Source organism: Miniopterus schreibersii (assembly GCF_964146895.1).
Source record: "Miniopterus schreibersii genome assembly, chromosome: 1".
NCBI lineage: Eukaryota > Metazoa > Chordata > Mammalia > Chiroptera > Miniopteridae > Miniopterus > Miniopterus schreibersii.
Window position 1 is genome coordinate 140,720,220 of NC_138101.1, and position 72,089 is coordinate 140,792,308.

Genomic DNA, 72,089 nt, shown 5'->3' on the forward strand with positions numbered 1-72,089 from the left:
TCTGGACTACTAAGGTTCCTGTCTTAGAACATGAGTCAGTCACCTCCCCTAAACCTTCACCTTTAAAGACCTCCCCTTCCTTAACCCCTGGATCAGACTCAGTGACACTTGTGTAATTGTGACCAGACTCAATGGACACTTGGGTAATTGTTCCTCTTGAAGGAACCAGATCATTTTGAGGCAAGAAATAACTTTTTATTATTGTTTTTTTGTAATTAAGTACATCAATCCTTATAAAATCAGTAGAAAGTTATTGATCACCTCCTAACATCGTGGTCCTCAAACCTGGGAGGAACAAAGCAGGGCTGCTTTGTTACTTTCTTGGGACCCACACCTGGAACTATGCTGACAATGCCACAAGTGGTGACTGAGCACTTGAATGTGGCTGGGACAACCAAAGGAAATTTTTAATTTCCTTTAACTTTAAGTTGACATGTCCACATGTAGCTAGTGGCTACCGGGTGGGACAGTACAGACATTGGTTATTTCCTCACCCCAGAACATGACACCTTGGAAATTCCAATATAGCAGGTCTAGCATTTGGCCCTAGAATCTATATTTTTAGGAACTCCTTGGCTTCTTCTAGAGTAGACCCAAATTTGAGAAATATGGAAATATGTTGTAAAGAAGCATAAACAGAATTAAAAGAAATTGGAAAGGCAGTAGGAAATGAGGTGTGAGAATTGTGTTTGTGCCTGAAAGTACCAGGGCCAAGTCCAGATAAAAGGTATATTCTCCCAAAGTAACCTGGAGTAGTGGAGCCACACTGAGAGGAGCCAAGGTTTTTAGCAAGCAAATGAAAAGTACCGAGTGATGAAAAATAAGATCAGGAACAGGATCCCAGCATGTAAGTTGTTCTGAAGCAGGAGAGATTCAGAAACGAGGCCTGGATAAATCATGAGGTTCAGGGCTGGCTCTCTGTCCAATGACGAACCCATGTTATTGGTTGCTTTGTTGGGGGGCAGAAGCAGCAAGTTGAAGGAGCCATGCAAGACAGGCCACAGAAAAGGAGAAAGAGGAGATTTTAAGTAAAATAGAAAGCAGTATATAGTAAAGAGAAAACCACTAGCAATTGTCTGAGGTTCCGCTTGGTAATATCAAAGCCAATTGCTTATCCACCTTAGCTTTACAACTTAGCCATGGAGGTTCCCTCGCTATCTATGGCATCAACTGGATGTCTGTCATTTCAACTTATAATCTTTATTCCATATCTTTTGAGTTTCAACATAAAAATCTCTTTGGGCTCAACAAAAATGTATATGTAGTGATAACAAGTCATTTTTATTGTCACCTCATATCAAACGAGGGCTATCCCCAAAATCCATATTATCCTCGACCTACTGGACACTTCTCTGACCCCTCCCTTTCTACATCTCTCTTCTTTCCCCAGGTGCCCAAATGAGATAGCTGTAGGTGATTAGAGACATAAAACTAGGAGTTGCCAATGTGCACTGTTTCTAATATGGATAGTAGTTTTTAAATGTGTCTATCAGTTCCTAAATTATATTAAATATCTATACCAGGATGAAGTGTTAGTGTCTCCACAACATGCTTCTGTTAGCAAATATAAGTACAAGACTGCAGAAATGGAAACTCTGTCTTTTGAGCTAGTAATGAATTGCCCATCTAGCTCAGTGCCTAGTACATAGAAGATGCTCAGAAGTATTTGATGGATGAGTGAGTAATGAATGAATTTACTCTCCAGAGAATTGATTAGTAGTTATCAACCAAGAGATAGAACCCAGAATCACATGGGAGTCTATCTTTGTTGTTTAAAATATGCACACTCAAAGCTCTGAGATTCCCATACATCTTGAAGTACGGAGGAAAATGGGAGATAAGTTAGGATTAACAAGGGCATCACATGTATTTTGACGATCTTCCTGGGTCAGTCTACGCCCTGCTCTCTCCACCCCTTATCCTGTTGAGAAGCATAGTTTTACACCATAACTAAACTGATAGGTATTAGTAGTAATAACCATAACAATAATATCATGCATAAAATTTAAACTTACTTATAATAATGTCATATATTTATAGATTTGCCAAAAGACTTTTATGTATATATCACCTCACTAGATGCTCACAAAATCTCCAATGACAGCACTAATTTGATGGGTATCCAAAATTGATAATGTTTGTGTTTTCACAGGAACTTGAACTTGCAATGTACAGGAAAAAATGAGAAAATGGAAGATAGGTTACTGGGAAAAACACATTTAAGGTAAGGTATTTGAAAAAACCTTAAATATTATCATATTACAATTATAGTATTTTTGCTACTTCTGTCATGACTAATAATCTTTGCTGTTTAGAATTATTGACTTTCTCCTTTCAGTGAAAACATCCTTCAATTAGATGTTAAGAAATAGTTTCTAGTCTTTATTCTGCTGCTTACCATATGAAACTCTAGGAAATAATACAATTCATCTCTTTGAGTCAAGATAATGAGATTTTCCATCTAAAAACTAAAATATTTAGTTCAATTAACCTTTCTGAACCTCAATATCCTGATCTGTAAAATGGGAATAATTATATACCTGCCTAGTCATCTTCAAATATTATTGGCATGATCTAATACAGAAGTCATAATTAAATGCATTTTTATCCTGTTTAAATTCAACTAAATGTGATCAGTCACAGTTTAGATACAGAGAACAATTTAAATTGTGTTTTCATTTACTATATCCTAGGATGACTGTGAAGTAGGTATATGAATCTGGGGCTCAGCTGGGGAGAGAGAACACCAACTGCTTGGCCTTTTCGAAAATGTATTGGTTTCTAATGTGCTTTCCTAAGAGACTTTTGTGGGTAACTTTGACTCCTTGTTATTGTTGCCTCACTCACTGGCTTTGGTACCAAGCAATGTGTATGATAAAAATTCTGTGTTGAGCCCTGGCCGGAGAGCTCAGTTGGTTAGAGCATTATCCCATAGACCACGGTTGTGGGTTCGATCTCCTGTCAGAGCATACACAAGAAACAACCAATGAATGCAAAAATAAGTGAAACAGCAAATCAATGTTTCTCTCTCTCTCTTTCTCTCTCCCCTCTTCCCCCTTCCTTTCTCTCTAAAATGAATAAAAAAATAATTCCATGTTGATGGTATATCCCAGTTAATAACCTTGATATTTCATTGTCATCATTGTTCTTAATCTATTTATCAATCATAGACTCTTTCAGAGTCTCCCCACACATAGAAACAGTCAAATTCACATTTGCACTAAGTTTGTGCACCATTCCACCAGCGTTTTGAGTCTACTGAAGTCCACAATAAGGATCCTCTACCTTAAAAGAAGCCACCACTAGTTATGTCCAACAGCTGAAGATTCCATTAATGACACATTGGATTTGTCAGCTGTAATTCCAAGTATAACGGAAGAGTCTGCCTAGGTAGTTCTCAGTCCAGGCATTTCTTGCTGTCTCCTAAGTAAAGCTGCAATGTCGCTGGTGATCTTTTCCACAGGAGCACACACATCGATCTCTGGTGTTTATTCATTATCAGGCAGGTGAAAACACAGCTTTATTTCATTTTCCCTTCTGATGTCAAAGCATAAACTGTCTTTTAATTCTGATGTGTCTATCCATTCAGAGACAGTATGAAAAACAGCTGAGGATCACCTAGCCATCTATCACCTTGGACTCTCCAGGCCAAAATGGGGTGGCTGTCTCATTTATTAGTCAGGGCAACAAGGGTGAACCAGGTTGGACCAGGCAAAAATGGAAAACCCAAGCTATTCAACAGAGAAATCTGTATGTTCTGTATCAATGGGGTAGGCCAGGAGCCTTTCTGCACAGGGTCCAAGGGAAATAAAAGAGGAATTGTATAAAAACTAAGGCCTAGGCCCACATTTGTCTGAATGTGCTAAAAAATAACACAGTCCAATGCAAATACAACTTCAAAATGCAGCTGGTTTACTGTGCCCTTTCCATGTAAAAACTAAAATGTATCTATGCTTGCCTTATCTCTCATCTATTTAAAGTCCTCAGTAACTTCTCCCAAATCTTTGCTACCACAAAACAGGTAATGTAATTCCAAGTTATCTTTAATCCCTACCCATTTCATTGATAGCTTTAACTACAACGATGAGGCCTCCAGAAGGGTCTGAGGAAACAGGTACGGAAAGATACACAGGGTGCACTGGTCACCTCAGCAGGTGCCTAGTATGAATGATTTCCACATTCCAGTACTTGTAAGAGAAATGAATGTGCCACTTACGAGTCCATTTAGAGATTCACTGAGGTCAGTCTGCTAATAAAGTCATCTACTTAAGAGTGGGTACCTGATGACGATTACTTGACTTTTCAATGCCTGAAAGCTCTTGACATTCCACTATCCATTCAATAAAAAGAGAATTCTCAGCCAGTTTAGCAAGTCCTTTTTACAAGAAAAATGGATAATTGGGTAACTTTGACATCTACCTGTAGCTAAAATAGAGGTAATCCTTGAAACCATGTGCAGGAAGCTTTTGATAAAATCACAATTAATTTTCTCCCCTGAAATACACAGTAGTCAGAAGCTGCTTTTTAATCATCACTCTTTCTCTATTTTATATGAATAGCAATGAATTGTGCCGTACTGTTTTAAAAAACATTTAGAAGGAAAACTCATCACCGGTTGTACATTATATTTTTATAAATGTCATTCTACATTTATACCGGCAACTGCAGCAATCTATGCAAACCAGGCTTGAATGGTTAGCAAAGCAGAGTATTTACAAACACCTTGGATACTTTAGCACTCACACTCTTTCTTCCTGCCACAGTGAATTTGAGCTGGATACCACAGATGCTGTCAGATCCGAACACAAGCACTTCCTTCAGCTGCCGCCCCCTACCAAGAACGCCAGGCAAAATCTGCCCATCTTTTATCTACATCTCCCACCCTGTAGCTCACAATTAGCGTTTTCAGTGGAAAAGGAAAATCAAAGGACACCAGAAGTGCAGCTTCTTCCCCATCCCCATGGACATGAGAGGTGTCAGAAGCACCAACTGAACAAAATCCATCTCGAACAGGCTTCTGTACCCCTCTCGAACTAGTCGTACTTGTGCCCCCTCAACCACCACCAGCATTATTTTAGTTTACAATATAATTCATCATCAGGACTCATCGGGCGTTACTGCATTTCGATGATTAGAACATCTCTCTTTCTCCGTCAGGCCTACCTCTGAACCCCCAAGGCCCATGATATCACATTATAGTACTGCAGATGTTCTTTAAGAGCTACAGAATAAAATACAAGCCTAGGTCCTGTTTTCTTTCCTACTCAGAAATCATAAAACCATGCGTCCTTATGAGTGAGAGATTAGTACATTTCATTATTCATTCCTGTATGTCCCATACCTATTTTAATCTAAACTTGAGTGTGCTCAGGGAGACTTTTAATAACTACATTTTCAGAGCAACTCATTATTATAGGGATTTTAATATCTCTTGTTGCCCATTTTTCTACTGGTAACAGGTAGTACTAGAGCTGTATGCACCGAAGTAGGATTTAATGAAGCCTAATGTTCATCCAAATGAATCTCTCATGGCTAAATAAGTAATACTGAACACAAATATTTTTGTGTGTGGAGCAGATTCTCCAGAGAAAGGCACAGTCAATGTGAGTAATGAGTGACAGTTTCTTAAAGGTTAATATCTTCTTTAATCTATTTCCATAGCAGAAAGGGGAAATACTGTATTATGCACTGGGTATGCTTTGGGGATTACAGAAACAATTTCAGCTATAATGTATATGCTAAACCAGAGAGAAAACAAGGAATGCTGCACATACATTTTATTTCATAAAACACAGAAGTGCCTTAGATATATTTTTTTCTTTCTTATTAAAGAAGTGCCTTAGATGTGTGAGTATGTGTATGTGTGTGCAAAAAAGAAGAGAAATTAAACTCCCTTCAATACCGGACCAGGAACTGTGATTGTCACGTCAGGTAATGAAACCATTAAATGCACGGTATTAAGAAGAGACAAGATGCAATTAGCCAAGAAATTACTCTGATCTCAGTGACATTTTCAAAAAATCATAATACAATATACATCGGAGGATGTGATTGACAGCCTAATCCAGTTTTGATGGGACGTAGTCCACATACTGTGAGTAAAGCAGTGCGTGTCCAGATAAAGCTCACAGCTGTGAATCTCTGATATGTCCTTACAGTCTTGTCACCCAGGAAATTCCTCAGGTTTAAAAGATGATGAAAGTATCGCCCATTAATGACAGGATCATCCCCTGCCCTGAAATAAAATGTACTAATCCCTTTTGCTAGGTCTATGAATTCCTAATATAAATTATATAAACTCTGGTAATTCATCTCTGTTAGCACAGTTGTGTTTGGAAATTGTACAGCAGTCTTTGCCCTGTTTGAAATGCTAGACGAAAGCAAGACATGTTCGTTTAAGCTGCAGCATCCGGTAATTTAACAGAGCGGACAGAATAACTTCTGGATAATGAGAACGACAGATGTAAAAGAAGGGAAGTTTAGAAGTTCTGAGGGGACTTGATGAACTTACGTTTCATCTTTGCAAAGAGGTCAGAAATAAAATGTACAATTTTTTAATCAAGCATAGGTCTTAACTTTGAATGGCTAAATAAATGACATCGAACAACTGTGACTAACAAATAATTATCTGGAATTAACCGTTATCCATCAGAGATCTTACAATTTTCAAATAAACAGAGTGTTAACGTACAGCTAAGGCGAAATGATTTTCACCAGTTTTATAATGCATGTGACTGTGTTAATGACATCCAGCCCAGACCCACATATGTATTCTACATTATAGACAACACACATTATGAGATATCTTCATACAAATACACAGCAAAAAGTGTACATAAAGGGTAATGAATATTTCAAAATCTGCAATTATTTCATGGAAACAAGGCACTTAAAAGATAATCATGGTATTATCAATATATTTATAATCTGGTTAATATTACTTTACATTTCCTAATGTTTAGTTTTTATTTTTAAATTTGGACACTAAATATTACTTTAAGTTATCTATCAGAGTTATTATTCAAGGAAAAGTATAGACTGACTAAACTTTGCTTTCTAAAATGTAACTTAACTTGGGGAAAATGGAATACATACCTCAGGACATGACTAAATAGCAGTCAGATTCTTTTTTTAATAAATATACTAGATTTCATCTATGGAGAAAATAATTAAGTGATAAAGAGGCTACCATTGCTCAAAACATGCTCTTTGGAAACGCCTTCAGAAAGACTGCCTGATCACATTAATCGCTCCTATAATCATACTTTGCTTTTAATAGCAATCAATACTTTTTGTCTTTTATCTGAATAATCAACTCAGTTTCAAACAACTTTGTTCTATTCTGCAAACCCAAAGATGTCTGCAATTGTTAATGATGTACTATCCTTACATTCTTTAGTGAATTTGGATGGCACCATTATTCATTATAGCAAAAAGTAGACAGAACACAAATGTCTATCAGCTGAAGGACAGATAAACAGAACTTGGTATATCTGTCCATACAATGGGAGACCACTCAGCAATAAAAAGGAATCAACTACTGATAAATGGTACAAGCATGAATGGATCTCAAAAACATTATGCTAAGTGAAAAAGGCAAGACACACATACACACACACACACACACAAACCCACATATCATTTGATTCTATTTATATGAAATGTCCAAAAAAGAAAAATCTCTAGTAGCAGAAAGCAAATTCGAGGTTGCCTGGTGGTAGGTGTGGGAACAGGGATTGATTCCTCGTGGGTATAAGGTTTCTTTTTGAGGTAATGAAAATACTTTACAATTAGATTGCATTGTGGTGATGGTTGCACAACTCTGTAAACTTGCTAACATTCATTGAATTGTACACTTACAACGACTGAATTTTATGGTCTGTAAATTATACCTCAATAAGGCTCTTTTAAAAAGAGAAAAGGTCAAATGAGATATCATTTTTTTAAAAAGCACAAACAATTTGGAACAGAATACAAGGGCAAATTATAAAGAGGGCCTTTGAGAAACCAGAATTACTAACACTTCCTTAGGTGATTGTTTATAAGAATGATATTAATTTGAAATAACAGTAATTATGTTTCAGTCAGCGCTCATGTATGTTGCCATACAGAGTGCCTTGAATAACTTACTAATGGTTACCATTGCCTTTGCAATGAGGTCTCAACTCAAAGAAAATGAGCAATTTCCAAATAAACTAACAATCAGATACCTTATTTGAAAAGAAAAGCAAAAACAATCCTTTTTTGCCAACAGCCTGTCTATCTTGTCATAAAACTTCAGCAGAAATCATTGTCACACATAACACCTTCCATCCATGAAAATTTATCTCCACAAAACCCACCTCTATCTCCACAAAACCCACCTCTAATTTCAGAGCTCACCATATGCCCTATTTTGATAGTCCTATAGGAAACAGAACAGGGAGAACCAGTTCTTTAATGTCAGCCTAGCTAAGGGAATTGTAGTCAAAACCATTGTCCTAAGATCAAAAGCTAACAATGTACATAGATTCCTGGCACTTCTAGGGATTAAAGATACCCCACAGGTATGATGGGTTTCATCTGAATTCAAGCCCCTCCAACTTTAGAAGGTTGCAGCAAACTTGAAATTTAAACTAACTCACATTCTGTGGGAGGAAAGGGAAAAGGGAAACGACCTATTTTATGTTAGTTTCTTGAAATGTTTAACTATGTGCACAGTAGTGTCAGGCCATAATGTAGAAGCAAACCTACTTTAAAAGTCTCATACAGAGGAGGAGTGGGGGGGAATGGATTATGCCACTTATGACTCAGTTTTACAAAATACTACAATTTCACTGTTCTAAATGGTTTTGGATTTATTCAAGATGGGGGAAACTGTGGGTGTTTAAATAGCAAAGAGAGGGAAAAACTCTTATCTAGAGGAAAAGACAACCTATAGACAAAAAATAACATTTAAAATAAAATTATTGTGAAACTGCTGGTAACCAACCTTCCCAACTTTTTACCCCACTTGTTTATCTATAAACATTGATCATACAGTAAAGAGCAACACTGGGGATGTATTAAATTTTTTTTTTTTTTTTGGTCTTCAATTTGGAGCAAAGTTCTTAGGTACCTTGACAATGAAAAAGAAAGTATACATAATTTTCCTAAATTTTTATACACGGTATTTTTTTCACTTTGGAAAATCACAATTGTACTTTATGTGTGACTAAATATGATTGTTCCTTTATTTCAGGTAACTAAAGATCATTGACCTGAATTGTTTCAAATTGCTTTATATTATCTACACTTTGATCCATAAGAGCACAAATCATTGGAATTTAGATTTTTCTTCAAATATAATCATTACTGTATTTTGTGCTATTTAGAGAGGTATAGTATAACTTAAAAAGATGTCTCCAATTTAAAATTGGTCAAAAAGTAAACAAATAGGCTTAAAATTTTATGGTAAATGCATAAAGATAGAACTAGCACTTGATATTTTTTCAGGGGCTTTACCAATTTATCATTTATATTCCATTTCTGGGCAATTGGCTGCAATTTTGGCATTGTGTTCCTAAGCAGAAAACTGTCTGCCTAAATAAAAAGCAACCTCATTGCTGTCCACTTGGGCTGCTATTTCAGTCTATATTGCATGAGGGGTTAAATGGACAGGAAGAATAAACTGTTTCAGGGACATTAACATTTCTAACTTTAAAAATGAGTGCCTTTCTGGTGTGTACTGATTATGAAATGCCTTCTGTTCACAATACAGAACTCTAAGCAAAAACATTGCATGTTTACTCTTATTGTCATTAGGCTTTAACGATTTACCTGGCATTTCTCTTTTAATGTGAAAATTCATTTGCAAAAGATATTTCCACAAGCAAAGACCAATTCCTATATCTCCCTGTGCCACCATCAGACCTGGATATAAAAATAGAAGTAAGATGTAGGAAATTTTTTTTAAATATACCCTTATTGACCTCAGAGAGAGGAAGGGAGAGGGAGGGAGAGACAGAAACATCAATGATGAGAGACTCATCATTGATCAGCTGCCTTCCCCATGGCCCCAACTGGGGATCGAGCTCGCAACCCAGGCATGTGCCCTGACAGGGAATAGAACTGTGATCTCCTGGATCCTAGGTCAATGCTCAACTGCTGAGCATTGACCGGCAGGGCATATAGAAAAATCTTTTAAAACACATTTTAATTTCTAGAATAATGGGTCATAATTCTTACACAGAGGATTATCATCCTTTTTCTGTACCCATCAGAAACAAAGACATATGAAATAGTCCCTTCACATGGAAACAAGCTCATCGTTGGTGTTTCATTCCAAAGGGCTCTATCATACAAATGACATTCTGGGACCTAGTTTAATATTTATAGGAGAAAAATTCCAATACACAAGTAAATCACTATTTTGGAAGGGAGGAAGGGAGGGAGGGAGGGAGGGAGGGAGGGAGGGAGGGAGGGAGGGAGGGAGGGAGGGAGGGGGGGAGGACCCTTCAGTGGCCATGTGCTCTTAATCACTATTTAGATGACCGTAAGTATATTATACCTACTTTTAAAAAAATCTTCACTTGAGGATATGTTTATTAATTTTTACAGAGAGAGAGAGAGAGAGGAACATTGATAGGTTGCTTCATGCACCTGCCCTGAACAGGGATCCGAATCCACACCTTTTGGGGTACGGACAATGCTCCAACCAGCTGAGCCACCCAGCCAGGGTACTATACCTATTTTTTAAAATATTTTTATGGAAGAAATTTTCCAACCTAGGGCTTTCTTTTTTTGAAAACCTGCTTCAACTATAAAGGCATCATTCAATTACTATAAGTCCAAAAGAGCCTAGAAATTAATTTCAATGCTACTTATCATGTAATTAAGAGAGAACAGCAATAGAAAAGCTCGAGTAAATAGAATTGCTCCTGAATTTTCTGAGCTAGACGATTTTTATTTTCCACTTAACGCAAATGTTAAAAAAAAAAACCACAACTTTCTGTCAAAATCCTAAATAGCTTTTTGACAGGTTTGCTATGGTTAATTAATTACTTTCATTTGCACTAAGTTGTATACTTGAAGATGAATCGTGCATGGTAACAAGGCCAGCCTCTGAGAGGGAGACCTTTGGCGGTCTATGCAGTCTGCTGCCTCATTACAGAACTAGCTATCTGCAGGAAGCCTGACTTTGAAAGGTACAGCACGTCCCATAACACCCTCCCCTAACTGAGATGATTGTAGCTTCTTTCGAAAAGTGATGATTAGGAGAGAGAAAAGCAAAACGGAATGCTGTATGAATATTTCATGTAAATGAAAGCAAGCACTTAGCGACGAGCATGGTGATTGATGCTAGAGTGCCTCTAAACGTCTTGACATTGAAGGGTTCCGACTCCCCTTCCCTCGATGACTGTTTCAAGAGCTACAGTTAATAGCGGAATATGGCCGTAGTTAGCTGAAGGGCTCTTTATTACTGACTGATATTAAATAAGACCACAGGCCTCAGGTTAGCGTAAGTGAATTCTAGATAAAAGAGACTTCGGAGGGAACCCTAGATGAGATATGATAGTTACATTTTACTGGGGTTTTAATTTTTTCCCCTCTCTGCAGCATAATTGTTTATTTCACTTTTAACCACCTCCCCCCCCACACAAAGAAAGAGGCAAAGGACTCAGATTAATATGCAGAAAGAATCTCAATTAACAAAAATAGATGGAGTATAGATGGATGACCATGACTCCGTCATTTTAAGTAAATAACAGCAGTAATAATAACAGTAAATAAAAGGAAAGCCCCCATCAAGGCAGTGTTGAGAAGTATAATTATTTTCAAGATAAGTAGCGTTTTTCTAATGTTGTTCAGTAAACCCTCAGTCCCTTACCCTCCCTCCATATATGGAAGGTTTATCATCCTAAAGAATAAGGGATGGCTTGTAAATTCAAGCAACAGAATAACTTCAAAGTGCAAATTCAGTGGGGTGAGTTCAGGCTTTAGAAAGGCAGTCCTATGGCCTGGTGAGAAAGATGACAGTGATAGGTTGGCTGACATCACGACAGCTCCCCTCCCCACAATGTCAGAGACTTAGGTCATTTTCCTCCAGAAAATGCTTGGGTAACTGCCATTTGCTTAGGTCAGGATTTCCACCTCCACTGGCTCTTCACAAATCATGTCATTGAAAGGTAAATAACGTCTCCGTGAGCTGTGACCAGTGTCCATGGCTCAACCAGGACAAAGAACCCAGAGAGAGTCACTGGCAAGATCCCAGCATGCCAGCAGCTCCCAGCCTCAGATTCAACTGCTCTTCTGCAAGAGTCACCTAAAGACAGAAAGAAAAGGAAGGAAGAAAGCACAGGAAATATCTCAAAGGCCTGAGCTCACTTAGAGTATTCCAGTTGCATTTAAAATAGTCAATTCTGCAAAATGATGGGCCACACAAAACCCAATAGCCCGATTTGTACTTTCCCAATGTCCCATCTCTTCTGACTCCCACTCTGTCACTTCCGGGGCTCCTTTGAGGGGAGACAATATTTTATGCAGGAACAAAATGAAACTCTGAGGTATACAGAAATAGGCACGCATGGATTTAAGAATGGAAAACTTGATAGGCTTTTGGGTCTGCTCAGATCTGCACCATTGAATCACAGAACTGGAAAAGACTTTGCAAAATCACTTAGTCCAGTCTCCCGATCAAATGAGGCAAACAAAGAAACTCACAGTAGCAAAGCCAGCAAAAGGTTTTAGATCTCATGATTCTCAATCTTTATGTCACCAAAATGATTCCATCATTAATGTATCATTTTTGCTTGAATTTACATGGTGTCTTTCTTTCAAAATCCAAATAGTTCATTAATAACTTATCTCTCCCTGGCCAGGTGGCTCAGTTGGTTGGAGCACTGTCCCGTGCACCAAAAGGTTGTGGGTTCGATTCCCAGTCAGGGCACATACCTAGGTTGCTGTTCAGGCCCCAGTTGGAGCAAGAATAAAAGGCAATGGATTGATGTTTCTCTTTCACCTGGATGTTTCTCTCCCCCTTTCTCCCTTCCTCTGTCTCTAAATCAAGAAACATATCCTCGTGTGAGAATAAAATCATCATCATCACTTATTTTTTCATATAATATCCTAGACCCTCCTAACTAGTTTAAACATTAACCCATGGGTAGCAATTTCTTTAAAGAATGACAATCCATCACACATATTTATATAGGTTTGCAAAGCACTGTCACATTAGTTATCTAATTCAGCCCAAATCGAGGTCCCTCCTCTTTCAGGCGGGAGAAGCTGATACTGAGTTGCTTGCTGCACCGATGAAGGTTGTGAGTGACGCAGGAGTCTCATACCCGCACCATCTGGCGCCAAGGGCATTGCTTGTTGTCCTTCATTCTATTATTTAATAAATATTTATTAAGCCCCTACTATGTGCCAGGCAGCTGATTCAATCCTGAGGTACTCTATCACCACTTCTAGACTGTTTCACATCTTCCCTGTATTAGAATACAATCTTTCATATTTGTCCAACCAAGTTTTGTCTAATAGCCAGGGAGAGATCACTGTTAAAGAGCTGACCTTATACTTGCTTAAATGTTATCTGCGGAACTACTTCTTTTTTCAAAGATGCCCTCTATGGTACACACATGGCTTCTGAGGTCTTTATGTAAAATTCTGGACACAAGAATGCATTGACTTCTTAAGTGGCATTAGTACTATACCACAGAACAAAGAAACCTGCAGTCCTGTCGGCTTCTAGTGGGTCACAAAGCCTGACAGTAACACAGGCAGCTTTCAGGGCCATAGGCAGCAGGCATTTTAAAAAAGAGAGAGAAAATAACTCATGGACGCGGACAACAGTGTGGTGATTGTGGAGGGTGGAGGGGGTTTGGAGGTGGAAGAGAGTATAGGGGGGATAAATGGTGCTGGAAAAAATAAAATAAAATAAATTGGGGGGATCTGCACATGACATTTGGAAAATGGCAAGTTGTGGATCCCTGATACCATTATTATTATATTATTATTATTATTAAAATTAAACAGAGATTTAATCTAACATTCCATGGGCAGTCGTGCAATTTGCTTTAATAATTGTAAGCTGGGGCGTACATCGTACTGCACTGAACCTAACGCTTTAATTAAGTTTCGATGCAGCCAATGACGATGACTGTGGTGCCCACAGAAGCTGCAAGCCGTAGGGTGTTCTCTGCCTGCCCGAGCACAGTCCCTGGGAGCCAGGCAGGAGCAGCAGCCACCGGTGCCACAGTGAGATATTTATGAAAGAGAAGCTCTGAATTTTATCGTAGTGGTATAGATCAATTGTCAGGACAGAGTCCTTAACAGTGTATTCGGAGAGCGAGGTACAAAACCAATTTTATCTGCTTCAGTGATGTGTGAACTGTATGAGGAAAGACATCTCCCAACTCTCTGATAGCTTATCTTCCCTGGTGACCATTTGTGCATGCTCTTGTAAATATACATATTTTACCAGGGAAGGGAGGGGGAGAGAAATGCTCTTTAAACTCTCCTTTGAGACGACCTTGAAGTAGGAGCATTTGAATCTTCCAGGAAATTAGCAGCCGGTGTATTTCGATAATGACGGTGGGTGGGAGGTGCCACTCAGGGAACTGCCGGCATCCTGGTGGAGAAGACCATCTTCCCACTGAGGCTGTTTCTTCAAAAGGAGGCAGAGAAAAGCAGAGCTGCTTGGATCTGAAAATCAAGTCCTTCCCCTACCCTGGGGGGCTTGGCCAGTCAAAGAAAGTAACAAAGAAAGAAATGTTGATTAGGTGTTTTCTCAGGAGTGTAAGGCTAATGAACATCAAGAGAGAAATGAAAAAGCTCTTCCAGGCAAATGTACCGGCACTCAGCTGCTCTCTCACAAGAGCCAGGATGGCTGGACAGGAGCCACAAAAAGTCACCTTTGCTTTGCCTTGTTTCTGTCAACTGTGGAGTACCTGTGCAAGTCAGGCTGATTGGAACCTGTTTTCCTTTTCTGTGTCTACACTGTCTGGATATAGCATGCCGCTTTAAAGCTTACACTTTCTTTTCTCGGCCACTTTGGACTATGTATCTAAAGAGTGATTCCTAGCAAACACCTAATGCTTGGGCTCAAACATCTAGTGGGCAGATTTCACATGCATTGCTACATACCTTCAAACAAGTACCTCGTTACTGCCTAGACCACAGGGGGGCAAACTTTTCTGTAAAGGGTCAGATAATAAATATTTTAGTCCTCAAGGGCCACTTGGGCTCTATCACAACTACTCAGCTCTGCCCTTAGCCTGAAAGTGGCCATAGACTATAAACAAGCTAATAAGGCTGTTGCAATACAACTTTATTTCTGAACACTGAAATTGAATTTATATAGCTTTTATATTGCACAAATGTATATCATAACAAGTGACTGTGGTCTTATCACTACTTCTCATCTGTGTTTGAGTGTATCCACACTCAGTATAATTTTGTGGGGGGAGGGGAGGAGCAGACTGGGAGAAGCAATCATTGTTACTTTTAAGAAGTAAATCAGAAGTAACATGGTACAGAGGATTTTTGGTGTCAGAGAAACCTGGATTTCAATTCTAGCACCTTGGGCCTATTTACCTCTGTGAGCTGCAAAGCACTACAAACAAATGGGAATCATAATGCTTAATTTATGGGATCTTGTGATCTTAAAAACAACACACATGAAGCCTGGCTCTCAGTAGATTCTCAATCAGTCTTTATAACTACTCCCCTTTCTAAGGCATCCTCGGAAAACGGCAAGAAGGCCACGGTAAACTGGTGAGCTGCATCTTGCTTTGTTTCAGGCTCATCTCATGTGCACTGTTAACACTGCTACAGGTTTTAGAGAGAGAATTTCTCCCATTTATTCTATGTAATCCATGAAAGGAAGCCTGCTGCTCATATGACTTTACTTCTCCTTTCATTCAGGTTCATTTCATCAAATTCCCAGGATCTTTTTTATAAAATAGAGAAGAGCTTCCAAATGCAACATGTTTTTTGTTTCATGAGTCCATTTGTCATATTACCTTGGTGATGCCAATTCTGGGATTAAATCGCCTGTTCACAAGCAGGCATCATTATAGGTTCAATGGTAATGGCATTTTCAGCAAAGAGAAAGCCAGTAAATTGTGATTCCTCAACTGACCAGTTTGAACAATGAGGAAAACCTCTGCTCGGGCCAGGGACCAGACAGTGGAATTTTTCAGATGAACAGTAGCTGGAAATGCTCTTTCCATTTCTTGCTTCAGTCGGCCTTCATTATTCTGCCCAGATGCCATCCTCAGCCCCAGGAACAAGAAAATCAGCAAGCCCCTGTCCTCAGCAGCACCCGTCCAGGGGTGGAGACAGACGCGTACAGAGACAACGGCAAGATGTGATGGGCTGTGTGAGCGCCTGCAGGGTGTGCAACTCTGTCTGCAGGAGTCAGGGAAGCTGTCACCAAGGAGGCAAACATGGATCTCAGCCTTAAAAGATTAGAAGGATCTTGCCGAGGATGGAGAGCCTCCCATGCAGAACAGGCAGAGTAGACGAGGTAAAGAACTTCACTGTGGCAAGTCCGCTGATACCTGCAGGGCTGAGGCTGAGGTGAGCACACGCGCTCCTGGTGCCACCACAGCACCTTGTTAAAGCCTCTATTTTGGAATTAATTACAGGGCACCACTTTTTTCCTCCCCACTACACTGTACTATAGACCCTGGCAGGCAATACGTCTCTATCTAATGAAAAGGAGGTAATCAAGGTACTATGAAGACCAAAAAAAAAATGTAGAAGATGATATGTTTTAGCCTCAAAGGTACTTCCAAAAAAATTTTGTAGAGACTGGAACTTTATTTCCTATAAAGTTCACTTATAAGTGAGCCCTGCTATAAGATTAGTAAGAAAGGCACACAATAAATGACAAATCAATATTTGTTATGTGATTAAAGAAAGCTGTGAAGAACATTCGGTCCAAAAAATCAGAGTATTTCAAATATTATATCATATAAAAAATAAGTAAAGCTACAAGGTCTGACACTATAAAAAGAAATCTGGAATTCTGTCCCCTAGCTGAAGTAATCATCTCTCGGCCCCTACCCAGCTCAGCTTCAGGCACTGGCAACCCCCAGCAATACCAGTCCCACGAACAGATGGTGTCTGGGCTCAGTGCTGCCGACCCAAAGCAGGTGTAAATTCCACTTGGGGAAAGTCCGCTGAACTGCTGCTACCTCCTTCCTTAAGCATGCTTCTCCTCAGTGCCCTGGGTGCCTGATCGGGGTTCTAGTGTTAAACCAAACCTCCCTTAGCTAAAACCTTGACATCCTGCCTAGACCTCTCTAAAGGCTAGGCTGTGTCTCTAAGAACCCAGCTACACACAAACCATGTTCCTGGGCCAGCCTGCCCGGACCACGTGGAGAGCAGTGATGACAGCCTCCCATCTCAGGAGCCTCTTCCTTTTCACTGCACCTATTATTTTATCTCTCCCATGTCTCCATCAGCCAGCCTCCCCCACCTCCACAGACACTAACATTTATACTGCTGGCTCCTCAGTATAATTTGAACAATTCTATCACAGATTTAGGGACCCAGGCCCATGCTCAGGCTTCCCCAGCTCTCATCCTTAACTCTGGACTCCCTTTGCCCAGAGGCAGTGCTCTCAGTGAAGCTGGCCCATGGCAGAATATTACAGGCTTGTTGCTTTCCACCGAAGGTCTGTGTAAAACACCAAGTGTATGGGGGTGGTTTTTAAACAATAACGGAGGTAATCATTTCTGCATGTATGTGTTAAACCTGTGAACTAGCAGATAGTGAGTGTTGCCTTATTATGCGACTAAGATTCGTGTTTCAGAAACTATCAGTTTATTAACTTCACAGTACAAGTTTTGCCAACCTGCACCCTGAGCAGATGAATGATTCATAATAGATGGCGCATGAAGATGTAGGCAAAGTTACTTCTATTTCTACCCGTAGGTTTAAAGTATGTTCTTTCAAACCCTAATTTTGTATATTCATTTTCCTATCCTTTGGCAAAGTCTATGAAGCTAGCAGGGGAACAGCAACTACATGAAAGAAAATACCCAAAATAAACTGTAAAGAACATATTCTCATATGTAAAGAGAAAATAGGCTTGAACATCAAGACATTTCCAGTATTCTAGAGTGAAAAGTTGAGCCCACAGATCATTTTTTCTTTTTTGATAGCGTAGTTCACATTTAGCAGCCTAAAGGTTCTTTTCATTATGAATGATCATAACTCCCAAACCCAGCCAACCTCTTAAGTACATTTAACAATTGTTCTCATTTTAGAAATCAAAATAAGTCTAATTAAAATTATAAGAGCCTTTCTAACCTTAAGAGCTGAGGTTTTAAAGAAAATCTTTAGTGTGTTTATATTGTCATTTACTTTTTGTACCCAATTTTCTGTCTTCACTGGTTAGACAATTAACCAGTATTCAAGTCTGTGAAATACTGAGAAGCATGAAATTTACATAAATAAAATAAATTAACACAGTTAAACAATACGACATTGCCTCCTGACATCACCATTTTCAGATGTCATCGACAAATAATCAAGAAACCAAGTCAGGGCAGGCATTGTTCCTGAATAATTGCTTAGATTGTCGTAGATTCACTAATAATTACAATAGTATTCAGAAATTTGTTTTTAATCCACTGAACATATTGCTAATGACTGAAACATCTAACAGCATCATCTTTTCTAACAGCAGCAACATGCCAGGGAATTGATTTTAATTAGGTTTTAGAGAAAGAATTATGTGGAATTCAAATATGTCATTCAATTTATATGTCAAGGAAACTCTCGAAAAGGATTATGTGGTTACCTGGACGGTGGGATGGAGGGAGGTCTGTGTTTTGAATTCGGCGATTCATTTTGAAAATGCAGAGTCAAGTGCCTTAGTCTGCTCTGCATTTTCCAGTAGGTTTCCTTCCCTTTCCTTTCTTCCACAGCAAGAACCACCAGGGCAGAGCATTGGGATGTCTCAATATCAAGAAAAATGATCACTGTTCCAAATGCTTCTTCATGCAACCAGAGGGGGTTCAGGCTTCAATTTAGGCAGTGCAGTTGTGAACTGAGAACTTATTTAATGAGATGTCAAGTCAACAAAGCCTTCCAAGCAGGTGAAGAACAGAAGGAAAATTGGGGAAATACCACTCCCATTAAAATGGGCCATTGGGAGCTAGTGAAATGGGGGGGGGGCAGGCAATTAGATCTGTATTTATCCTTTAAAAGTCTAGCAATCCACATGCTTAATTACTTTAGATGATCTTTCGGGAGATGCCAACAGTATTGTCTCTTGTACATTCTGACCACCTTTGTTGCACTGGAACTTATGAGGCTAATACTCATTCAGTAAGATCCATAAAAAGTTCTCTGGGTTCTTTAAGAGAAATTTCCTAAATCAGCAAATGATTTAATTTTAATTCCCAGGCTACCAACTCTGAGGGAACTCTGACCGACTTCATGCAAACACAACCTGAAGCACCCATGACGAGCACCTCTTACCTCTTTCCCTAGGGACTTCTTGGTTGACAGGAGCACTAGACACCCATACATACAGAGCCCAGAATTGGACTGGAATCAATGTTGCCTGGGATCAGTCTTTGACTAGTGAAAGCAATGAATGAATTCTTCTCCCTTTTTTTTGTCTTTCTTCCCTTCCACCCTATTTCCCACAGACTGTCTTGAGAAAGAGTCCTTTACACAGCCTCTCAGAAGATAGTTCCACTTGCACTTGGTAAGAGAAGCGGCTAGTTTAAAATACATCTTTTTATTAACCATTTCTCCTTCTCTGCCTCACTGCCCTGGCCCTTCTGATTGCCCCTTGGACTCCTCCTCTATTAAAACTATTGCTCATAAGCCTTTACCCCAAGCTCTGCTTTCTAAGGAACCACCAGGCAATATGAAAAGTTGCTCAATCTTCATCTGTAATCAGTGAGCTACCACAGTGAGATACCAAACTCACTCATTAGATTAGCAAAAATTTTAAATTCTGATAGTACTAAGTGTTAGCAAGGTGTGCAAAACAGAAACTCACTTACTGTTAGTAACAGTACAAACTGGTGCAACCGCTTTGAAATACTACTTAGCATTATCTACTAAAGGTGAATTTTTGCCTATGTAAGAATTGAGTATTTCAACTCCCAGTTATTTACCCTAGAAATAGACCAGATTTACCATGAAGCGAATCGAATTTAAGTTTCAAGGCCTGTCACTGGTATGAATCCTCTCCAAAGGTTCAGACCTAATTTGTATGTGTGTGTGTGTGTGTGTGTGTGTGTGTCAAATTCTATGAGTTTAAGACTCCAAAAATTCTGGATCCACCCTTGGTTGGAAAAATTGTTCAGGATACAAGTACAAAAAGCAACATTGTTTCTAATAGCTCCCAACTGGAAACAACCCAATGAGCATCAACTGTTGAGTGATATTATCAGTCAGGAAACAGTGACAGGGCAATGGGTTTATTATAAGAATTCAACCTTATACAATTGTGGCACAAGCCAGGGAAATGAAGGTCCAGAATAGGGAGCTGGAGGATCAGAGGAGTCTAGGTATTACGCATTTTCTCCTTTCGGCCAACTCTAACTCAGAACCCCAGAGGCAGGGGAAGGGAATTCTGGGAAGTGTAGTTTATAGCTTACCCCAATTAGCACACCACAATCAAGCACAGATGGATAAACTGTGTAATATACAAGCAAAGGGATACTATATTAGACTAGTTATGAATAAATTCCAGCTACACACACAACATGGATGAATCTTACAACTTAATGTTAACGGAAAGATACATGACACATAGCAAGCTTCATTCAAGCAAGAATTCATAGTGTTCGATTCTACTATGTGAGGTTCAAAAAGAGGCTAAATTAAACCACACTGATTAAAAGGCACACACAGGTGATAAACCAAAAGAACAAAAGGAATCAAATATCATGAGAGTCAGAATAATGACCACCTCTTCAGGGAGGGCTGGTGGCCATGGTCTAGAAGAGATTCTAGGAAATCTGGCATTATTCTATGTTTTGGCCATGGTGTTTGTAACACAGCTTTGGTTTATAGTTATTCATTCATGTTGCATTTTTATTTTATGTATTTTTCACATATATTTCATAAAATTAAAGAAAAAATAATATTTAATAAACCGATCTTTATCATTCCCTCCTTGGGTCATTGTAGGACCAGGCAACCACACATCACACTGAGTCCTCAAATAACATGGAGGGGGAAGAGGGAGTAACCCTTTGAAGAATGTCTAGCAGCGGGGTCTTCACTCATGGTTCTGCTTTCAGCAGCTATGATGAATTTCAGGCAGGTTACTTTACCTGGATTTGTAGAGTTATGAATATTATCTATTACTAACTATATAGTCCTAATGCCTGTGTTCCCCCTCAAAATGTGTGTGTTGAAACCTAATCTCCAGTGTGATGGTATTTGGAGGCAGGGGCTTTGGGAGGCATTTAGGTCACAAGAGAGGAGCCCTCATAATGAGATTAATGCCTATATAACAGAGACTCCAGAGAGCTCTCTCATCCCTTTTGCCGATGTGAAGACACAGAAAAGACACCATCCATGAACCAGGTAGCAAGTCTTCGCCATACACCGACCGATTCTGCCAGGGCACTGATCTTAGAATTCCCAGCCTCCAGAACTGAGAGAAATACATTTCTGTTATTTATAAGCCACTCAACATATGGTATTTTGCTATTGCAACCCAAACCAACTAAGACACTAAATTATTCTTCAAAACATGAAAGTAGTTAAAATGCTTCCTTCAAAGAAATCAGGATTAAAGAAAATAAAATAATATAAGCACAAGTGAAGGAAGACAAAATAGCAGAGTTAATGTTTTTTCTCCTAATATGAGCCTTCTTGTAGCATCAATACAAGGTATAATCTATAATGATCAGCCCCAATAGTTTGCAAAGTTATCAAGTATATAATTTGATAAAAATTTAAATTAACAATGATTTACAATGAAACTTTCCCTAAGAGTATATTGTGCATGAATAAGAATATTGAGAGCACTAGTACTTTCTGTTGACATTGAGCAAGTTAGTCAATCTCCCCTAAGCCCTGAGTGCCCTGAAAAATTAGTGATAAGAAGAGCACCTATGTTCTAACTGAGAATTAATTGGGATAAGCCATGTAAAACGGTTAGGATACACCTGGGAAACAGCAGACATTCAGTATATCAGATATCTCTTCTAACTGTCTTCGGTTTTGGGGGTTGTTGTTTGGGGTTTTTTGTCCATAAAGACCCTGAAGGAGGTAAGAATAGATGCTATGGAATAATGGTTCCAATGACCCTACAGAAAAGGAAGAAGTTTAAATCTAATTAGTTTTCTGAGAATCTACAAAACCTACATGAAGAAAATCAAGTTCCCTGAACATTTAAGCCTGAATCAAAAGGGAAAAAAGAAAAAAAAAATAGGTCTTCTGTAGATATTCAGTCTCAGTATCTGGTGTTAAAAGCAAAAAGTACTTTTTATATAAAAGCACCAGCGGTATCAAACTTTACATAATACACATAGGGATAAAACCACTATCTTCAGTAATAGTCCCTAAAGTAAATCATATTTGCTTTCAGCTTGAAGATTCTACTGTTTTTAAAGCAAGAGTAAATTTTATTTGTGTTTGAATACTAAAAGAATTTTCTTTTATTTACAAGATACAACAACAAAACATTTCAGTAACTCAAAAGCAAAACATCCCATTAGCCAAGAAACAGTGTTCGACGAAGAAAACATGCTTTTCAGTGGATAAAAAAATACTGATTTGATTCCATTCAATTAGCTTCAAAGGTTATTCAGGAAAGGGACACCCGCATACATTACTAGTGAAAATAAATTATTTCAGCCAAATGAATGAGGAAATGAGATTTTAAAAACTTAGGCCCACTTCAAATTTCACCAGTCTAAATCTTATCATGAACTTGATAAAAAAGATATGGCATAATCTATGCATTGGTGGCAGTTTCAAACAGAAGCAAAAGCAACTTTTATCATGGAAACTTCTCCCCATTGTCAAATATGATAGAAAAAATCATGTCCAGATGACTACTAGATTTCACTGGTGGGAAAATCACCTTCTGGGTGTCGGTGGTACACAAGAAAATTAAGGGTTTTGGAGTCCAAGAGCTCTATACTTAGCGACTCAGCTGCTGAACTTGGAAAGTTTGTTAACCTCTGTAAAATCTTAGTTTCTTCATCCCTAAAACACTATAGGCCTAACTTGTTGGGTTATTGCAGTTAGTGCCTAACACAATATGCCACACTGTGTGTGCTCAATAGATGTCATGTCTTTCTTGAAGCCAGAGGGTGCTGACCCCTTTTTATTGTATCTAGCTAGCAATTAGGTCTCATAGCTCTTGAATGAAGAACTGAGGTTATCTTAGGTCATTTCTGATCCCAATCATGGAGAAGTAAATCTATTCTTTCATTGATACACATGGATAACTAACAGTGATTCATGTTAAAGTGAGTTAAATGTCTCATCTTCTCCCTAGGACCTGCACAATATCCTGCCTTTATACTGACCATTTTCCTCCAGAACAGAGACTATTCAACCCCTACCAATTCAGTGAATTTAACCACCCTTGACGTTCAATAATAAACCTAAAAATAATTGATCTATAATTTCAGTTTAAATGATCTGACATAGCCAGGCTACTTTTAAATGACAGCAAATGGGATTTTTTAATGGAAATATTGATAGGCCCTTAAGTGAATTGGGGAGTCTAGGACAATGACAATGATATTGCACTAATAAACCTAATGCCATGGAGATTGTCTTTTTAAAAAATGTGTCTTTTCTTTATCACAGCATAATACCTAGCTTGACAACAGAAATGTCAACAGTTAGGGCTCTATTCTTCAAACCGTCATGCTCTATTAATGCTGTTTTTCAGTGGGATTTACTTTGTCAAGGAAGGAAGGACCAAAGAGGAAAGTCTATGGTCTTCCTAGTCACTAAATCCCTCTTCTCACTGATGCACAAATGACTGACTACTCCCAATGCCACAGAAAGAAGGAGAGTTGAAAACAGGCCAAAATCATCTAGGGAGAAGGCGGAAAAAGCTAGCCTTGTGTAAGCAAAGTCATGCTTAGACAAGAAGAAAAGGAAAACAGAGTAGGTGACAGGAATGTCAGGGGTGCTCCCTGGGCTGTGTCTGTGCTCTTCCTGCTGGGGGGAGCAGGAGAGAAAGTCTTCACCATGCAAATATAATTGAACGCTATTAGCTGGGGCTGAGAATAGTCTCCTAACTGGGTTCCAAAGTAGCCCATGCAGCTTAACCCCTTTAATCCAGACATGAGGGGGAAAAGAAACTACTTGGCTGGCAGAGACACGTAGGGATGTAAAATGAGGCTAAGGGGGGTTAAAAGACGGGGACTGTTCATTGTAACCAGAGGGCATCAAGGGCAAGGAGGAGGCAGCATGGAGCTTTGTTTAGCTTGGATTTAATTGTGAAATTTGGGTGCAGAAGAGATTTTGGCATACCCTTTGCATTTAGAGAAGCAATAATCTAATAAACTTCTGCATAAAATAGATATATAAACAAGTTCTAAATAAGGATCCAGAGCTCAGAAATGATTTGAAACTTTAAATATCTGAGTCAAAGAATCTGCTGTCACCCACCTATGGAGTAGCTTCTTGTTCCCAGACTACGTTTGTGCACACCATCTCTTTCAATTTTCACAAAATGCCCATGAGATCAATGCAGCAGGGTTTATAATCGTTTGTAATCTCCATTTTACACATGATGACAACTGAGAGTTACTGAGGGTAGGAACTTCCCCAGAGTGACACAATCAGAAAATACTGTCTGTTGTTGGGTTCTGTGTCTATGCCCAAGAATCTCTCTACAGAAGACACTGCATTGCAAAAAGTTTTAAAAAATTATTTAGCAATAAAAAGGATCCACATGCCAAGGCAGGAAAATGCCCTATTAATTTTTAACATAGTAACTTCTATTCTAAATAAGTGTTGCGACTGGCCGGGCGTGGCTCAGCGGTTGAGCATCTACCTAGGATCCAGGCGATCAGGGTTCGATTCCCAGTCAGGGCACATGCCCAGGTTGTGGGCTCAATCAATGACTCTCATCATTGATGTTTCTATCTCTCTCCCTCTCCTTTCTTCTCTCTGAAATCAATAAAGATATATTTTAAATAAATAAATAAATAAATAAATAAATAAATAAATAAATAAATAAATAAATAAGTGTTGCAAGAAATAAATATAAAAACTAGATTTTTGTCATAGCAAATTACTATAAAAATGTGAACTTACCCCATGCCAACTTTACTGTGTCTTCTTTTTCTGTGTAAATGGTTGGGAAAATTATGCTTTTTATCTACCTTCCATTTGTGACTGAGAATTAGGAAATGTCCAGAAAGCACTTGCATTACTGCGACAGTAGCCAAATCCCAATATCTGTGTTTTTGACTATGCACTCATGACAAACTTCGTTAGACTTGAACAATCACAGGATGTGTGATCTTTCTACATATTTTTCAATATTCTGTAGCAAAGGTTATGTTATAAAATAAAAAGCCATGAGACTTTCACTTCAGCTGATGAGGCAACCAGGACTCAGGAACCATAATCCTGGAGAGGAAATTTCACTGAGGTAAAGCATATTCTACATGCTTTTCTTCTCCTTAGGGAGCTTCCCAAATCTTGGCCCAGAGAGAGGATAAGAAGTCAGACAGAAGATTCACTGCTTAGCGCCACAGAAGCCAGCAGAGCTTTAGGCAATCACAGGGCTGGGGAGACGACAGTTGGGGTTGTGAACTACTAAGACCCAAAGAAGCAAGCCTAACCCTTCACACTTTTTCCCTCTTTCCGCCTCCTGCTTCCCCCAGTTTATCTGCTGATCAAATGGAAAAGACCAGAAACTAAGAAACCAAAAAGAAAGCAACTGAAAAACAGAGTGGAATTTTAGGAAATCTCACAGTGCACAGGAGACAAAAATGGGAGATCAAGACCCAACAATAAAAAGGGATTCCACTGAAGACCCTGGGTTCTCAGTTACTGTGTCCTAGGAGTCACTGTAAACTCAGGGCCAACCAAGCCTTAGAAAAATTGAAAATTATCTTTGAATTACACCTGTTCCTCAGTGGGTTGAGATGATTGGCTTATACTTATCTGTCTGCCAGGGTCTAGGGAAAATGTACTCTAGAGAGAGAAAATGTTGAGAGTTTCTGGAAGATTTCATTCAAAATGTTGATCTTTCCATCGAAAATAGTCAAACCTCTTAGGAAATGGAATGGAGGAAAAACACAGGCAATAAAAATAGACCCATAGGTGATCCAAATATTATGAACAATGATTTGTAAGTAACTGTGATTAATTTAGGCAAGAAAATAGATAACAAAAAGTAGAGATTTTTCACCAAAGAACTGGAATCCGTAAATATCTAATGGAAATTCTAGAGCTAGAAAATATAATAACTGAAAATAAGAGTTCAATAGATGTCTGTAAAAACAGATGTCTTTAAAGAGTGAATTAATGAGCAAGAAGATAAGTCAGTAGCACAAAAAGTATGAAAAATATAGGAAACAACAGAAGAGACACAAAAAAGTGGGATAGTGGGGGAGGGGTGTAGCAAACAAGTGACATAGTGGGGGGATGTAGCAAACATGTAATTGGAACCTAAGAAAGAAACAAAAAGTGGTATAAAGCTAGAAATCAAAAGCAAAATAGAACAACTATGAAATCTCCAGCTAGAATCATGTTGCTTAAATTAAGTAAATTTATAAATTAAGCAACATACTTCTATATCACTCATAGTCAAAGAAGAAATCACAATAGAAATTAGAAAATGATCTGAACTAAATGAACTTGAGATGAAGCTAAAGCTATACTTAGAAGAAAATTGAAAGCCATACAATGTGTGTGTGTGTGTGTGTGTATATATATATATATGTGTGTGTGTGTGTGTGTGTGTATATATATACATATATATATATATACATTTAAATATATTTTTATTGATTTCAGAGAGAGAGGAAGGGAGAAGGAGAGAGAGAGATAGAAACATCAATGATGAGAGAGAGAGTCATTGATCCGATTCCTCCTGCAGGCTTCCTGCTGGGGATCGAGCCCAAAACCCAGGCATGTGCCCAGATCTTGAATTGAACCTCGATCTTCTGGATTATAGGTTGATGCTCAACCACTGAACCATGCCAGCCAGCTACAATGTATATTTTTTTAAAAGAAGAAATGCTGATATCAATGAGCTAAGTATACAATTCTAATAAAATGCAGCAAGTTAAACCAAAAGATAAAAGCAGATATTAACCAAGTTAAAAGTAAATTGAAGATACAGAAAAATCAACAAAACCAACATTTGATTCTTTGAGATGAAAAAAATTATTAAACCTCCTAACAATACTGATTCAAGGAAAGAGACAATGCACTCTTTATCAAAGTCACATACTTAAAAGGGGATGCCATTATTAGGTTCTAGGATAGTAAAAAGAATATAAATAATATTCTGAAGTGCTTTGTGTCAATTAATTTGACAGTTTGGATAAGATGGGCAAATTCCCAGGAAAACACACTTACCAAAAATGAAACAAAAAGAAATTTTAAAAATAAAATTTTCTGTATCTAAAAAAAACATAAATCTTTAATTAAAGACATACCTACAAAAATACTCCAGACTTACTGGTGCATTCTTGCAAACATTTAAAGATATAATAATACCAAAGTCACACAAACATGTCCATAGATGAACAAAAGTGGTGACACTTCCTAACACATTTTATCAACGCAGAACAGCCTTGATCAAAAAATCTGACAGACATTATAAGAAAGGAAAATTATGAATCACTTTCAATAATAAATATAAATTTTAAAAATCTAAACAAATGATTAGAAAATTGAATCCAGTAAAGTATTTCTAAATTTTATGACCAAGTGGGGTTTATTCCAGAAACATAAGGTTAGTTTTAATTAAAAAAAAAAAACAAAAAAACAAAACACTGTAGTTAACCAACATAAATGAAGAATAAAGGAGAAAGATGTTATCATTCTTGGAACAAAATCAGTCAATAAAATTTATCATCCATTCATGATAAAAGTCACCCAATACTTTACATGTGATTTTAAAAATGAGTGATTTTTTCTTTTTTTAACTATTGAAGTTTATTTTTAAATTTACCATTAAAATTGCTACCCAGACCAAATAACTTCTAACTTTATATTTACACATGTATTTATTTTTAGAGTAGTTTTATGTTCACACAAATAGTAAGCAGAAAGTACAGAGTTCCCATATATCTCTTGCCCCCACATGTGCACAGCCTCCCCCACTATCAACATCCAGCACCAGAGTGGGACATGTTACAAGTGATGAACCTACATTGGCACAAAATTATCACCCAAAGTCCTTAGTTTACATTAGGGTTCACTCTTGGTGCTATAGATTCTATGGATTTTGACAAAAGCATAGTCATATGTATCCACCACTATAATATCATACAGAAGAGTTTCAAGGCCCTAAAAATCTTCTGCGTTTTTGCCTATTTATCCCTTCCTGCCCATTAACCCCCGGAAAACATTGATCTTTTTACTGTCCCGTCCTTTTGTCTTTTCCAGTATGTCATATAGTTGGACCTGTCCAGTATGTAGCCTTTTTAGATTGGTTTTCTTATTTAGTAACATGCATTTAAGGTTCTTCCACGTCTTGGCAGGATTGATAGCTCATTTCTTTTTAGCACAGAATAATATTCCATTGTCAGGATGTACCACAATTTATTTATCCTTCCACCTACTGAAGGACACCTCGGTTATTTCCAAGTTTGGGTAATTATTAATAAATCTGCTATAGGCATCGTTTGCAGGTTTTTGTGTAGATATAAGCTTTTAATTTCCCTCAGTAAATACCAAAAAGCACAATTAGTTTTGTAAGAAACTGTCAAACCATCTTCCAAAGTGATTATATCATTTTGCATTCCCACCAGCCATGAATTGGAATTACTGTTGCTCCACATACTCACCAGCATTTGATACTTAATGGACTGGATTTTCACCATTTAATAGGCGTATAGTGGTATCCAATTTTCATCTTAATAAGTAATTCTCTATTATGTTGAGTATAAAAGGGACTTTAATATTATGAAGAATACCTACAAAATCGTACAGCAACTGTAATAATGGAAAACTATTGAAATATTTTCTTGTGATATTGGGAATAGGATGATGTCTGCCATCACTAGTTCTATTCAAAATTTTACTAAAAATTCCAGCAGTCAGTGTGGCAAGAAGAAAAGCAAGATATAAGAAATGGAGAGGAAGAAAACTATAATTATTTTTTTTAATTCCAAAAGAATCAACATATAAACTTAAAATTACCAGTTGAGTTTAGCAAGAGCCCTGATTCAATGTTAACATACAAGAATGTTTCTTATAGCAATAATAAAGTTAGAAAACTTACTGAGAGAACTTTATAGAAAACCTAAATAATTGGCAAGATATATCATCTGAGAAAGACCCAATATTGAAAAAGTGTCAGTTCTCCTAAAATTGATCTGTAGAGTTATTGTTATCTCAAATAACTGCTCACATGTTTCTGTACGTGTGTGTATAACTTGGTAAGTTGATTCTAAAATGTATACAGATGTACAAAGAACCAAGAAAAGTGAAACAATCTTCAAGAATAAATGCAAAACTAAAGGATTTATATTAAAATGTATCAAAAATTATTGTAAAACTATAGTAATAAGACTTGTCGGCCGGAAAAAATATAAATAGTGCAGTGGAACATAACAGAGAGTCCAGAAACAAATCCACATGTGTGTGGGCTTTTGACTTATGACAAAGATTACATTGAAGACAATGGGAAAAGGACAGTCTCTTGATTAACTGTTATTGGATCAAGTGAATATCCATATAGAAAAAATAATCCTACCTCACACTCTACCTAAAATTTAATTCCAGATTGATGGTAGACTTAAATATGAAAGTAAAAACAACAAACCTTCTAGAAGAAAACAGGCTATCTTGGGATGGCAAAATATTTTTTAACCAGTACACAAAATACTAATTATAAAAGAAAACAATTGATAAATTTGACTATGTCAATAAAGTAAGAATTTCTGTTCTTCAAAAGACACCCTTTTGAAGAGGCAAGTCACAGAGGAGAAGTCTCTGAAATATACACCTGACAAAGCACTTGCATCTAAAACATATAAGGAACTTCAAACAAATCCACAGGAAAACAAAAGCCAACAGAGAAAAAATGGGCAAAAGCTTTAACAGGCTCTTCACAAAGATAACCAATCACCGGTAAACCCATAAAAAGTATTCAACATCTTTAGTTTTTAGGAAAGAAAACTCAAAACACAATAATAAAAGGCTAAAATTGAAAAGCTGACTGTACCAATTGTTGATGAGAAGATGGACTAACAGGAACTGCTCATAAATTGGTGGTATCTCTTTGGGAGTTTGCCAATATCTACTAAAGCTAAATATAAACACACCCTAAGGCCCAACAATTTCCCTTTCAGACATATATATGCCCAACAGACATATATATACATCAAAAGGCATTTTCAAATGTGCATAGTAACATTAAATAACCCAAACTAGAAATAACCCAAATGTTCATCAACAGTAGAATGTACACACAAAAAAATTGTGTATGTGTATGCATTGCAAGGCCATATGGCATTGAGAATGAACCTACTATTGCTACTCTAAACCAAATGGGTGTAGCAACATTATATCTCTCAGAAAGGTTAAGAGAAAGGAATCGGACTGACAATAGCACATACTATATAATTCCATTTATACAGTTAAAAACAGGTAAAACAAATTAATTATGACATCAGAAAGTTTCTGTTTACCTGCAGGAGTATGTAGCAAAGAAAGAGGGAATGAGGAAGATTCTGAGAAATGCTGATAACTATTTCTTCTTAAAATGAGTGGTGGTCACATGGGTGTGTTCACCTTGTGAAAATTTGTCACTTGATAATTTTTCTGTATGTATGCTACATTTCAGTAAAAACTTTACTTAAAAATAGTCATAATAGGCTTAAAGGAACATTTAGTTATAAGTAGGAAACTAACTAAAATTGTAAAGGGGTGGAGAAATAAGTTATCCTTTAAATGGATTGAGTTTAAGCACTAAAAATTCCTAAGGATCAAAGCCAAGGCATGTTTATAAATAATCTAGATGAGGGAGTATCTAACGAAATCCCCATGCTTGTAGACAATACTGATATCTTTCAGACTGTAGAAACCCCAGTCAATGGGGATAAACTGCAGGAAGATTTAAAAGGCTTTGAAAGTGAGCTGAATAGTGGTAAATGTGTTTCTCTGTGGTCAGCTAAATAGTAATGCAGGGAATAAAAAGAATATAAAGATGTCTTATTTGACTTTATATATGCATCAGAACATATAAGATAGAGCATTTATATATAGTCAGTACTAAAAATCATTGTTGATGAATGAAGGATTAAATGAATGAATAAATAATGGGCTCAGACTAAGCTATCAGTTTGAACTCAGGAAAATGTCAAGGCTAGGAGTTATTACATACTATTTCCTAAAGAAACAGATGTAATGTGCTAGTGAATTTGGGTAATATTCCCAACAGCAGGAAAGGTTTTAAATGTAAAATAGAAAACATTATTCAACTGAAGTTCTTTAAATATAGAAACAGGACCTCCAATATATAGGACCTCCAAGAGTGGAGTGGATACAAAGATCTGGCCTCTAAAGATGAAGGTAGGTCAGGAATATAACTAAAGGCCATATGATTATCACTACTATAAACTATTTGAACATGGATATTGATACCTATTATGGGTTAGTTTTATGTATCAAATTAGGTAGGCTATAGGACCCAGGAATTTAATCAGAAGCTAGTCCAGGGGTTGCCATGAAGATATTTTGTACGGATGGTTAACATCTACAATCAGTTGATTTTAAGTAAAAGGATAACCCTTCATAGTATGGTTGTGCCTCATCCAATCAGTTGGAAGGCCTTCAAAGCAAAAACTAAGGTTTCCTGGAGAAAAAATTCTCAAGACTGTAGCATCAACTCCTGCTGAATTTCCAGCCTGCCAGACTGCCCTACAGGTTTCAGACTTGCCAGGACCAACAATTGCATGATCCAATTCCTTAAAGAAAATGTGTGTGTGTGTGTGTGTGTGTGTGTGTGTGTGAATTATCAATGGAGAAATGATAGAGATGATAGAGATATGATAGAGATTAGAGATGACAGACATGATGGAGACAGAGACAGAGATAGAGACAGAGATAAAGATAATCTATTGGTTGTATTTCTCTGGAGAACCCAACTGATTCAATGCCTAAAATACATCAATGCCCAAAGCACATCAGTTGAAATGAGATAAACAGAAACAAAAGAGTAGGAAAATTCATTGTTGGCAGAGAGAATAACATGTAAGATAATCTGAGGATAGAGCATGTTTCATCTGATGATTTTAAATAAGGTTAGTGTGAGAATGAAAACAAGAGAGGAAGGAATGTGAAATGAGTGTAGGGAGGCAGAAGGGAGTCAGGCTTACTCAAAGCTCTATGGGCCACTCTACTCCTGTCCATTCTACTGCTCTCAACTCAAACATCACCTCCTTCAGGAAGCCTTCCCTGGCTCTGCTCACACCAGTTCTGTTCTGCTCTCTGATAGTAGGCCATGCTTTTTCCTTCCAGGTTGTTATCACAGCATACTATTATATATGGATTATTAGCAGGATCTTCTTATCTAGACTGTAAGGTTCATGAGAGCTCAATATACAAATGCTTTGCTCAGGGCTGGGACATTGTAGGTACTCAAATATTAGCTGCATGGCTTAATAGATATTCCTATTTTGTAACATATTCCTCATTAACTTTATGTGGAAGACTTAAGGTATTTCAGTATCACAGAGAATAAGGCAATATTGAAATTTTAGTAAAACTTTTTGAGTGAAATCAACTACCGAGTATAATATAGTTAGATAAAATACACATTGAGCTGCCAATTATGCTGAAAATTATATTGATTACAAAAACATAAATGAGTTTCCTGATCTCAAGAAGATTTTAATGACAATATCCAATTTATTTATAAAACATTTGAATACTGAGAAAATAATATTTAAATCAATAGAAAATGAAGTGCATATAGAGTGGAAGGATAACACATTGAAACCAGAAATAAAGACAAAAAGAACAGACTTTGGAGCTAAACAGCTTGAGTTTAAATCTCTGCCGCTTCTTAACTGTGAAAATTGACCTCAGAGTTCTCACCTATAAAATGGGAAAACCATTACTTATTTCATTTGATTGCTGTAAAGATTCCATAAGTCAATATATATAAAGTTCTCAGAACATTGCCCGGTGCTTAGTAATTGCCGTAGACATGGTGTGTCGTAGTAGTTGAGACTATTATTACTGACTTAGGAACTAGACAGAAAGAATCAACAGAATGGTGTAACAGATGTCAAAAAAAGCTTTTAAAACGTGTGATTTTTAAGTTGTGTTTTCAAGGAGGGTTGAGTTAAGAATTAGAAATGAGATGGTGGGTTCTTCCTGATGGATAGAAGGTCTCATGGTGGTGATTTTAAAATATGAAAATTTAAAATATTTTCCTTTTAGTTTGTTGATTTAATGACCTTTGCCCTGTCAGGCCTGGGTGTCTCTCTGCCTTAGGAAGATTAGAAATGATACATAGGAAATGCAGAGAGAAAGGTAATAGTTAGGCTCCCGTAAGCAGAGGGGATTAAGCAACAAAACAGTAGGCTTGAGACTAGTTTACTGTCTTAAGAATTTTTCCCCCAAATTATGTCATTTCCACTCGAGCTAATGATTCTCCTCCCTGGTCCCCCTGCCTGCCACTGTTTTAGGGGCCGGCTCGCCAACGCAGAAAAGAGCCCTCTCCCATGATTCCTTCCTCTGAGTCCAGAACCCCCACGGCCCTGTCCACCAGAAGAAATCCACAGTTTCTTCATTAAAAAAATATATATTTGAGAGGGAAGATGGCGGCACCATGAGAAGCAGCAGAGGCCCCCGCTCCCAGCCACGGACTCGATTTCCTCCTAAAATCCCACAGAGCCAGCTTGGAAGAACCAGAGACACATACCTGAGTGGACGGAGTGCGAGTGGGGGCACTGAAGACACATCACGGAGTCCGGTAAGAGAGGGGGCGTAGGGAGGGGGAGCCCCCTGAAGCCTGTGCTGGGCGCCGAGCCCCGAGGCCTGGAGGCTGCAGAGCTCCCTCCCCTCGGGAGTGCGGACGGCCTCCAAAAGCGGGGACCCCACACCCGGAGCAGAGAGGGGAAGGGGCGCCCCGCGCACAGAGCGGAGGGACCCAGGGGAGCAGTGAGTCCTGGCAGGAATGGCGCCTTCCTAGGGAACAGCCTCTAATGGCGGCCGGCGCCTTCCTAGGGAACAGCCTCTGATGGCGGCCGGCGCCTTCCTAGGGAACAGCCTCTGATGGCGGCCGGCGCCTTCCTAGGGAACAGCCTCTGATGGGGGCCGGCGCCTTCCTAGGGAACAGCCTCTGATGGGGGCCGGCGCCTTCCTAGGGAACAGCCTCTGATGGCGGCCGGCGCCTTCCTAGGAAACAGCCTCTGATGGCGGCCGGCGCCTTCCTAGGAAACAAAGCTTCTAGTGGCAGCTACGACCGGTGTCTAGTGCTCGGGGTGCCGACCACAGGGAAGGCTGTCCCAAGGCCTGTGGCACCCGAGTGGTAAGGGACCAGGGGACTGCGCTGAGCAGCCGCACACGGGGACCCTCTGCCTCCCCGTGGGGCACTGTATTGAGCCCCAGAAAGCACTGAATCTGCGTGGCGTGGCGAGGGGAGGGGCCCTCCCTGCCCTGAGCTCCCGGTGCCGAGGCTGGGATCAGTGACCAGCCCTGAGGGTGTCCTCCTGCCCTGAGCTCCCAGTGGGAGAGGCTGGGATCGGTGACCAGCCTTGAGGGTGTCCTCCCGCCCTGAGCTCCCAGTGGGAGAGGCTGGGATCTGTGACCAGCCCTGAGGGGCCCAGTGGAGGCACATGAAGCCGCCCCAGCTTTGCTGAGACCAGCGGTGCGGGGAGCTGTGTGGAGCTGGCTTTGGGTCCATTCCCACTGGGGGCCTTGGCGCGCGGGTAGTGGGGCCTTTCTGGGCAGACTCTCTGCCTGCGTGTTGCTTTGTGCGTTTGTGAGTCTGATCACGGAACTGGCTCCCACCTTCCCGGCCTGCACTACGCGGACAGACCAGGGGAGGCTGGGATTGGGGTCTGTGCAGTAGACCGTCTGAGGGGCGGGCCTAGTGCGACCAGCCAATCAGAGCTGGGAAGGGCGGGGCAGAGGCCCCCCTCCCCCGCCTCTCCAGCAGCCCGGAGCACCGCCCCCAATAAAAGGGGCGGGTCCAGCTCGTTGAGACCCAGAAACACCCCCAGGGCACACTCCTGAGGGGGAAGAGAGAGCAGCTCACAGGAGGACTTTACAAGAATAAGATTCTCAGGGACTGTTATTTGGGAACTGGGGGAAAAGCTGAAAACCCCTGCTGGGGGCTGGGCAGGCAAAGGGCTCACCAAAATGTTTTTTTAATTGAACCCACTGAGCCCAGGCTCCTGAAACAACCCATACAGAAAAGGCAACAGGCTGAAATCAATCTAAAGCTGTAGCAGGCCAGAGCCTGGGGAACTAGAATCAGAGGACAGGGAAGGGACTGAAGAGCTGGCAGTGGAGCAGAGACTAACTCCCGCAGAGTGAGCGCCTGACAGTGACACCTCTAAGGGGAGTGAATCCCTGGGATACACTAGCCACCCTGCACCCTAAAGACTCTACAGAAGACTCTAGAGCAAGACCAGGCAACTACAAGGTTGCAAAATAGTTGACAAGAGGAGGTGGTCCATGGAGAGCCTCAGATCAACCATCTACGTAAGGACACCAGAGCCAAACCTAGACGGCTCCTCACATTGGCTGATACACAAGTACCTCCCAGGAGTACTGAAACCAGCACACAAAACAGTGAGCCTCAGGCAACATAAGCTGCCCAGAAGAAACTCACCTGATGGACTGCCTTTTTTTCTTCTGTTTTTTTGTTTTGTTTGGTTTTTGGGTTTTTTGTTTGTTTTTTGTTTGTGTGCTTATTTTTTCTCTTTTTTCCTTAGGAAGAAGAGAAAGGGGAGAAAATTTGTTTTTTCTTCTTTTTTAAATATTATAATAATTTTTTAATTTTTTAAAAACATTTTTTAACTAAATTTTTTCTCTTTTTTATAAAAGAATTTTGTCTTGCTTAGCTTGTTTTTAGTTTTGTTTTGCTTACTTGCTTTAATTAGTTTTATCCTTGTTTTTACTATGAAGACTTTCTTGATATCCCTGCTTAACTGGGCCTTTATCATTATAACCAAGTTTACTGCTTTCCTCTATAGTTTCCACCAAATCTCTTACCAGACTCCTTCCCTGCCTGGGCTTTATCTCTCTCTCCTCTCAATTCATTGGCATAACTTGTTTTTCTTTTCTTTTTTTCTAATTTTTTTTCCATTCTTTCGTTACCCTGCCTTCTGTCTTCCTACCTTTTTGTTCAATTGTTAGTTTCTCTTATTCTCTTTATTGTATTTTTGTTTTCTCATTTTCAACTATTATCCTATTCCTATTCTCTCCCTTAATTTTTTGCTGGCCCTTCTTTCAGAATCTTTTCTCTGCTTCTGTTATCTCCCAGTAGCATATCTATTTTTTACATTTTAGTTTATTATTATTTTCTAAATTTTCACAAGTATTAACAACAATATACACCTTTCTTCTCTAAGCGTTACTTTTCTTTCTTTATTTAAAGCATTTGTGTGTGTGTGTGTGTTCTCCCTTCATTCTCCTAGTTCTATTTCCATGTGGGTTGTTTTCATTGTGACTGTCAAGATATTTCATAAGATACCTCTTGTTTCCTGGAAGTTTAGTTGTGTATTGTTCTGCCTTGCCAGCACACGTACAACAGCTTACACAATGAGGTTGGCGCTGAGACACAGTTAGACAACCTGAGAGGAGGGTCCTCCCAGGGACTGATCAACAACAATCTAGACCCAACCACAAAAGGAGGACATGAAGAAACCATAAAAGGGACACCCACAAGAGGGACACGCCTAGAGCAAAGAGCTCAGAAGTCTAAGGAAAACACACCTCTGGGCTCCACTGGACCCACAGGACAAAATCCCATCCCACAAGACTGGGAGACAGCAAATATATCTAATATATAGATACAAACACTAAGATCTACCAAAATGGGGAGACAAAGAAACAACCCCCAAATTAAAGAAAAGGAAAAATCGCCAGAGAAAGACTTTGATGAGATGGAGTTAAGCAAGTTATCAGAAACGGAGTTCAGAGGATTGATGATGAAGATGTTCAAGGAACTTAAGAAGACACTAGATGATAAGATCGAGGACCTTAGTGAAAACATGAAAAAAAGATACATACCATAAACAAAATCAGACAGAGATAAAGAATGCTGTATCTGATATCAAGAATATACTGGAAGGAATTAAAAGCAGGCTCAATGAAGCAGAGGATAGAATAAGTGACTTAGAAGATAAGGTAGAAAAAGTCACACAATCAGAGCAGCAAAAAGAAAAAACACTTAAAAAGCGTGAGGACAGTCTAAGGGAGCTTTGGGACAACATAAACTGAAACAACATTCGCATTATAGGAGAGCCAGAGGGGGAGGAAAGAGAGCAAGTGATAGAGAACTTGGTGGAGGAAATAATGATAGAAAACTTCCCTAGGCTGGTGAAGGAGAAAGCCACACAAGTTCTGGAAGCACAGAGGGTTCCAAACAAGAGGGACCCAAAGAGACCCACTCCAAGACACATCATAATTAAAATGGCAAATGTCAAGGACAAAGAGAAAATATTAAGAGCTGCAAGAGAGAGACAAGCAGGGACCTACAAGGGAACCCCCATAAGGCTGACAGCTGATTTCTCAACAGAGACTCTTAAGGCCAGAAGGAAGTGGCATGAAATTCTCCAAGTTATGAAAAGCAAGAACATGCAACCAAGATTGCTTTATCCAGCAAGGCTATCATTTAAAATTGTAGGTGAAATAAAGAGCTTCCCAGACAAAAAAAAAAAAAAAAAGGCTAAAGGAATTCAGTACCACCAAACCAGCATTGCAAGAAATGCTAAAAGGACTGCTTTAAGAAAAAGAAGAAATAGTGGGAGAAAGGTACATCAGCATAAAGGGGGGAAATGGCATTAAATAAGATGATATCAATAGTAACCTTAAATGTAAACGGAATAAATGGTCCAATCAAAAGACATAGGGTAGCTGAATGAATAAGAAAACAGGACCCAAATATATGCTGTCCAGAAGAGACCCACCTGAGGGCAAAAGACTCACACAGGCTAAAAGTGAAAGGATACAGTAAAATATTCCATGCAAATGGAAAGAAAAAGAAAGCTGGAGTAGCAATTCTTATTTCTGACAAAACAGACTTCAAAATAAAGACCATAACAAGAGAAAAAGTTGGTCACTACATATTACTAAAGGAATTAATTCAACAGGAGGAAATAATCCTTATAAACATTTATGCACCCAATACAGGAGCACCTAAATATATAAAAAATTTCTTGGGGACTTTAAAGGGGAGATTACAGCAACACAATCATAGTGGGGGACTTTAACACCCCACTGTGAGCACTGGACAGATCATCAAGACAAAAAATCAGCAGGGAAACTCAGACCTTAAATGACTCACTAGGCCTAATGGACTTAATTGATATTTACAGAACATTTCACCCCAAGGCAGCAGAATACACATCCTTCTCAACTGCACAAGGAACATTCTCAAAAATAGACCACATGTTAGAGCACAAGGCAAGACTCTACAAATATAAGAAGATTGAAATCATATCAAGGATCTTCTCAGATCACAATGCCATGAATCTAGAAATCAACCACTATAAAAAAACTCAAAAATATTCAAACACATGAAGGCTAAATAGCATGTTATTAAACAATGAATGGGTTACCAATGAGATCAAGGAAGAAAACAAACACTTCATGGAAAGTAATGAAAATGAACAGAAAACAACCCAAAATCCACGGGACACGGTGAAAGCAGTCCTGTGAGAAAAATTCATAGCATTACAGGCCTATCTCAAGAAACAAGAAAAAGATCTAATGAACCATCTAACACAACAACTAAAAGAACTAGAATGAGAGCAGCAAGAAAAGCCCTGAGGAAGTAGAAGGAAGGAAATAATAAAAATCAGAGCAGAAATTAATGACATAGAGACTAAAAAACAATACAAAATTTCAATGAAACCAAGAGCTGGTTCTTTGAAAAGGTAAATAAGATTGATGCACTTTTATCCAGACTCACTAAGAAACAAAGAGAGAGGACGCAAATAAATAAAATCAGATTAGGAAGAGGCGATATAACAACTGATCCAACAGAAATACAAAGGATTGTAAGAAAATATTATGAGCAACTGTATGCCAACAAATTGGACAACATGGGGGAAATGGACAAATTCCTAGAAGCATACAGCCTTCCAAAGCTGAATCAAGAAGAGGCAGAAAACCTGAATAGGCCAATAACAACTAATGAAATTAAAGCAGTAATAAAAAAAAAACTCCCAGCAAACAAAAGTCCTGGACCAGATGGATTTACAGGCGAGTTTTACCAAACATTCAAAGAAGAATTAACACCTATTCTATTCAAACTATTCCAGAAAATTCAAGAGGAGGGAAAACTCCCAAACTCTCTTTACGAGGCCAGCCTCATCCTAATCCCACAACCAGATAAAGATACTACAAAGAAAGAAAATTAGAGGCCAATATCCATGATGAACATAGATGCTAAAATCCTCACTAAAATACTAGCAAACCTGATCCAGCAATACATTGAAAAGATCATACACCACGACCAAGTGGGATTTATTCCAGGGATGCAAGGGTTGTACAACATCCACAAATCGATAAACGTGACACATCACATAAACAAAGTGAAGGACAAAAATCATATGATCATATCAATAGATGCAGAAAAAGCATTTGACAAAATCCAGCACCCATTTCTGATAAAAACTCTCAGCAAAGTGGGAATAGAGGGATCATACCTCAACATAATAAAGGCCATATATGACAGACCTACAGCCAACATCATGCTCAATGGGCAAAAACTAAAACCATTTCCATTAAAATCCAGAACAAGACAGGGATGTCCACTTTCACCACTCTTATTCAACATAGTACTGGAAGTCCTTGCCATAGCCATCAGACAGGAAGAAAACATAAAAAGTATCCAAATTGGGAAGAAGGAAGTAAAACTGTCATTATTTGCAGATGACATGATATTGTACATAGAAAACCCTAAAGACTCCATCAAAGTACTACTAGATTTGATAAACGAATTTGGCAAGGTAGCTGGATACAAAATCAACATCCGGAAATCAATGGCATTCTTATACACCAACAATGAACTTTCAGAGAGAGAAACTAAAAGAGCAATAACATTTACCATTATAACTAAAAAAATAAGATACCTAGGAATAAACTTAAGCAAGGATGTAAAAGTTTTCCTGTACTCAGAAAACTACGTGACACTGAAAAAAGAAATAGAGGAAGATTTAAACAAGTGGAAGAATATACCATGCTCATGGATTGGAAGAATTAATATCATTAAAATGTCCATACTACCCAAAACTAACTTTCACCATACACAAAAATAAGCTCAAAATAGATAAAAGACTTAAATGTAAGTCACGAAACCATAAAAATCCTGGAAAAAAGCATAGGCAGTAAAGTCACAGACATCCCACATAATGGAATTTTCACTGATACATCTCCTAGGGCAAGAGAACCAAAAGAAAAAATAAACATATGGGACTACATCAAACTAAAAAGCTTCTGCACAGCAAAAGAAAACAGCCTCAAAATGCAAAGGAACCCCATGGTCTGGGAAAACATATTTGCCAAGGATGTATCTGATAAGGGGCTAGTTTCCAACTTGTACAAAGAACTCATATTACTCAGCAAGAGGAAGACAAACAACCCAATTAAGAAATGGGCAAAGGACTTGAATAGACACGTCTCCAAAGAGGACATACAGATGGCCAAGAGACACATGAGAAAATGCTCAACGTTGCTAATCATCAGAGAGATGCAAATTAATTCCACAATGAGGTATCACTTCACACCTGTCAGAATGGCTGCCATCAACAAATCAACAAACGACATGTGCTGTTGGGGAAGTGGAGAGAGGGGCACCCTAATACACTGCTGGTGGGAATGCAGACTGGGGCAGCCACTATGGAAAACAGTACGGAGGTTCCTCAAAAAATTCGAAATGGAGCTGCCTTTTGACCCAGTGATACCACTCCTAGGAATGTATCCTAAAAATTCTGAAACTCTAATCAGAAAGAATATATGCACCTCTAAGTTCATAGCAGCACAGTTTACAATAGCTAAGATCTGGAAACAGCCCAAGTGCCCATCAGTAGATGAGTGGATGAAAAAGCTGTGGGACATTTACACCATGGAATACTATGCAGCTGTAAAGAAGAAGGATCTCGTACCCTTTGGGACAGTATGGATGGACCTGGAGAAAATTATGCTAAGTGAAATAAGCCAGGCAGAGAAAGACAAACATCACATGATCTCGCTTATACGTGGAATCTAAAGAGCTTAATAAACTGATGAACAGAATAGATTCAATGACATGGAAGCATAGATGAGACTGAGGAATGTCAGAGGGATGGAGGAGGGTGGGTGGGTGGAGGGGGAGAGAGTAACCAAAGAATTTATATGCATATATGCACAACCCAAGGACACGGACAACGATGGGGAGACGGACTGGGGAGGGGGATGGGATGGGGTGGAACAGGTCACTGGGGAGAAAAAGGACATCTGTAATATTTTAAACAACAATAAAAATTAAAAACAAAACAAACAGGTAGGTGGCTCAGTTGGTTGGAGCATCATCCTGTACCCCAAAACGTTGCGGGTTTGATTCCCAGTCAGTGCACATACTGAGGTTAAAAAAAATCTTTGCCAAGAACCATGAGATTCTCCCTTAAGTTGTTTAAGTCAACATCCCATTCTGAACTATGGGCCCTCAGACATTTTAAACAATGTCAAAAACAGTCAATGTCAAATTCATTATTAGAGGTTTGTGCCTAAGACAAGAGAGTTCTCCAAAGCAACCATCCTGCAAAATCAAGAAAGCATCTGCCCCCAAAATCAATCTGTGTTCTGCACTTAGAACCCTGGGAGACCCGTTTCTGGAGTGTGGGAATGGCCACTTCACCTGAGCTAGTCATCAAAGGTTTGGGAATAGTTAGCTCTGGTCTGGTAATTAATCAGCCCTTAAAGGAAGAAGTTGCCAGAACTGATAAATATTAGCTGCAATCATGCAGTTCTTTTTTTTTCTGAAGCCTATATATACAAAATTAGGCTTTACCTTTGATGGCTTTTAGCCCACAAATAAGAAGAGTACCCTTGGGTCTTTCACAGGACTGGATGAGGGATGTGCTGACACTAATGTCTGTGTGTTCTCACCGCTGCAGGAGAAGGGCAACAAACAAACCCTTTCATAATTATGGATGAACTTCCCCACCTCTCCTCAGGTTCTCCTGTAATTAGTCAAGATCTGAATCACTGCGATCCCTTCCTTGCCCGCTGATGAATGGTTTGAGTACCAGCTGCATGTTGCTAATGGCTAAAGTGAAATTTCACAGTCAGTCTTTCAAAAATAAAAATGATAAAGAAATTCATCATCTTCCTGCCACCCCTTCCCACTGTTTCCCATGTCCAGTTGTGCAGTGGCGACAATCCTGGATTAAACAACTCCCCTCCAGCAGCAGTCTTCATATTTTGTCCTACATCTCCCAAGTCCACACAGATGTGCCACTGGGTAATTCAGTGCCAAAAATATCAACTATTGTCCCACCGTGGGCAGCAGATAAGATTGGATTCATTTGGTTTATGAAGCAGACAAGGAAATATGCAAAGGATGCAGAACTCGGATATATATAGGGAGCAGGTTGAATACTCGGAAAAATATTTGCAAACATAAAATGAATAGATGGCAGTTCAATTATATGAAAATCTCTCTAAATAAGGGACTCTATCCATCAATCAATCAAGAAGCATTCCTTGTGTAACCCACTAATGTTCCTAGTGGATCGCAACATATGCTGTGAGGATATAAAACTAATGCTTAAAGAGCTAACAGATGAAATAAGTGCTCAATTATGTAGCTGGATATAAGTTTCACAGGATTTCAGAGACAGTGAAGGGGCTATAGTCTCTCTCAGCTGCATCCCCTTAATGACCCGCCCCCTGCCCAGCAGATTGTGCTGGCGATATGTAAAGTGTTTCAGCAAATATTTTAACTTTCACGTGTTAGCTCCCTCTGGTTGGGTGCTGGTCTCAGCTTGCCCATTACCAGCTGTTGCTTGTCTAGGCCTCTGCTGCCCAGATTTCCAGCTTGTTTACATTACTTCAGCCAGTCTCTATCTCTATTTCTGAACCTGATTCTATTCTCTCCTCTGGTGAGCATTCCCTTGGACAGATAACTCAGTAAAGAGCCTCACTTGCCCACATTTAATGAAACTCCTACACTTTTATCACACATTCTGGTCATGACTCAACCCTGCGGTTGGGAACCAGATTTTACTCCATTAGCCTTTCATCCCTGGGGCACATAGAACAGTGGAGTATAGAAGTATGTGAGTGTCCTGAATGTTCTGTTCTCTGGGTTAAGGCCCTGTCCAAGATAACTGTCTTTGGGTGAAAAAGACCCCTTTTGGGACACCTGGGGCACATTTTCGCATGGCTGACTGATATATGTACACATGACTCACCCTTGCCAACAAGGCACAATGCCCTATCGGGCCACACTCTCAACAACTACACCTAAACTACTTTTAGAAAATCTAGATGTGCTTCCTTGGTTTATAACTTATTTAGACAATTTTATGGCCAGCTAATTTCCCAATTGAATCAAAACAAGATGCATTTTTGATCTACTGAACATGGTCTAAATATAGTGAAGTGCTGGCTGGGTACCTACTCCTTCAAATACGCAGCCTGCTTAGCAGTACCTCCAAGGGGTCAGGCCTTAATGAGGCTATATCTCCAGGGGGTATAACATACACTCTCAGAGGAGGGTGATGAATGAAAAGGCCAGAGAAACTTAAACCCATTTGTTACATTCAGCCCTTTAGCTTCCCAATGTCCAAGCAACACTTCAGCACCCGATAAAGAACAACCTTTACAGCCTCTTACAAAGAGGGTGAAGAATAGGTTGAGTTCTTGGATCTGGGTGTTATACCCATATATTCATTCACAGAACCTGACCTCCAGGTCTTTGGCAGAGATGTACCTAAGTTATCAGCAACATGCTACCCTGGTGTGAAATTAAACTTTCATTTTCGAGTTATGTTCCCAAAATCGTATCCCTGAGCTATAGCATGTTTTCCCCTTAGGAGATGTAGATGATGCCAACAAAAGTGGTAACAGTCTAGAGGCTGAGGTCCAGACTACCTTCCCACACACAACGCACTTCCAGCCCTTAATAACAAGGTAGTAGGTCCTCTGGCTCTACTCTACGCACTTCTGGTGAGAGGTGAGGGGGCTACAGAATTCTTTGGTCCAGGTTCCCACAGCCCAAAGGTTAGCAGAACTCTCAAAAACTCTAAAGCTTGAATGATAGAACAAATATGTGGGTGACTAATGGGAACAGAAGTTGAGAAAGAATCAGACTCACTAATGGGCCACTTGCCAGCTGAAATGTAATGGAATTTCTAGAGAAGAGAAAAATATACAGATAAGCATAAGAGAATAAAGTTACTGAATGAGGGAAGGAAAGTCACAGACCCAAGTCAGGGTCAGTCTGTCTGGTGGTGGAGCACTAGACCACATCCATTAGACCTTCTATTTCTGGATTTCTATGAGATGGATATCTGTTCTTTATATCCAGAAAGCCCAACATACAGACCTTTTATTTATTTTTTATTTTTAAATATATCTTTATTGATTTCAGAGAGAGGAAAGGAGAGGGAGAGAGAGATAGAAATATCAGTGATGAGAGAGTCATTGATTGGCTGCAACCCGCAACCCGGGCATGTGCCCTGACCGGGAATCGAACCCCAATCGCCTGGATCCTAGGTTGACGCTCAACTGCTGAGCCACGCCCGGCTGGGCCAGACCATGTTTTTTAACTAATAGGTCCCTAAGTGATTATATATCTCCCTTGGTTTCGTGAGTCAGAGGTTTCTTATATCTGTTTATCATACATGTTGCAAACCTAGCCCTCCTTCTGACAATTCACTTGTATTAGTCTGCTAGGACTGCCATGACAAAATATAATAGACTGAGTAACTTAAATAACAGAGATTCATTTTCTCACAGTTCTGGAGGCTGGGAGTCCAAGATCAAGGTGTTGGCAGGTCTGGTTTCTCCTGAGGCCTCTCTTCTTGGCTTGCAGATGCCTACCTTCTAGCTCTGTTCTCACTTGGCCTTCCTTGTGTGTGTGCACTCCTGATGTCACTTTCTCTTCTTATAGGGATACAGTCCTATTAGATTAGGACCTCAACCTATGCCTTTATTTAACCTTAATTACTGTCTCATAGATCCTATCTCCAAATATAGTCATAGTGTAAATGTGGGAGGGAAACAATTAGAGTTAGAGTGGCGACTGTCTCACCTCAGAAAGCTCCCAGACAAGGATCTCACTGCAACATGCTTGTTTGGGGCTATCCAGGTAATTCCAGAATACCAAAGGCACCATCTAGAGATTTTCTGTTCAAACCACTGGAGTCAAAGGATCGGTGGGCTTCCTAAGAGTTTGGGGGACCTGTACCCACTACAACTTGGCTGAAGCTCTTGTATGTTCTAGGGATCCAGACCATTATCCCAGCATCTTGTCCAAAAGTCCCAGTCCTAGATGTCACACTGCCTGTGGGATTCCCCATCAGAAGAATTTCACAGCCATGCTAGCCCAGCCAGATCTACTAAGTCTCGTCTGATGTAGTCAACAGTTCTGACACCTAGAGTTAGCAATAGTTGGAATTTCAGAACAGTGCCTGTAACACTGTAAGCATCCAGCACATTCTTGAATGAACAAATAAGTGAATGAACATAATCCATTTGGATGTCTGGTGGCACTCTATCAAAATACAGTGCTATACAAATACCACTCCATCAGTGGCTTATAGTTGGTGTCCATTCTGATTGGTGGTGCTCATGGCCATAAGTTGCTAGATACTGCTGATATCACTTTTGCTTATCCCTGAGAAAGAAAATGGGAGTATCTGTGGTGAATTTAAGGATTGGGGGGTGATTGTGGAAAAGATAGGAGTATAAGATGACAGGATTACACAATAAGCTTTATCAGTCAGTGCTTGGACAGGGTGGCATGAGAGAAGCCCTCTTCCTTCCAAGAGAAGTAGAAGACTTTACTGAGATAGCAGCACAGGGCCAACAAGGGAAAGAGGACAATGGAACTCCTGGTGGAGCAGAGAACTAGAAATGGGGCTGTGTGTCAGGTGATGTCAATCTGCAATCTTTGGGCCAGAGAGCTCTTTATAAAGCTCAGCAGTGGTTTGGGACCTTTTATAGCTACAAGGTTTGTCTTATCTATGGTTGGAAGGTACTGGATTAATATTGTGGGGTATATGCTCTAAATTACTTAAAATCTGCCTATTTGGGTGATATTTAAATAAACTAAATATGTAAGGTTCTGAGTTTTGCACAGACAGGCTTTGAGCTAACTATCCTGCTATTAAGAAATAAACAGGATAGGGGTTAATATACAGGGGCAATATATGCATATGTATACAATATGCATCTTTAACCCACATATATAATAGTATCCTATAATTAAAAAAATTTATGTCACTAGGTTTCTCAGACCCTTTGCAGAGAGATCTGTCCCCCATTCCCCTATGAATTAGACACCAAAGGAGATAGGGTTCTTCTAGAAGCTGTAGAGACAAGCCCTGGTGATTGGATGAGGATGGTGAGGAACTTCTGGTGGTTACAATGAAAAGAATTCAGAATTTCTGGATGATCCTAAAACTGTGTGAAATGTACTGGTCCTATGATCTGCTTTAACCACAAACCCCTGTTTGTATCTCAGTTTTATATGGACCTCTTTAGAGCACTGCAGGACAAGAATGACCTCTTCCTTGGATACCACCAATGCCAGACTGATAACCAGATTAAATGTGTAGACTGTACATTGCAAAAACATCTCAGATGCAGCTTTTCTTCTTACAAATGTCTCCTCAAGTCAGAATTAGTTTAGTCTAGTCATTCATCACTTCACTTAGAGTGTACCATTTTACTGAAGTCATGGATCTCTCTCTCTCTCTCTCTCTCTCTCACACACACACACACACACACACACACACACACACACACACACACCATTGCTTCCCTGCTCTCATCCACCACTTCCAATTCAAATCCAGAACACCTGGAGAAGCTGCACTCAACACAGGAGGGCTTCCAGATTTTCTTCTGATACGTTACAGTTACATAGACTTCAAGTTTCTATCTATCGAGCTTCATACTCTAGGGGAAGTCGTTCAGCTAGCAGCCTAGAGCTTATCAACTTGGAAATGAGTGCCTGAGCCAGGGAGTCAATCTGCTTAATTCCCCCCTTCCCACCATTTTTCACCCACCCATCCCTGTATCCTATCACTCCCTACTATACCCAGCCTGGAAGGAAATATCACAGATCTGAGGTCAGCCCCAGTGATTAGAGAGGGTGAACCAAAACACTTGTGGGTCATCCTACACCCTGGTTTAGTAGAAATTTATTGGAATGTTCTAACAGGAATGTCTTTCTTTTGAGGAATTCATTAAAGAAATCTTTTGTTTGGTGAGTCAATAAATTCCAATTCATTTAAGCTACTTTGAGTTGTGTTTCTGTGACTTACAACCCAAGAGTCATGACGTGTTTACCTGGAAACAGAGAGGCCTATAGCTTGTACAATGAGTGACAGAGTGACCATTGGGAAATCTATGGAAGTACCAATCAACGTATTTCCAACTAATAGCAACATAGCCTTTTGTTATAAACTTAGACCACCTTAGCCTGGCCTTGTTGTAGCGGGAGAGAGAAAGTCGATAAACAATTCCTTGAGATGCTCACTCTTAGTTCCACAAGAGACACTAAACTACAGGTAAAAGGGACATTCCGGGAGATACTTAGCAATCATAAAATTAGCCCTCATTTTGCCCACATATAACTTTCTCTGGTTTTTGTTTGCTTGTTTATCAGTTATCAACTCTGTCTCATTTTCTTTTATCTCCTGCTTGATGACTGAGTGGTTACTTTTCAATTTTTTTCATTTCCTGGACCCCTCTGTAAAAAATTATTTCATCTTCACCCCCCATTTCTTGGGCCTCCCACATGAGATTTCTAATTTATTGGGTAATGTATATAAAGTATAGTTCAGTCCCAAGGCCTTTAGTAATAAAAGAAGCCTTAGTGGAAGAGTTGGGTGTAGAGCTGGCTCTTAAAGAATGACTTAATCAAAGATAGGAGAGGAGGAGAGAGAGAAGCCCAAGTTAAGGAAGGGTATGAACACAGGCCCTAAGTTCAGAATAAGCTGCTCAACTAGATCAGAGACTGTATCTAATGCAAGTAGCTTTCACAGAGAGAAACTAAACTATGGAAAAACATAGAGGCAAAGGAATTTGGATTTAATTCAGGACTCACTGAAGCCTCTTGTTCTAGGGATAGTCTGGAAATTTCATTTGGTCACAGAACCATGAAAAAAGAGCATAATAGACCCTGACCTCAACCTCTAGAGAATGCTGTATAAATCATGACTATACCCAGGTACACACACACTAAAACATACAAAAGCTTGGGCCTCAAATAAAAGCCTGCTTAGTTCCAGAGGCCTTTTCTTAACTTAAGAATGTTTCTTGGGAATGCATTATCCCCGAGAGAGTATTACCCCCCACAAAGAATTTAAGCCTGGGAAAATGTTCGAGCTATCCTTTGTATTGCATCAGCCAATTTTTTAAGCTCTTACAGTTAGTGTAACATCGATGCCAAAAATTTAGATGATATTTGGAAAATTATATTTAGGGCCCAGCAATTCCTAGACCACTTCTCGGATGCTTTCAAATTAAAGATCAATTGAAAACCACAGTCATGCATTCCAAATGTCAGGGATCTAATGGGCCATGGGTAAAGCAATATGTCTTTATTTTTATAGTGATAAAAAAGAAATAGACATTTTGAAACCCTTTCATTTTCTTCCTTTTGAACTCTTTTTTTTTGCCCTAGAACTGGACACTGGTAAATTCCAAAATTGCCAGGAACTCTTCTCTTCAAATACAAGGAAGAAATATTGGGATATAACATTTTTGTGCGTCAGCACTTCCCAGCTTCTTATTTCACAGAGAGAGACGTCAAGTAGAGGCGTTATGTAAGAATGTTTCAGAGAGAAGTCATTGAGGACAGAGGAAAAGAACACTCCCCTTATCTGAACTTAGATACTCAGAGAAACAGCATAAAGGGCCAAGAGGAAAACAAATGAACAAAAATATACAATAAATTGTTATTGAAAATAAAATTTTGAACAAAGAAGTAGCCTTAATCTCTTTTAGTCAGAATAAGCTAGATTGTGCAGTGGTAATAAATAACTCCAAAACCCCATAGGCACAGCCCAACAAAAGTTAATGTTTTCCTCATGAAAAATCCACTACAGGTATTGGCACCTCTCCAGGGCATCTTCGAATGACAGACTTCTTCATTTTAACCCTACTATCATAGTTCGAGGCCTCCTCCAAAACTGCCACGGCAATAGGAGAAGTAGTTAGAGGGGCATATAATAGCTTTTCAATTCTTCAACCCAGAAATGACACACTTCATTGCTACCCACACTGGGTCAGCCAGAACTAGTCATTAAGCTCTGCCCAACGGCCAGGAGGCCCGGAAACACAGGGCACCAACATTATTCGTGCAAGGGAGTGGTTCGTGGACAGCCAAAGGCAGAAGGAAGTACAGAAAATAAAAGGAAAATGGGGGAAATGAACTTATAAAAGGAAGAAGATCGAGAAATTAAATAATGAAATTTAAGCACAGACTCAGAACCAAGGACCTCTAAATTCTGAATTCTAATCTCAACTCTACCCCAGTCTTGTACAATATTTAGGTTCTCCAAGCCTTAGTATCCTCAGCCATGTAAAGAGAATTTCCTGATACAGATGTGCAAAGCAACTTGAAAAAAATAACTATTCTAGAGAGTAAAGCTATCCAAAAAGAGGAGTTAGCAAAAATGTATACATATATAGGACAGAAACATAAAAGACAGAAACTAAAAGCCTCACAGAAATAAAAAATATTCTGTATTTTCTATCTAGATGACATAAAGACACTTGAAAATGTCAGGTACATTTCTACCTATAGGCACCAAACACTCAACTAAACATTCTAAAGAACTCCTCTGCTTAAGAAAGCACAGATTAGACATAGACACCCTGTGGAAGGAGGCACGAGCCAGTGTTGGAACTCGAGTCTGCAAGTCTGATGGTAACCAAGCCCTATGGCTACGACAGCTCTGTCACTCAGTTTTCTCATGTATAAACACAACTGGTACCAGCATCAACTACCTGCAATAAGAAAGTTTTTTTCAAAGGCTCAGAGTGCTCTATAAAATAAACACTACCAGAAAGCTGCCATATTCCCGAGGTGGCAGTGACACCGACAGGTGTACTTGTTTCTAAGAGACTATTGTAGGTCGCATGGTCACAAAGCCATTTAATTTTTTTAGTATTATTCCCTAAATGGGAACAATCTGATAATATTACATGTCCCATATTTGAAACAAACTATACATCCTTGGAGAGGATTTCCATTTTTCTGAAGTCCAAGGTTATCTTGGACTATGTTTAAGATAACCTTGCTTAAAGAAAACATATATATATATTTATGTATTTACATGTACACATATATACAAACACTTATTGTTGGTGTGTGCGCTTTATGTTTTCTCTGTGCCCCAATCTCGCTCGCCCCATTTGTCTCTTCGCTAGAATCCGGCCTGGGAGACATGCGGAATGAATGCAGGCCATCTGAATTCAGCGGCCTCGTGTATTTGGATGCTCAAAAGCAGCAGTCATCTATCAAAGAAAGTGTATTGGACTAAATGGAGAGATTTTTAATAAGAGGCAAGGGGGGTGCACTTTACCTAATAAAAAGAGCATAGAGAGACCCTGGCTGTGGCTAATGTGCATAAAAAATTCAGCCTGTCAGATCCTCACTTTTCTAATTCAGTAATCTAAATAATTTATTTGACATTTTAGCTCAAGATGACCTTTCTTAGGAAAAAATTACTGTTTTAAACTTTTAGCAAGTGCAACCCCAGCCACAGAATTCCTATTGAAGTCTGCATTTTCCCAAATGAGCAAAGGTTAATCTCACAGTGCTCAAACACATTGCTGACCCTTTTAAACAGCTCACAAAATGTCATTTAATTTTTTAATCTAATTCCAATTAGATTGTAATATTTGGGTTGAGTATTTGGCGGGGATGGGGGTGGGGATATGAGATTCCAGTCTGGTTCTACTTAGAGAAGTATAGGCAAATGACTCACTTTAAATAAAACAGGTATTAGATAGGGTCATGCATCCCCCTATGGTTTGAATAGATATCAAATAAATTAATGCCCAATATGTAATAATATCATGCACATATTCCCTGAAGGATGAACAAGGTGGCATTAAGGTGGTTGATTCTTGAGAAAAACAGTATGAGAATCCAAGGTTCTCAAAGGAGCTCTGTGATGAGGCAATTAGCCTTTAACCCAGGCTACCAAAAGGAAACTCATGCCCTAAGCCACCCAGTGTCTAATATATCCTCAGAGTCCATTGTGGGACAGTTCTGAATCAATACAGGAGATCAGGAGGGTGACAGATGTCGTAGACACATCACCTTCTTATCCATCCCACAAGCAGTTAGTGAAATCCCAACCTTTTCTCTCAAAAGCCATTCCTTAGCTTGCTAGCAGGTCAGAAAAACAAGAAAACAAACAAAAGGTAACATTGTTAATAGGAGGATAACTGGATGGTGCCCTGTACGGTAAGCTACCATTTCATCACCCCACCCTGGAGAGCTCCTTTAGGGCCTTTAGAAATGTTGTAACTTTGTTAACCAGGTTTTTCTCCTACCCACACCAAAGGATAATAGAATTTGATCTAATTGGACAAACATCCTGTTTTCTGCAAAATCATTCATTGCTACTTTAAAAAAAAAAAAATATATATATATATATATATATATATATATATATATATATATATATATATATATATATATATCTTTATTGATTTCAGAGAGAGAAGAAGGGGGAGAGAGAGAGAGAGAAACATCAATGATGAGAATCATTGATCAGCAGCCTCCTGCACAACCCCGACTGGGGATCGAGCCCGCAGGGAATTGAACCTCTATCTCCTGGATCCTAAGTCGAAGCTCAACCCCTGAGCCATGCCCAGCCGGGCTCGTTGCTTTTACTTTAAAATGTACCTTCTTGCAGGGACTATCGTCAGTGAGAGCTATGCGAAGTCTAGCCTACCATGCTGTTTCATAAGTGAAAAATAATCCATTTTTGTTATTTAATTGTATTCATCCCAAGGTTTCTCAACTCAAGGTGTATATCAGAATCACCCTGGGAGCAGTGTAAGAAAACACAAGCTGGGGAGCCCCTCCCGAGTCCCACTGAATCACAATCTGTGGGTGTGGGCCGCTCTCATGTATTTGTAAAAAGCTATAAAGTTATTTTTCTGCTTACCTATCCCTGGTTAAGAATCACTAACCAGGTAAGTGAGTTTTGACATGGGTTATCTAGTATAATTAAAATACTGAAAGAGTATGTAGCCTAAAGAAGAGAATTCCCACCATGCCTTAGTTAAGAGATAATCGTTAAAAGTACCTGAATGATTTGAACCATGTACAATATAAAAGTCCTCTGTAAAAAACATATTCCAAACAACACTTTATGATTTTAGTTGCTATTATAAAATATATCATATCCCTGGCCCAGATCATGCTTGGAGTATTCACTATAGAAATTGCTGTTGCCAGAAATTGCTGGCACTCACTTAATAATAACACAGAGACAGCTTTTGGGATATATATATATATATAAACTACATGGAATCTCACTGCCACACCACTCATAGAAGAGTAAAATAAGAAATTTTGCCTACGAGTTACCACTGAATTCCCCCACTCCAAATTTCCGGTTCCGATTAAAGTGCAAATGAAATAGATTGAAATGTTGGCGAGAAAGCACAGAACACCAAAAGCTAGTTCCTAAAATCTTCCCCTCTTTTCTCACTCCTCTAGAAGATTCTAGAGGATTTTTTTTTTTCACTTCAACATCTCAGATCCCAGGAGTCCAACCAGTCTCCGAATGTTTGATCCATCGAACACAAGTTCTGCCATAGTTAGTAAGCTATAGGTTTGGGTGATCCACATACATGTTAGCACAAGTCTCTGGGAAACTTTTACTATAGAAATAAAACTTCTTTAATTAGGCTGTTCCATTCTGTGAAATGGGACACTTATTTCATACGATGCATTAACATCCAATGAGAAGCTCCACAAAACGGGCTTCGAGAAACAGTAACAGCTGGGACTCGGACAAGACAAGGTTTCTGTGTTTCTACCTCTGTGAATTTTTTTAGAGCTCAGTAGAGTTAAAATAGGTAGCAAGGCCAGTAGTAAATAAATGTATGTGTATCTTCCTTTGGAAGGTTGAAAAGCAGCTTGAAGACAGAATTAATGGAATTAGAGGGTGAGGAGAAGGAATGGGAAAACGCTCCTGAGCAAGGTACGCTGCAGGGAGCTCGAAGCCGGGAACCCTCCTGCTTTTGAAAGCTCAGCAGCACTCTAATGTAATTAGCTGTTGCTCTTTCTTCTCTGAGTAAACTTGCTTACTGCGCTTAAGGTAAGATGGGAAACAATTTAATTACAATGTCCAGGTTTCCCCAACCTATGACATGAACACAGCCATTGCCATTACCGTTCCGTCTCAGTGTACGTCCAAGCTCCACTCACTCAGGTCCCCCCGCATGATGCCGATAACAAAGCCTTGCATCTTTCAGTGAGCCACTCGTTGTGGAGGCCTTTACTGCCCGCCTCTGGGCCAGACTCTTTACCTACATCATCCGAAAGATTTAAACTAAGTCCTCAGAAAACTTCCCAGTGAGGTGGGTGCCGTTGAACGGTCATTTTTCAGATGGGAGACTGAGGTTTAGGGACGTTGGACAGCTTGCCTGGGTCCTCGGGGGAGCTGGGTTGCAGCTCGGCACTGTGCCCTGGAAATGCTCCGCAGCAGAGGAGCACGGCACCTTTGCTTGGTGTTTCCGTGGACTGGCCCGGACAAACCGAACCCGGAGTCCTGGCTGCGATACCGACAGCGGGCACTCCACCACCAGCCCCCCAGTAAGGCTGTCACGACCGCCACCAGCTCTGCCACCATCCGCACAGCCACCGTTGCCTGCGTGCTGATTCCTGCTGAGTGGCAAGGGTGGCCTTGTGACACAGGAGCGCTGCGTCCTTCCTTGCTCCTGTGGGACGGCGAGGAGGAGTTCCCGCAGCGCCCGCGTGGCCCAGGTCTCTGTGAGGCACATCATTTTTTCCCTTGGACAAGCCTTGCCATCCCTGCCACCGGCCAACCTTCAGCTGCTGCCTCCCACCCGCCTAAACGGACTCCTGGGCTCTCTGCGCCACCACAGGACAGCGGAGAAAGAGCGCCCGTGTCCCTTCGGTGTTGGGAAGAGAAGGGACAATGAAGGGACAATAACTTCCTGATCTCGGTGTACGGCTGCTTCCAGAGGGGCTAAGTGGCCTGGTCCCAATATATCCTGGTGTTTTGAGAAAGAGCACTTTTAACAAGCACACACCTCCTTCCCGCCTAGCAGGGCACGAGGGTGGTTACAAAGATGCCACGGAAGCGCCACACCGCCACCAAACCGCATCCAGCCCCGAGCCCTGCGGCTAAGTTGGGCTCCATCTCTCACTATGTAAGACGTAGCCCCCTCCTTTCCTCTGACCTTTCCCTTAAAGGGAATGAAAATATGATTTTCATTCAGTCCCTCTTCTCATCCTTACCCTCAACCATCAGAACATATTTCCCCTTTAATGGGACTTCCAAACACTTCCTTCCCCACCCCATCCCTAACCTCTATCATTCAAGTCTTCCCAGACCCCTACCAATAAACTTTACAATCCCCCCCCCCCCATAAATCAATGGCTACAAAGAGATCCTCTGAGGGAAAGATGTCACCTCTATTCATATGCCCATTAAGACTGAGTCATGACTGAGGCCGTCTCTTGATTCCATCCAACCCCAACTCCTTGCCTGGCACTCGTCCCATGTCTTCAGCCTAGTCTCCTTTCCAGACCCTTCCCCTCAGAGCTTAGTATCCCCTTGGCCTTCTATTTAGATCCGTGACTGCCTTCCTTTCATTCCAACTCCGCTCTCCACTTTCCTCCTAACCACCATTCACTCACGCAGCTCCTGCAATCGGGCTTCTAAAATCGTTATTTCAATCCTCGCTGTTAATGCTTGGTATACCCAATGGATACTTTTCAATCCTGAGTCTTCGTGACTCCTGAGCAACACCCCTGACCACTCCCTCTGCATTGACCCCCCTTCTTTCTTTCTCTTCTAGGCCTAACGCCTTCTTGTCTGGTTATTTTCTTGCTCCTCTGACAAACGACCCCTCTCTGATTTGTTTGCAGCCTTTCATACTCCGCCTGCCCCTGAAGCACTGAGACTTCACCTTCTTATTACTCTACACACTCTCCTTAAAAAAAATCTTATTTATTCCACGGTTTCATTTACCACCTGTAGCCTGAAGTGCCCACATCTTTGTCTCCCCCTCGGCCGTCTCCCTTGAGCTCCAGGCCCCTAATTCCAACAGTCAGTTGGACAAGTGCTGGGTGCCCAATGGACACTTACATTCTACTTGTTCAAAACAGACCTGTCTTCTCTATCTCCTCTGCTCCATGTGTTTATCTTAATGAAAATCACCATCCACCCAGTCACCCCAGAATAAAATCCAGGAGTCTCTTCTTCGCCTGCTGTGTCACCAGGCCATGTCAATCCATTTCCTGTCTCTCAAAGCTGTCCTTCCCGCACCCTCCCCGCCACAGTGTGGGCACTCGTGATTCCCACCCGCCCCTACTGCACCCTTAAATAGCACCCACCTGCGAGTGTGGCCCCACACATTTATTCTGAACTGAACCCAGCTCCTCGCTGGGTCATTTTCTCTAACACTCCCATGGCGTTGCCCATTCTGTCCTTCTGTTCAAAAAGCATCTCTCTTTTCCTCATTCACCTGGGAAAATCCCATTTATCCTTAAAAACTTCAGACTTCAAATATGACTTCCTCCAGGCCGTCTTCCCCTCCGCGCTGCAGGACTGCCCTGAGCACCGCCTCCGGTGCCAGCAGGGTTTCCGCTGGGCGGCAGCTCTCCCTGCACAGCTCTCCCCCCGCAGACAGAAAGTGTTTCAAGGGTATAGAGAGACCGTGTTTCATTCATCTCCACTTCCCCTGAAATTCAACACAGCGCTGCCTTCATAGGAGGTTCTTAGTGATCGCTGAATTATGATGTGTCTGCTGGGCTTTAAAACAAGTGATGGACATTGATGGTAGGAGAGAAGGGAAGGGCTTTCTAGTTGGGGGAGAAGCAGGGGAAGAGTCTACCCTCACAGAAAGAATTCCGGACAGGCAGACAGGCAGGCAGGCAGGTGCCCCGGGTCTCTTGCTCACGCCCTGCCATTAACGGTGTGGCCTAGATTGAGTCGAAGACTGCCTCAGACTCTTGATTTAACCATATGGAAAATAAAATGAATATACAGCTCAGTGATATCCAAGATCCCCCTCATCTGAGTCTTTAAATACGAGCAAGAATTCGCCAGAAAAGAAGGGGGGAACTGAGAGACAGTCCAGCATAACACTCAGGCCTGGGTTCAAAGCCTGGCTCTGTCAGTTACCAGCTGTCACGTGAAGCACACCATCTAACCTCTTGAAACATCAGTTCCCTTGTCTATAAGATGTAAATGATAAGTGTTCTCCCACCATAGGAGCATGTGAAAATTAAATCAGTTGATTTACGTACAGCATTTAGAACAGCGCCCAATGCATGCAAAGCCCTTACCAAATGAAAGACAGACCACGATTGAACCTCAATTGGACTTCTTGGCTTATTACTTAAATGTAGACTCACTGCAGCTTTAGGACGCCCTACATCTTATAGGTCAATAAGCCTGTGAGAACCAAGAAAGTCCGCATTTTATATCTCAGATCTGCTGTTTCTGCCGAAGAGCCAACCATTGGCCCACACTGCTGATACAGAGAAATCCGGCATTGCTTAAAACTGGGAGGCAGCACAGTAAGGTTTGGGGAGTCCATCTTGACATTTATCATTCACCAGCCCCGGTGAGGCCTGAAATAACCCATAATCAGTCTTCCTCGATGCTGGGGAAAGGAGTTAGAGGATCAGAGGGCACTGAGGGGAAAGAGGTGATGCCTTCTCTCTTCCCAGAGAGGAGCAGACTCAGCATAAGCCTGCTTGTTAGCAGGAGCTAGGAGTGAAAAGAGAGGTACAATTCCAAAAAAAAAAACCACCCAAATTTCCGTCATTTTGAGGCCATCCTTTTGACTACTGATACCATCTTCTCATTAACCTACTTCCTTTTCTCCCAAGCCAGTCACTTTCAGTGAGCTTTCTAAGAAAAGGACCTTCACCTCGATCTTAACAGGCCAACAAGTAATAGAAGTGGGTGATCAGCCCCCAGGTTGAGAGGCTTAGTGACGGGAACCTCTCACCTCCATCAAAGGGCTGACTCGCCCTTCGGAGAGACTATAAACTATCTCCCAGCTCTCAGCCATCAGGCAGGTGAGGGGCGGGTGACAGGCAAGCAGGAACAGCACTCTGCTCTGTGCACCTTGAGAGCGAGTCATGCAGCTGGCTGCGGGCCCCCCTAACCATTGTTGGGACAGAGCAGATGGGGCTCTGGACACGTGTGAGTCCTGGCTACTTCGTTGCAGCCACTGAGGAAGTAAGGGCAGGACAAGGGACTTGGGCTACAGGTTGCCACTCGTCCAAATTAGTAACAGAGGACTCGGAAGTCATTGAGCAAGGCCATTAGTCCTAGCTGCCCGTATTGTTTTTAATCTGCCTTTGTTTACCCTCACTTCCCTTTAGGAAACAGGAAAATCCTTGCGAGAATTCAGTTTTCCACCCTACTCTGCCTGCATGTAAAGCCACGCACCTGAAAGGGCGCCACCCGCCCAGAGCGGGGTCCGGTGCCAGCGACCCTGCCGGGTGGCCGGCCCTCGGAGCCCAGCAGCAGCCGCGGGCGTGGGCCCAGGGACAGGCCTCACCTGCCCACCCCGAGGCAACCTTTAGAAGGCAAAGCAAGCAGCCCGATTTCTTTTCTCCTTCAAGGCAGTGGAGAGGGGTTTTGATCTTCCCTGGGCTGGTTTCTCAGCCAGCCCTCTCCCTTTGTCTCTCCCCTTTCAATGAGGTTCTGCAGTTTTATTTTTTTTTTCTTCCCCTCACCAGAAAACGTAGCGCGATTCTGTAAATGTTTTCTTGCTGTTGTACTTTTCAGACTATTTTCTTCCTTGTTTTTCGGGGGCCTGAATCTGCCTTTGGTCACACTATCTGCTCCTCTATGGTCACCTCGGAGAAGATTAACCCTTTCATTAAAAAAGCCCGGCCAGGGTCAAACTGCCGCCTGGCTAGGGACTCTTACATCCCTTTGATCTCCCAGCTATGGAGAAATTATTAGCAAATTCTAAGCCTTCCCATGTGATTTGTTTTTGTAAATTTGTAGAAATTATTCCTAATCCTATTACGTGGCCCAGGGCAAACCTGCATTAAATATAGGGGACTTTTTGTTATGTGGCAGATGGATAATAAAGGAATGCTGAATGCAGCTCCGTTCCAAGTTATGGGAATCTGGACACTTCATCAGCATTCCCTTAATCCTGTGCCATGGCTCCGCCTTTGATGAATGCTCTCATTTATGACCACTGATGCCGCTCACTTAATTTCAGAGAAGAAAAATAATACCTAGCTGTTAATGTGAATATTTGAGTTTATGGCTGTACAATGAATAATTGTGACATTATCAAAGGAACATCTCCTTATACATTATTCAGTTGTATAGACCACATTAACCAGAGATTGGAAACTTGCAATTTTGCATCTTCCGTCTTCTCTGGCACGGAGACACCACACAGACAAAAGTCAGTGTCTCAAACCAAATTCTACCTGACAATGCATATCAGCCTGCACTATATTTTGCTCACTGTGGTGCCAATCTCCTATCTCACCAATGACATTTTTTCAAAGAAAGAGGGGATTTCCTAGAGACTCGACCCCATGCAACTTCCATCGCTTATTATGGAAGAGGCAAATGTAGTCCTGGTTCCTGCTTTAATACCGGTGCCGTGGAGGATGTCTTGAGGGTTGCACTGAAAATTAAGACAGCACACCTTTGCTGCTTATACTTTATCTATAAACTGGGGGTCTTTCCGATGTATGTTTTCACTTAGAAACAGGAGAGGATGTTTGCAAGGCCCCCGTGAGTCGCGGGGCCTTTGCTGGGTGCAGCCAGGCAGGGATCACGCCGGTGCCATTAGGAAGAATCGTCAGAATCGCCGGCTTCTCGTTACAGAGATAGATGTGCCTCGGCTGCCTCGGCGCTCATGCCTTTGTTTCTGGGGGGTGGGGGTGAGGCGCCGGGGAAAGGAGATGAAGAGTGGGATGGAACGCTTTCATTGTAAAAACTCATCGAACAGTGTTTTAACTAAGATATGGGTATAGGATGTTCACAGGCGTGTTGCTTGAAAATACTGGGAATATTTCATAAAAGAGTAAATTTTATTTTATATGACAGAAAAAAAGATACCTGTATCAGACTAGGAATGGCACCATTGGGCCATTGACTTTTTAAAGTAGTTCCATTTTAATTTAATTTCCATAATGCTTGGTAAACAGACTTTGGGGTTAAGATCAGATTTCCCTAAAGAGGCTTCCTGAGTCGCTGTTTGGGCCATCCTCGTGAGATCAGTCACAGTCATTGATGGCAAAATGCCTGCAAATAGGTCTGTGGGACTTGGGAGGTGCACTCAGGTAAATGAAATCAGCAGCACGTGTCATTTTTTTTCAGTTTTAGTAAGCTATACGCAGCTAGTTTTCATATTCTGCTGGTTTTTACATGATACTCAGTTTATTGGCACAAGCCATCAACTGAAAGATTGTAGAGAAGAATTGTTTTAGCCCATTTTCAAAGATTTTGTTATAGAAGGGCACTATAGCATTTATGATTGTTGAATATCAGAAGCAGGTGTACACAAGGCATGAGTGGTTCCATTCAAACTGTGTATGATTTAGGAATGCATAGTGTAAGCAATGCACAAGACTTCTAGGCAGTTAAAAGAGGGGCTCTGGTTGGTCTTCATTTTCATATTATATGAAATTAATGAACTGAAGAGTAAATTTGAACTTAGTTGGCAGACAAGGCTTTCTCACCCAGACCTCCTAACACAGATGCTGACACCACTGAGAATCGGGTGTGGACTCTTTAAACCTCTGAGAATGATACAGATTAAGCAAATACCTTCAGCTGAGGAACTGCAGTTACTTCTGTAATGGGTGATGTAATGCTCTCAACCCACAGGTCACAATTCTGCTTGTGGTGGTATCACCTTTGATAGATAAAATTTAAAAACAATTTAACCACCATTCTAACAGCATTGATCAGTAGCCATTCTGAATTTTCTATCTCAGAAAAATAAGAAACAAACAAACAAAACTTAAGTGGAACAGCATATCAACAGTATTAAGAACCAATAGGCACTGCACCTGGTGTCAGACCTGTCTTATTACTGACCTAGAGAGCAGGAGGAGCACTCTAGGCCAGTGGCTCTGAATGATGGGCATCAGACACCTGCGGGGTTTCAAAAAATACTGATGCTAGTTTCCCACCCTCAATCTACTAAATTCTGATTCACAGTCATAGCTGGGAACTGCTCCTCTATAATAATAATTGTTGCATTTAGTGAAGCCATCATGGCAGAGAAAAGGGGGCATCAGCTTTAAAGGAAGACAACCCGGGACTCATATCATGACATGCCTCTCACAAGCTGTGTGTTCTTGGACAAGTCACTTTAGCTCTTTAAACCTCAGTTTCCACCTCTGTAAAATGGAGGTAATCCCATTTTACAGAGCTTCTTACAGAACTTTTTGCCTCTCAGAGCTTCTGTAAAGTTACTATTACTGGTGTGGAACACAGTAGGCACTCAATATAATTGTGGCTTTTATGTGAAGTTGAGCTAACTCCCCATTGCACGAGGCGGAGAAAGAAGAGAAAAGGAGAAGAAGGGAATCGAGTTTGCCAGGCCTCTTTATGGAAAACAAACAGACTTTACCATACAAATAATTTGCTGTTAACTTTTATTCTGAAAACGGAACAGCTTTTCAAGAGTCCCAAAAAAAGGCAGCTTTAAAAATAAAAATAAAAAAGCTAGCTAAAGTAGAATTTGTTTTCAATGTTACTTAAAGTGGGCAGGGAAACAAGAGGGAAAGAAAACACCTGAACATTTCTTCTAAGACCTTTATCTCCTTTTAAAGAAAGTTAAAAGAATAGGACAGAGCCAAATGAGACATCAGAGGCAAAGATCGTACATGTATATACACATATATTATATATTATTCCATGTGAAATGAAAAAGGGAAATGCCATGTACAGGGGCATTGGGGTTGCATGTCACAATCAGAGGAGCTGTTTTTAAAAAAATTTTTTTAAAGCACCTGGGGGGAAAAGCATACATACGTATGTACATCCATACAAACAACCTGGCACAATAATAGATAAAAATACGTTTTTCCTTTAAGCAGTCTGGCACTTACAGCAGTTGGGACCCTGGTATGAAGTACAGCCAATCCCTTCAACTCACTGATGAGTTTATAAACACAGAGCAACCACTACGGGACTCCAGAGCCGCAGACCAAAATCTTCTCCTTTAATCTAATATGCCTGGTGTCAGTTTTCTTTTATGCAAACACATCTACAGCAAATGGGTTGGGAAGCTCACCATCTATATCATGTGCCATAAATTATACTTTCCTGAAATGTCGCCTCGCTAAAATATGCTAAGAAAGCTGTGAACAATATTTACAAATAGTTCAGATGTCACAACAAAACACCCACCACTCATGCATCCCTACATTTCACTATAATAAATGTGGCAATAGAGGATACCGCGCTTAAACATTAGAGAAGTATGTTTTATGGAGACATAATTGGGAGGAATTCTTTAAATTTATAGGAAACCCTTTTTACTCCTCTGTCTGAGGCGCCTCCTCTCTCACCTGTCAAGCAGCAGCTCGGCCTTGCTTGCTTCCAGCGTCGGCCGCTGGCGGGCTGGCAGAACCTGTTCTGTGTTGGTACATTGTTAGTTCCCTGCCAAAGAATAAACTTTGTTTTCCTCTATTATATACTACCAACGTGTTTAAAAACTGATGCAAACTAACAAATGCTAGGTCACTTTGGGGAAGAAGAGAAGCGTTGCCTTGCATATACGCCAAATGACCTGACTGTGTTTTAATCTGGGCGGCAAGTGGCAAGGGAGGGCCGTTGGAAAGGGGCTGGAAACGGGGGTTCAGCCAGTGTGCGGGCGGGCCCGCACCAAATACAGAGGAGGGCCTATATTGGAACTCAGTTTTCCTGCCTCTAGAACCTACATAATTTCAAAACAGGACAAGCATGGGAAAGAGTTTTCAAAGTAAAATGCAGGGTACTACTGTGAGATGCTGTTCTGAAAAAGGAAGAAGCAATTTATAATGTAAAAGATGTCAAAAGTAAGATGTTTTAATATCCGACATTTTTAAAGTGAAATAGATTGTTCTATGATAAATGAGAGAGAGCAGGAAAAGTGCTCCACCAAAGGAGTACAAAGCGTTTTCCAAGGTTGATTTTGGTCATAAAGCAACATTGAATTTCAATATTGTGGTGCCTGCAAAAATCCGTAGTCCAGCTACTTGCACTATTTTTCTCTAACACTGAGTGAGCCACATTACGTTAACATTATTTATAAAAAGTGATGTGAACTTAGAAAGAGAATTACTTTTTTAATCCAGGAAATCAAATATTTTTAAAATAAAACATCTGGCCCTGACCGGGTAGCTCAGTTGGTTAGAGCATCGTCCCAATAAGCCAAGATTGCAGGTTCCACCTCTGGTCAGGGCACATACGAAAGTCAACCAGTGAATGGGTGAGTGGGTGGAACCACAGATCGAGATCTCTCTCTCTCTAAAAATCAATCAATAAAAATTTTTTTAAAGCATCTGGTTCTGGTTCATTGGTTCATTTATAGCTGCTTTGCTATTTATGTACAAAACCCTCTCTTCTTGGGTCTGTTTTCTAAACTCCACCATTGGGTTTTTGCCACTTTCTTAAATTAACCCTGTATTCACAATCTAAGGGTGGTACTTGAAAAAGAAAACTTTCTGTTCTTAATCCCCCCTGATGCGAGGACCATCCTCTGGGCTGCATCCTCTCGGTACAGAAAACAGAATCAGGTGAAAAATAAATGTTTATCTACCATCAAAACACCTTTCAAGTTCAATACGCATTTTTGTTCTATTAATGCTTACACAAATATGCAGGCACTGTGGCAAGGGGAGCTTTAAAATATAGCTAGACAGACTGATTAAAACACGCTGCCTCCTCTCTGCCAAATTCCTGCCTATGGGGAGCAATTAAATGTGCCGTCCGCGCATTCAGATACTGAATAAGAAGTGAATCTTGTATCTCTGCCACTTAGACAAGTATCATTTCAGTGGAAAGATTTATCAACAACTCACAGGCAGTTTGGGGTTTGGTTTTGTTTGTGAACAGCACAAGTCCTCACGCTGCATCTGGACTTTGTTACAGAGTCACGCGGGGACGGGAACCCCAGGAGAAGGGTGCTCATTTTGGCCAATGGACAAGCAAAGAAACCCAAACATCAAGGAGGCTTTGAACAAATAAACGGCTGCGTGCTAGACGGACACGCATAACATTACCCAGGAACACAACCGAGCGGCAGAGGAGCTACTTTATTGTGGCTTCTTCGCCGTTAGGGAAGTCAAATGCAATTGCAGAAGCCCATACTTACAATTTTTTAAATGTGAATGTGTTCCACCAGCGCCCTATGAAATCACCAAAGGTTGCTTGGATGACAAAAGACCCCAGCATTTAAGGATATTTGAAAATAATAATAGGGTTACAGATTAGTCCGAAAACAAAATGATTCTAGAAGACTTGGAGCTGACCTTTTTCTTTTTAGGCTTAAATTTTTTTTTTTCTGCTCCACTGATTATTTTGTGTGTGTAGGTCTGTGATTGCCAGAGAGATAAAGGGTTGACGGCTGTTATTACACTGCCCCGGTTACGACGCTTCAACCCAACTGCATGGCTTCGGTGATCTTCCGGGTGCGACATCTCAGCTTTGGCCTGGTCCCCATCGCCTCCGAGGCCGAGTCTGGGCAATGATCTCTCTGGGACATGACTAAACGCCTAGTTAACTACAAGGTTACTCACACTGGAGCAGGTCACAAAGAAACATTCAAGTCCCCAGATGTCTTTCTTCTTGGCTCTAACAAAGCAGATGTCTTAGATTTTGCAAGGCTGTGTGTAATCTATTTTGGCTTTGCAATTAAGAAACTATATATTTACCATGTCTTTGGACATTTTGTCCATGTTGTTTCAAGAGAATCTTTCTTTCAAGTGCATATAAATCAAATAACATTTGAAACTTTGCAAGTAACGGATGCTTCTCCACACAGATTTAGGCTACAATGTGGGAGGGAAACTGTTTTTTCTAATTTACTGATCAGTTTATTCAGATCACAGATATCACAAGATTATCAAGCGTTGTGTTGTTAATAAAAGGCAAATCTGTTAATACGACTGAAATCATTACTGAGCATTTTTATTTTAATATCTACTTTCAAGACTCACGAGCAGATGAATTCACACTAGGCTGGGAACTGGCAGACAGAGTAATATGCCAGAGCTTTATTCTTAATGAATTTTGATGTTTCTGTTTCAATATATAAAAACATTTTAGCATGATCTTAAAAGAAATATCTTAGTTTCCTGGGAATAAAGAAAAATGAACAATAAATAGGAACCTTAATTGACATTAAGGATATTTGAATAAAACTCAATAGTTATATAGGTTTTATGTACATACATACAGATATATAACAAATATAAATGTGGGTATCATATCCTAAAAGGAGTTATATCAATTCAAGTAATTTGATGTCTTCACAGAATCTATCCAAAACCCACTTACAAGTTTTCCTAAATATGTTTTTTTATTTCATTCTTTATTGGTTCCAAACATCGCCGCCTGTGTGTTAAGTAACCACTGTCTTTAAAGCATTATAAATATTCATTTTTAGACAATAAAGTCTTTAAAAATCCTCTCAAAGAATTTCAAGCTATTGCAAATGGATAAATCGCTCACACCTCAGTCTGTATTTGCATAGTTAAATTATGTGTTATAACTGTGGAGTCTTTTACTCCTATTACGTAAAGGCACACATGCTGTGTTTCCATGAATCTTCCCTTCAGGGCTGCGCATTCTCCTAATCAAGTCAAATGTCCCGTCTGCTGCTGCAGGTGCTCCGTCTCCACCGGGCAGGGCCCTGGGTCAAGCAGCGAAACGCCACAGCCCCGGAGTCTGAATTCCTTTGGCCTGGTGGTTTCTGTGACCTTTGTGATCACTGAATTGCTCTTGTTCTGCAGATTAATTCTAACAGACTTTCTCTTATTTGCAAAAAGGCAAAATTAGAAGCACTTTTGGAATAAACTTAATATACACGTTCCCGTCATTGTTTTAGCTTTGGTTTTCTTTTTGCTCTGAAAGTACCCCGATGTGTTTTAAAGCTTTTTCTAGACTATAAATTCTGGGATAAAGTTTTAATACAGAGAAGTTACGCCACCCTGATGTGTCAGCCTCAGTGGCTGCGGTCATTCTTCTTTAAATGTAAAACACTGCTAAAACACAAGCTTATTAAAAGTTAAGACTTTGGCCAGTTTTTGTGATCTCATGTATATTTATGAGATTTGTTTTGGGGGGCGGGGTTATCCCTCATCTGAGGCAACCCCCGAAAGCGTCCGCTGGGGTTTCTGGTTGTCTTCATACGTGTCTAATGTCACAATAGGTTGCTGGGGGGAACGAAAACTTCACCTAAAGAAAAGCCCATTTGTATAAATTCCAAACTTCTAAAATATAAAATAATCCACTGAACATAATTGTCCTTTAACAGAAATAAGTCTGAGTCTTTGTCCAGTTGCGGGTGGTGAAGCGATTTTTAAAAATGAATTACTTCTTCGTTTTCGTTTGGTTTGTGTTTGCTTTTACTTTGCCTTTAGTAAATGCGTGGGGGGAATTTTGTATTTTGCACGACTACAGCCTTGATTTTTACTTCTGCTGTTCTAGGGAATCAAGGGTGAGTCAGAGCACGGTAAGAATAAAAATGTGACCGTGGAACAGCACCTGCGAAATGTGAGCAAGGTGGGAACCTGAGTTGCATCCCGAGTATTTAAATCAGCGATTACAAAGGGAGCGTTAGGGGCCGTTATAGTGTGTGATTTCTTGTGAGTAGAGGAAATGCTCTCTATCGGGTATTTTTGTTTAAATGGAATAACTGTTGGAGAGAGGTGGTGCTCAGCCGTTGTAACCTCCCACAGCACTAGTATAGGTACTGTTATAACTTCTTCTTTTGAAAAGGAGACATACGCTAAAAAGAAATTCATGAAGTAATAAAAAGAAGTGCAATTTAAATCTATCCTCTGTCTCCATCATTTGTGAGTGGATCGGTGGATCGTTTCTCCCATTTAAGGACGCTGATGAAGACTTTCAAGCATCCTCACTTCGAGAATTCTCCTGTCAGAGCTAAACAACATCACAGGCTCTTCGGGATAATGTCTCCTCCAATTCAGAACGCCAGGCACTGACACTGCTCTCGGAAGTTCTTAGAGAAATTAAAGATGGGTTTACTCTATAAATAGACTGCCAACACCTTTACATTAACTGAATTTGCCATCTCCCAAAAATCACTTAGTATGGTTATCTAAAGGATAATACAATTGACCATTTAAAGTAATTTAAATAAAATCTATGTTGCATAGAATTAAAATCATATTTGGTGGCAATACTCATCAATAAGGATTATACCTAATCATACTGGATTGCTCCCAATTCCCCATTTATAAATAACATTTCCAACTAGGGATGAAGGCTGGAGGAGGCATTTCAGGTATTTCTCCATTGGATTCTGTCTTGCCGTGGAAGTAGAAGGAGCACTGGACAGAGAGTCAGGGGGCGGGGGGGATATCCTGCCATCACCACTGTGTGTGTCCAGACAAATCCCTCAGGTCCGTGCATCTCAGTCACTCTTATATAAAAAATGTCTAGATGATCTAGAAAGCTCTCTCCTCTCCTACAACGAGGAAGTGTTAGCAGGAGGACGTTCCCAGCAGACGGTGTGGAATGTAAGCAGAGAGCGTGTCGTGATACAGTGAGTGGGTCTGCAGAATTCGTGTTTTCCCACAGTCAGCGTGCCTCGGCCAAAGTCCGCTAGCATTTCGCTGCCATGTAAGAGACTCAATATGCAAAGCTTTCATCTAAGGGAATAGGAATATACTAGGATAATTTAAGGTCATGTAAATATTGAACCAGAACACTAACATTTTTAATTTATTATATTTTAAATAACTTTTAATAAGAAAGTCTGCACAGTTGCTCAGATTGCTTGCAGATCGGAAATTGTCCATACAAAAATCAAGCACAAATAAAGAAGTCTTTTGTTATTGTTCTTCTCGTATATGAAGGAACATAAAGTATCCTTTAAATAAGTATCGACAGGCCTCTCCTCTGAATACCATAGTTCAGATGAAAAGAACTTTTCCACGAGTGCTTTTTATTTGGCTGTGTGAGGGTAAAATGCTAGCTGGTGTTTGCAGGGAATTTATGTGCTCGTTCCTGGGATATGAATTATAAGAGAGAAGTAGTAAATGCATTATAGGGGAGAAGTATTAGATTCCTCTTCTCACTTGCTAAGGGAATAGCTGGTGTCTCGTAATGTATTCCCCTCCTCACGGTACCTGAGAAATCCGAGTGTGAGAATCCAAACAGCCTCACCCCATTTAGGGCGAAAGGGATCACAGTTGCCAAAATGTAGAGCTACCCAGCCTTGACTTCATGCCCCACACTTCTTCCCTTCTTTCCTTTTTAAATCCTCCAGTCACCTGTCTCTCAAACAGTTATTCCATTTAAACAAAAATACCTGATAGAGAGCAGTTCCACTATTCACAAGAAATCACACGGCTGTGAACCATAAACCTCCCACAGCAACTCAGTGTTTTCTTGGAAATAACGATGCTACTAGAACACAATAAATGCACAAACGAATCCGTAACAGCAAAATGATGGAGTGTTTTCAATCATCATGTCCAGGTGACACAAATATTCTTATCCTCAAAACATACAGAACTATTTGAAGTTTCCAGAAATTTTGTTCATACTTTTCTTTGAAAGTCATTTTCTTTCTACCTAAAATTGTGTCTCTTAATAATAAAATGTATTAAAGATAAGCACACATGTAGACAGAGTGGACGAATGTCAAACTGGTAAATCCTCACCATGGTTAGTATTTAAATGTGCGTGTTTACCTCTTGCAGATAAATACGGGGTTAAGATCTGACAGTATGCTGAAATTATTCCATTTATTATCATTTAGTAAAATCTAAATATATAAATTACCTACAAGCTGCGCCCAGTTTCTTTCCCATCTCTCTGATTACGAATGCAACGGTGCCTGTTCGGCATGCAGCGCCTGCCGGGTCCAAACTTTGCGGCGGGTTTGAGGGGACTCTGTCTGCTGCACAACCAGGCTCGTTCAAACAGGGCAAGGAGCACCGGTATCCAAGTGAAATCTATATTTGGTAATTCTTAAAATATCACTTTTCCATGGCTTTGTAGTGCATATTGCTTACTCAGATAATGTGCATGCCTTTCCTGTGAGGTACTTTTGTGAAATGTGATCTTGGGTCACTTTACGTTAAACTGACTTACCCTACACATAGGATGAGTAATGCCAGATAAAGTACTGTCATTAAAAGCATTTTTATTCAGGGGGTTGGCAGAGAAACCCTTTAAGCGGTGTTATCGAGCTCTTTGTTGAACCAGGTGGGACATCCATATGAATAGAATCTCTTCAGACCTAGACTTCAGCCACAGCACACCTGGCCTGTGTTTGGAAAAGAAAGTCTCTCTTGTTTGGCTACACGGTCGGCTACAAGAGCCAAAACAACCTTAATTTATCCATTAAGAATAGAGGCCCATATTTAAGAGTCATCAGCAATAAAGGAAAATACACTGGATCATTTCAAGTGCATGCTAATCATTTAATGTAATAAATGGAGCTACTCTAATTATCTCCCGAGGAAATGATTTCACACTAAAACAATGGGAATGAAGAGGTTACTTCGGGAGCATAATACACAGCTGAAAATTACTCGTGTGAATATGGAAGAGATTTCTCTTGCATGAGAGAGAGACAGAGACAGACAGAGAGAGAGAAACTTTCCCCCACGCATTCCTCACACAGTGTCTCCTAAATCCTATGGGGCAAAGTAAATGGGGCTAAAGGTAGTGGAGCCCAGCCCGCAGCGCTCCTGTTTTATAAGCCCAAACAAAGCTCCTACCAGGCTCGAGATCAGTGTCCGTCACAACTGCTTTGAAAGCTGCTCCCTGATAAGAGGGATCTGATTCAAACGCAGCAAAACAAATAGATTCGTCTATGGGCCACTGCAGCCTCACCACGTTTTTTGCCTCTCCACCCCCAAAATGATCCTTTGCCACCTACACTAGCCAGGACAAAGGGGCTCTGGTGAGATGCTTGAAACTGGTTTTTAAGTGTTTCAATCTGTTGTCACCAATGTGTTTTGTTTGTTTGTTTGTGGGGTTTTTCAATTTTAAATATACTGCTTTTAAAAAACAAGAAAAAAAACAACACAGCTACTTAGGTATGTGTTGCACTTTTTTTTACATTGTAAAATTTAGGTTAAAATGTAGTGGAGGATTTGTGGAAGAATAAAAGGTTTAACGATTTGCTCGGTACCTTGGCAAAAGATAGGTTTCACCCTGAGCTTTAAATGGTTTGCTAAATTCCATATATCTGTTGCCTCATTGCTCTGTTTCTTTTGATGAGGCACACAAAATGAGCACTATCCTTTTAGGCACCTAAAAAACATTCACATTAAATAAAATAACTACAGTGGATGAGCATACAGCCCCCTCCACGCTAGGTAGCAATGATTTTGACTTCTTTCAAATCCTTCCCTTAAGCACACACAAATCTAAAAAACAACAGCAAAAATAGATAACGTACACTTGATTTTTGGATAATCCTTCCCCATAATTCCCCATTGCCTTGCTTTTGGGAACGAAGAACACATTAGAAGAATTTTCCTCTCCAGAGATAATTGCAAATACAGCAAGTGTAAATAAATTCGCAATTCTGTTCCTGTTTCGGTCACATTCAAAGGCATATTGAATAAAGAATCATACTGTTGTTAGGTTAGAATCGGTAAACAAATGAGAGAGCATGAAACAACCGCACAAAATAGCAAACAACCCAATGCAAGACTGATTAATTCTCTCATCAGTGTAAAAAGCCTAAGTGGAAATCATAATTTCGAGGCAGCAGATTTGCATTCATTTAAAACTGACATCTATATTTCATAAAAGGGGATGCTTCGGCTTCCTTTTACCCTAGGATCACGGCTCTCGGTGTCCATGAAAACCACTGATATCAGATCTGAAGTTAATTGGAATCAACTGCCCCCGTCTTTGCAGGCACACACCGGAATGCGCACCGCTCGGGCTCGGCTTACCATAATATTCTCTACGGAATAGTTGACCACAGGATTCTCATTCACAAACAGCCAGGTTAAACAGTTAAATGCTAGCAAATCCTGCATAGCCCTGTGGGAAATTTCACTTTAATCCCGAACTTATAAGAGGACAATCAAAGCCCAAAGCCTGGTAACAAATCTGATCCTCTGTTGCAATCTGCGTCCTCCTGGGAAGCAGAGAGGTGCTCTCTGTACAAGCCCGAGATGGATAAATACCTAAATGATGAGAGAGATGGGGAATGCAGAAGAGGCGTCTGGCCTCAGCCATTCGCTTCCAATTCCATATTACACTGTGAGAGGCAATTCTTGTGCAGCTCAGGAGCAGCCAGTCCTGATTACTAGAACTTGAAGTGTGGCTTAAGGAATGATTAATGACAGTGTCGGGAGAAAAACAAAGCACAATGAGAGTTATCTCTAATCCACCTGCTTGCAGATGCTATAGTAAGGGAATGAAAATGGCCCCGGTGAGCCCCGATGATAAAAAAATCAAACTAGAAAGGTGCAAAGCTGTAGATATGTATTAATCTGATATATAAAAACTAGGTCTTAGCTTGAATAAAGCATTAGGCATGAATGGAGCCCCATAGGTGATAGATACTGGGCCATAGTGGACTTCACATTGTCTGTATTTTTTAAATCAAACAGAACTGTTCCCTTCAGTATTGCCTTTGACATTAATAGGTTGGTATTTGAAAAGTCACAGTTCACTAGATGAGCAGGCTTGTGAGTGCAAGCTCATTAAACAAACCCCCTTTTCTTGTTGTTCTTAAAAAATATGGTGACACCATACCCCCACCTTGTGGTTTCTCTGCGCATGTACATGCCACCCCCAGGGACAGGTCTAAAATTCAATCACATTTTCCAAACATATAAATCCAGGTGGAAGGTAATTATAAGATCGATGGTGTATTTTATAAGCAAGCACATTTATGAGCAGCTTTCACCTGAGACAACACATTGCCGATAAGATCATCGGCGTTTCGTAACGTATTTGTGAATGCAATATGAGGGCTCAGCCTGGTCATTCCAATTACATCTGTTCTAATTTCAGGCCAGCAGCGCAGGAAAGATCAGAAGACGTCAAATATCCGTCTCTCTGAATGAAATGAACAGAAAGCCTTGTACCCACCTGCTCCCCTCCAAAGAGTCACTGATTTCCAACATTTAA